Below are 72089 nucleotides of genomic sequence, written 5' to 3' on the forward strand. Positions count from 1 at the left end.
CTTCTCCATGTCGGTGTCATCATCGCAGTTCAGCACACGGGGGTTGGTTCTGGTTGTAGCTGGGGCTGAGGGCGGGGGACACCAAAAGGGCCTGCCCCATCACCAGCAGCTCCTGCAAGACACAAGACAAAACTTCTTTGAGGAGGTAACAAGCAAGTTAGACAAAGGAGAACCAGTGGACGTGATTTATTTAGATTCCCAGAAAGCCTTTGACAAGGTGCCGATGATACAAAGATCTGTAGAGGGACAGGTAGTATTGAGGAAGCAAGGGGGCTGCAGAAGGACTTGGACAAGCTAGGAGAGTGGGAAATGAAGTGGCAAATGAAATACAATGTGGAAAAGTGTGAGGTTATGCACTTTGGAAGGAGGAATCTAGGCATAGACTATTTTCTAAATGGGGAAATGCTTCGGAAAGCAAAAGCACAAAGGGACTTGGGAGTCCTTTTTCACGATTCTCTTAAGATTAATGTGCAGGTTCATTCGGCAGTTAAGAAGGCAAATGAAATGTTAGCGTACATATAATTTCATAGAATTTACAGTGCAAATGGAGGCCATTCGGCCCATCGTGTCTGCAACGGCTCTTGGAAAGTACCCTAGCCTACACCTCTACCCTATCCCCATAACCCAGCAACCCCACCCAACACTAAGGACAATTTTGGACACACGTGTCACAGGGAACCGCAACGAAGCGGGGTCACACTTCCACGCCCAAGGCCGATCTCCGCCCGGCGACTTCCCTTTCCTCCGGCCCACAAACCATGCCCAGGGCCCGTTGCTCTGCATGGTGAGGGGCTGCAGATTTGGTGGAACCCCTCCTGGCTTCTCCTGCTTCCGGTGGTAATGGACGGCCTTCTCCTGGACTGGGCAACAGAAAAGGCAGTGTTAGACAGTCCGATGCATACAGCCCAGCGAGTGAATAGCTGGTGGATTCAGTGGCCAGGTCACCCAGTCATTGGCGACCGGTATGGGTACTGGCATGTGGTGCAGGGTGGGGGTTCTACCGCCCTCCTTGTGGGGAGGGGGGTAGGGTTACAGGACTGTGGAACAGGGGTTGGTGCCAGGGGTACAGTGCTGCCTACTCACCCTGGCCGCCCTGAGGAGGTTGTGCAGTTTTTGCGACACTGCAGGCCGATCCGGGTGGTGTTGCTGGTGGCGTTCACTGCCTCTGCCACCTATGCCCAAGCACTGCGAATGGTGGAGGCTGGCAACTTCCTTCCTGGGCCAGGGTACAGGGTGGCCCGCCTCTCCTCCATGGCATCCAGGAGGATCTTAAGCTCGGTGTCAGTGAATCGTGAGGCCGCCGTCTTGATGCCACCTTGTTGGCTGGGGTCGTGTATGTGAGGAGTGAAGTGTGTTTTTGCGGCTGCAGCTTGTCAGTCTCCTGAGTGTCAATCGCAAACCTGGCGAATCCGGTACTGTTTCTCATTGTAATCGATTGTGTTCCGGTGCTAGCCCCTTAACTGTCACTGAATTGTCCAGGTGCGCCGTCAGTTTTGCTGTTGTGGAAGTCCGCGAATCCTGCCCCGGCGTCAACACTTGGTCTCGGAAATGGAGAATCCCCCCATACGTCTTTGACAATCTGCTGAAGGAGCCCTACATTGAATCCTTACACTGCAGAAGGAAGGCATTAGGCCCATTGAGTCTGCACCGACCTCTGAAACAGCACCATGATCTAGGCCCACTCTATCTCCATAAGCCCGGAACCCAACCTAACATTTGGACACTAAGGGATAATTTAGCATGACCAATCCATCTAACCTGAACATCTTTGGACTGTGGGAGGAAACCGGAGCACTCGGAGGAAACCCACGCAGACACGGGGAGAATACGCAAACTCCACACAGTCAGCCACCCAAGGTCGGAATTGAACCGGGGTCCCTGACACTGTGAGGCAGCGGTGTTAACGACTGTGCAACCGTGCCACCCATCCACCAGACTCCACCATTTCCATTTCCTACGGGGCTCTGAGGACATGTCATATGCCAACAATTCCTGATGGCCTTGTGGTCTAAGGCACTTTACTGCACCAGCCTTTCCATGTGGGACTGATGGTATGGCACATTTCCACCAAATGGAACATTCAGAGGCAACGTGGCCAATCCTATCCTTGGCAACATCAAGGACAGATAGAACTTCAAGCATGTAGTGACACTTGCGGCACGGTAGCACAGTGGTTACCACTGTTGCTTCACAGCTCCAGGGTCCCAGGTTCAATTCCCGGCTTGGGTCACTGTCTGCAGAGTCTGCACGTCCTCCCCGTGTCTGCGTGGGTTTCCTCCGGGTGCTCCGGTTTCCTCCCACAGTCCAAAGTTGTGCATATTAGGTGGATTGGCCATGATAAATTGCCCTTAATGTCCAAAAAGTTTAGGTGGGGTAACTGGGTTATGGTAATGGGGTGGAGGTCTGGACTTAAGTAGGGTGCTCTTTCCAAGGGCTGGTGCAGACTCGATGAGCCAAATGGCCTCCTTCTGCAATGTAAATTCTATGATTTATGAAAATGATTCTATGTTTACATACCATGGATACAGATGGCCAACATAATTAGAACTACACTGAGTATACTTTTTCCCTTTTTATCTTTGTACATCATATTCCAATGGACGTGGTCCATTTTCGATCTCTACATAAAGTGGAAAATGTCTCGATGACCACTATGGTCATCCGAGTGGTCGACTATAGGCTAGCCTTGCACCATGGTTAGCTATGTTCTTACCCTGCACCCTATAGCTCTGACGAAGAATCATCCAGATTCGAAACGTTAGCTCTGTTCTCGCTCCACAGGTGCTGTCAGGCCTGCTGAGATTTTCCAGCAGTTTTTGTTTTTGAGATCCCAGCATCCACAGTCATTTGCTTTTATCTTACCCAGCATCTCCAGATTCTGTTTCACCTTAACTTTATTCTCCTTCCAGTTTTTGGTGCCTGCCCCAGCCTCTCCATATCATATCCCAGCACCTTCAGGTAGTGTGATCTGACAGTGAAGAGGCAAAGGATCAGTTCCTGAAGAACATGGCCTTGCCTTTCCTGCAATTAACTTTGACCCATAAGGCTGGTCACTGATGCTCATTTGAGCGGAAGACTGTGACATTGTACATGGAGGTTTTGACCTGAATGCCTCAATTGTCTTTGATTGTAAGCCCTCTTATACTCGCATCCTTCCTAATGGACTCAGCAAAATGTTCAATTCAGTCCATGAACAAGGGAAAGAGGTTAGTCTTTCCGATTCCAGATTTGATTGGAAAATTTCTGATTCCCAACACTTGGCTGAAACAGTTCTTCTAATGTTTGCATGGAACAGTTGGATCCAATTGTGGATTACGTCCCCAAACTATATTTTGGAGAGCATATGCATTGTGTTGGTCTGTGATATTCTGTCAAAGGTCTTTTCCTGTCCCTAGTTGATGAGGCAGGCACCAGCCCACTATCCTGAACTCACGCACTCATATCCCTGAGTAATATGACCCTGTGAGCAATCTTCCTCATGGGTACAGCGCAGGTCTGATCAAGGTAGATCACCAACTCCAGAGCAGACTTGACCTGAATCGTGATGAACTTGGACAGAATTTTGAGGCCCACATTGAGTAATGAAATGTGTTGCCAATTTCAAATGTCCTCTGTCTCACTGTTCTGCTTGTAGATGAGGGTGATGATGCCTTTCCTCACAGATCCTGGCATGCTGCCAGCATTGTCTCATACACTTCCAGCAGTTCTATGCCTCCAGCCCCACAGAGTCAAATTCAAATCAGCCAGCAAGCCATTGCCTCTGGGATTATACTTGTCTCAAAGGACCTGATAGCTTTTGTCAGCTTTCCCGGCATATACTCCTGCATAGTATCATCTAAGACCTGCGTGATAAAGTGCAGGAGGGACTTGGAGGCCATATTGTCTGTGTGTTTTATGTCCTGCATCCTGGTATAAAAGCATTTGCTGATCCTTAGTATGTCAATCTATGATGACATTACCGAACCACCATCTTCCTTTAGGCTGTTGTTATGGGCCAGGGTTTAGAAAACTCCAAAGTATATCATGGAGTTCACCTGACCTACAACTGTTTATTGATTTTGGTTATGATGAGCAGAAGGACTTGCCTTTCAGGTGTTACTCAACAGAGGCCTTAAGCACTTTAAATCAAAAACAAACTTTATTGTATGAATTTAGTTAATATTTTTATAAACACACAGAGTAAGCGTTTTATCAACTACCAACATAAATATCCCACAACTACCAACATAAATATCCTTAATAAATTCCCCCTTTAGCTGTTTCAATTTAATAACAAAATCCCATAAACCAGAAAACCCTTTCAAAGGAGTGGCCCAGCACACAGCACTCAAGACCTGATTTGGATGTTCTTGTGTCCTTTCCAAAACTGCAGGTTTGAATTTCTTCCCGAAAACAGTTATTTCTTTTCAAGTTATCACAGTCGGGAAACAGTTTTTTAAATGCAGATGGAGAAAAAAACGTTCTTTCAATCTGTGCAGAACAAAATCAATTCAAACTGAAAGCGAAAGTGAAACCAACTCCCAGAGCCACAGCCCAGCTCCACCCACACAATGACATCACTGAAGCCATGTGATAAGACAACAACCTTTCTTAAAGGGACACTCCCATGACACTGTTGACTGGAGAATTCTCTCTATTAACTTTAGTTATCAAGGAAATGTTTTACTGGGATTATCTAATTTAAAGGGTAAGAAAACACACAGCCGGAACATCCAGTGGTGGCCATAAGCTGAGTGGTCGCATGAAAGGTGGCTCCCACCTGGGAATGTCTTCTTGGACCTTCTTGACCCGACAAATGGACACCAAAACTGTAAACAAACCAAACCAATCAAACACCCAATCACCAACCCACCGGCATTGCAATGCCAGCAGACTAACAGGTTACAAGGGGAGCAAAAACAAAGAGAGAAAAACGTCAACATCGGAGCCAGGGGACCCGCGTGGCAATGCAAATCTGAACCTGGTCAATGGTATCCAGTCATCAAAGAAGAGGCTGATGACGTTCACCTTGGCAAAACCCCAAAATCCTAGGGAGGCGGTAAAGATCTAATTTCGGCGATGAAGGTGGCAATCGCGACCGTGCTGGCCTCCATACGGGAAACGATGGACAAGGTTGAGTGGCAACTGGAGACCCAAGAAGCGACTAGTCGGGAAGTGGAGAAAGGGGTCACCAAGCAAGACGAATGGATTGCCTCACTCGGGGCTGAGACAATAAGGTTGGTGGCAACCCAAAAGACACTAAAGGCCAAGATAGACGTCCAAGAGAAGAGGTCCTGCCGCCAAAATCTCCGGATCATCATGGTACCAGAGGAGACAGAAGGTAGGAGCCCAACTGAGTTCGTATCAAAGATGCTTGGGAAACTGATCAGGGAGGAGGGCTTCACCAAACCCCCACAGGAAGGCTGGGCCCCCAGGTCGCTCCGCTGAAAGCTGAGACTGGAGGTACCACCGTGGGCAATAATCGTACAACTCCACAAATACCAAGATAGGGAAAAACTCCTGAGCTGGGCGAGGAATAAGCAGTGGTGCAAATGGGAAGGACACACCATCCTTGTCTACCAAGATATTGGGGCTGAACTGGCCAAGCGGAGTTCAATGGGGCCAAAGCGGCACTCTTTAAAAACAAGGTGCAATTTGGCATGGTATACTCGGTGAGACTTTACGTACATAGAATAGAACATACAGTGCAGAAGGAGGCCATTTGGCCCATCGAGTCCGCACCAACCCACTTAAGCCCTCCCTTCCACCCTATCCCCTTAACCGAATAACCCACCCAAAGCTTTTTTTTTTGGACACTAAGGGCAATTTAGCATGACCAATCCATCTAACCTGCACGTCTTTTGGACTGTGGGAGGAAACCGGAGCACCCGGAGGAAACCCACGCAGACACGGGGAGAGCGTGCAGACTCTGCACAAACAGTGACCCAGCAGGGAATCGAACCTGGGACCCTGGCGCTGTGAAGCCACAGTGCTACCTACTTGTGCTACCGTGCTGCCCAGGTCATGTTCCATGACAGGGACCATTTCTTCAACGCATAGAAGAGGCAAATGATCTTGTGCAAAGCAATGGACTGGGCAAAAACTGAACTGGATGGTGTGGTGCTACGGACCTCAATGGACATCAGGCAGCACAGTTGATTCACAGCGCCAGGGTCCCAGGTTCGATTACCGACTGGGGAGATCAGAAGTGGCGGTGTTATTGGGCTCCTTTTCCGCTGGGGGCCAGCACATTAGCGAACATGCTGGTGAATGGGAGTTAAGCGAAGGGGGTGGGTGGGGGCAACAGGTCTCTGAAAGGGAGAGAGCATCTGGCAGGGGTGGGGGGTAAGGCCCCAGGCTGGGGAAGGTGGCAGGGCTCAAGGGGTGAGGGGGTGGTTGGAAAGGTGGGGGAGGGGGTCGGGAAGCGGGGGGAAGAGGAGATGGTAGATCGCATGATCGAAGGGGTCCAGGGGAGGACTGGGTAGGTTAAATGGGGGGGAAGGTAGAATGCTGGTCACACAGGTCACACATGGAGATGGGCAGAAAGAGGAAGGTGGCAGTGGTCATCTTAGATGGCCCAAGAACAAAGGTGAACCCAGGCATGCAGGGGCATGTCCACGAAACAAATAAGGCTGACCACATAGGGATTGGGGAGAGAAACAGAACCCCGCTGTCAGGATAATCACCTGGAATGTGAGGGGGCTTAATGGCCCAGTCATAAGATCCTGCGTCTTCGCCCATCTAAAAACCGTGAGGGTCAATGTAATCTTGCTCCAGGAGACGCACGTAAGAGCTAAAGACCAGGGGCGGGATTCTCCGACTCCCCCCCCGCTGGGTCGGAGAATCGCCAGGGGGTGGAGTGAATCCCGCCCTGCCGCCCTGAACGGCGACTGCCGAATTCTCCGGTGCCGGGGTTTTGCCGGGGGCAGGAATCGCACCGTGCCGGTCGGCGGCCGCTGGCAGCAGACCCGCGATGGGCCGAGCGGCCGCCTGTTTTCTGCCTGTCGCGCCGGAGTAAATCAAACCAGGTCCGTACCGGCAGGACCTGGCTCCACGGGCAACCTGGTGGGGCACAGGTGGATCTGGCCCCAGGGGCTGCCCCCACGGTGGCCTGTGCTGTGGGGGCACTCTTTCCCTCCTTGCCGGCTGCTGTCAACCTTCGCCATGGCCAGTGCGGAGAAGAACCCCCCTGCGCATGCGCTGGGATGACTGGCGCTCCTGCGCATGCGCAAACTCATGCTGACCGGCAGAGGCCCTTTGGCGCCGGTTGGCGTGGCGCCAAGCCCTACCGCACCGACTGGCGCGGCGCCAATCCCACCCGCTCCTGCCTCGCCCCTGAAGGTGCAGAGAATTCCGCACCTTCCGGGTGGCCCGACGCCGGAGTGGTTCACGCCACTCCTCGGCGCCGGAACGGCCCGCCCCACCGGGCAGGGGAGAATCCCGCCCTAGATGAGGATAAGTAAAAATTGGATGGGACAGGTGTATCAGGCAAGCTCTGACACAACAGCAAGGGGGGCGAGGGGGAGCGTGGTGGCAATACTATTCAGCAAGAGGGTAGCTTCACGCTGTCCAACGTGGTGACGGACCCAGGTTCATAATGGTAAGTGAAGTTCAGGAAGGGGGCCCTGGTGTACTGATGAATACATTTGCCCCAAACCTTGATGATGTCGAGTTCCTCAAAAAGGCAATGGCAGAGATCCCCGACATCAATTCCCACCAACTGATCATGGAGGGAGACTTTAATTGTGTCCTGGACCCGACGGCAAATAGGTGTAACCCCAAGTCAAGAGCCAAAACAGGAATGGCTAAGGAACTGACCATCTTTATTTTTTAATTTTTCCAATTAACGGGATATTTCACAGTAACTTCATTGAAGCCTACTTGTGACAATAAGCGATTATTATTATTATTATTTAGCGTGGCTAATCCACCTACCCTGTACATCTTTGGGTTGTGGGGGTGAGACCCACGCAGACACAAGGAGAATGTACAAACTCCATATGGACAGTGACCCAGGTCCGGGATCGAACCTGTTCGCCTTCATGGAGCAAAAGGCTGGCGGGGGTGGTGCTGTTGATCGACCCCATACTGGAAGTAGATCAGCAGTACAATCGTGTGGCTAATAGCAGAGAGGAAATAATTTCAAATGGAATTGGACCTGCTCTCCATTGGGAAAGCAGTGAACCAACTCCAGCGGACATGGGGGAATTTTTATGAACATGGGGACAAGGCCAGCCGCCTACTGCCACACCGGCTGAGGAAACAGGCGGACGCAAGAGAGGGACGAAAAGGGATGTGTTTCTTGCCAGAAGTGATCGCAGAAGATCAGACGGGATTGTCAAGCGCAGAAAGCTGGTGGCAAACATCAGACACCTGCTGAACGTGGTCATGTCCCCACCCGGGGGGAAGAGACCAGAGGTAATCATCTCCCTGGATGCAGAGATGATCTTCAACTGGATGGAGTGCAAGTACCTTGTTGAGGTACTGGAATGGTTTGGATTTGGGCCAGTGTTCACCTTGTGGGTGAAACTGCCGAACAGCGATCCCATGGCAAGTATATGGACGATTGTCACCAGCTCAAATTACCTCCAGCTGCACAGAGGCATGAGGCAAGGATGCCTGTTGTCCCCGTTACTGTTTACTCTGGATAACACACTCAGGTCAGCAGAGGGGTGTAGAGGCTTTCATAGAGGAGCCGGGCAGCACAGAATCTCTCTCTGGGCCGATCACCTGCTACTTTACGAATCGAACCCCCTGACCAGCATGGGTAAGATAATGAAACTCCTGAGGGAGTTTGGCGCCTTCTCGGGATACAAACTAGACCTGAGCAAGAGCAAAATCTTCACAGTGAACCCCCAGGGAAAAGAAGCAGAGCTGGGAATGCTGCCGATCAAACTGGCACAAATGAAGTTCAGATACCTGGGGATCCAGATAGCCCACAACTGAACCTATCTCCATAAGTGGAACCTATCAAGCCTGTGGAGAAGGTAAAAGAGGATCTGGGGAGGTGGGACTAACTTCCGCTCTCCCTTGCAGGGCGAGTGCAGACAATAAAGATAAATGTCCTGCCAAAGTTCCTCTTCATATTTAGATCACTCCTGATCTTCATCCCCAAATCCTTCTTCACTAAGGTAGACAAACTAATCCCTGCCCCAGGGTAAAACCATCCTGCAGAGAGGGTGGTGCTCAGAGGGCTCAGCACTCACAAACCTCCTACTACTACTACTCAACAGGAGTAGAAAGACTGCGGGGTTGACTGGGGAAACCGGGGAGCATACTAGCTGCGGATGGAAGAGGCATCCTGTATTGGGAGGGGCCTGTGGGTGCTGGTCACTGCCCCACTCCCATTCCCCGCGGCCAAGTACCCAACGAGCCTGGAGGTGGTAGCCACGCAGAGAGCCTGGAAACAGCTTAGGCACCACTTCAGCTCCTGAAAGGGAACGAGCTCCAGTACCTTCATATATGGTATTTCCTCCATCTATAAGGAGGCCCCATCGTTCCCCCAGTTACCCAGACATATCCTGCTAGACAGATTGTTATCACATGACAAATTAGTGGAGGGAATGTGCGTGGACATATACGGATGATTGCAAGCGGAGGTAAGGACCCCACTGGACGAAACAAGAGAGAGGTGGGAGGGAGAACTAGGCATCAAGATAGGGGGAGGACTCTGGAGGGAGATTTTGCACCATGTGAACTCCACTGCCTCATGCGTGAGACTGAGCCTGATGCAGCTGAAGGTGGTGCACAGGCAAGGACACACATTAGCAGGTTCTTCCCGGGACTGAAAAACAGATGTGAGCGATTTCAGGGGTGTCCAGTCAACCACTCCCATATGTTCTGCTCCTACCCAAGACTGATTTGTTTCTGCACCAACTGTTTTGAAGCCATGTCCAAGGTTGTGGGTGTTAAGGTGGCGCCATGCCTATTGATGGTAGTCTTTGGCGTGCCAGAATAACCAGAACTCTTCGAGGGGAGGGGGGGGGGACAATGCTCTGGCGTTTCGCCTCCCTGATAGCCCGGCAACGACTCTTGCTCGGATAGAGATTGGCAGCACTGCCCAAGGCCGACCTGGCCGAATTCCTGAAACTAGAAAAGATCAAACTTGACATCAGGGAGGCAGAAGAAGGGATCCACTCCAGGTGGAAACAGTTCACCGCCATCTTCAAAAACCTATTCGTGACCAGCAGCTAGGGGAGAGGGTGGGGGGAGCTAAGTAAACGAGGAGAGGGGGAAGGGTGAGGAGGAAAAGCCAATGGAGGGGGAGAGATACGAGGGGAGTGAGGTGGGGTAGTATCCACACTACTACAAAAAAAAACTGTTTGCACTACACCCATGGCCCGGGTGCTTACAAACTGTATCACTGTTACATTTTCCTGCAACTTGTTGAATAATGAAAAAAAAGAAAACACGCCATTACATACCAACACATTAATCACATATTAATCAAAGGAACACAAATTCTGTTCGTGGCTCCTAATTCCAATTAAGCAACCCAATAAGTTCAAATGCCACTTATAAATAAAGTTAACAGAACATGGTACTTCCTAATTGTGCAGACCTTTGGAGAGAGACCCTTTCAAGAGCAGATCCAGTACACTTCTGCTCAACCTAACAGCATTTGTCAAAACTGCTGTTCAACTTAAAATCAGGTTAAAGTCTAACAGGTTTGTTTGGAATAACTAGCTTTCAGAGCGCAGCTCCTTCATCAGCTGAGAAAGATGGCGGCCGCGCAGGTGTCCTGCTTCATGTCGCCCACTAAACAGATGACAGCCATTAACAGGAGCCCATCAGAGAGAAAAACCGTTGCGGCCGCCCCATTCAGTGTAAATATCGGACTGTATCAAGACAGACTTCATAACCTGAACAATATTCTGGAATAATGGTGGATTGTACTACCCAGAATGTGCGACGCCTGTGAGTATGCCCGATCTCCATCAGGAGGGCTATTGGGCCTTAACCTGGTTTTGTAAGACTTCTTACTGTGACCACCCCAGTCCAACGCCTGCATCTCCACATCACAACTTAAAATCCTCTAACAGATTGCAAAACTACAGACAGACTTGGCTCCTCCATTAATTACATCATCTGTATCCCACTAAGTTCCATGACCTGCTTAACTAGGACTAAATACAATCTCTTGTAAGTTGTCTACTCTCCAGGGAATCTCCAGCAATCTTAACAATATCCCATTAGCCCTTTAGCTATGGTTGGAATTATTCATTACCTCACCTTTTACGACTCTTTATTACAGCTTTAGTAGACACACTCCCCAAATGTAGGTTAAACCACTGTTTTTAACAAAATGTACGGCAACAGAATATTAAATATAATATATAAAAATTTCTACATTCATCACACATGGGGGATTTGGCAGACAGATTGGAGATGGGCCAAAAGGTGTGAGGGAATTAGATGGGATCAATGATGTATAAGAAAATAAATCAGAAGAGCTTTTACCATATTTTCCAGCAAAGCAAGTTACTTCCAGGGAAATTGCACCATAAATAGGCTGAAAATTCTTCCCATTAACTTTATCCTTAGTCTGTAAATCCAGAGGCTAGTTTAGTGGGTGGAATTTAGCATTAAGGTGAGTTATTTGCTGTGGTTCCTTATCCTTGTGTATATCAGCAAAACATTTGTCCATTGCCCTATTTCATTGGAACATGCAGGTTTTACAACTGTTATCCAGGTGTTTTTCATTGCAAATACAGAATTGTTATGAGCTGAAGCATCGTCAGTTATGAAATATATAAGGGCAGCAGCATGTGGCGCAGTGGTTAGCACTGGGACTGTGGCGCTGACGACCCCCCAGGTTTGAATCTCAGCCCTGGGTCACAGTCCGTGTAGAGTTTACACATTCTCCCCATGTCTGCGTGGGGTTCACCCCCACAACCCAAAGATGTGCAGGCTAGGTGGATTGGCCACAATAAATTGCCCCTTAATTGGAAAAATAAAAAGTATATAATAATTGCGAGTTATGAAATATATTAATTTCATTTTGGTAAGCCTATCATGAGCTGATTATTTAAGAATGATTTTTATTTTAGACAAAAAACCAACATTTAGCAACTAATTAGCTTTATATTTTGATAGGGTAATTTAACGTGGCAGAAGCCTAAATATTGTAGAAACTGAACTGACAACAAAGGAAAAATTCTCATTTGAAGTTTAATTCTATTTTAATCTTTCATTAGATAATTCAACTGCTGTCTTCATTTGTGAGAGATTCTGCCGAGTCTCTGCTGGGGCCAGAGAAACACACCTGCTCCTAAGGAAGATGGATACTGAGCTCTGTCTGCAGGGAACATCAGCTCCCTCTCAGATCAGTCGCACAGGAAGGAGAAAAAAAGCTGTTGTAATCAATTTTATAAACCAGCCTTGGGATCAGTATGGCACTGACCTTCTGCCACAGTACAATCAATGAAAATGAGCAACTTCAGCCAAGATACCACTGCTTGAAGAATTCTCACACATTCATGATTTTAAAACTACTTGAGATGTGCTAATGCTACATTTGTAACTCGCTAATTATAACTTCAGGCTGTTCTCCGTGTGCTCTGGGCTTTGTAAGCATTTTTTCTCTCTCTGCTCATTATGTATTTGATATTTCACCCCAATTTTTCAATGATAAGACAAACAAAAGCTCATCATAGAGTCACAGGACAGTCTGGCCATGCCTAATCCCTTTTAGATTGGAACATAGATTGATTCTCTTTGCAGATCAATTGGCAGAGCAATAAATCATCTTCTTCAACTCTCTTTTCCACTCTTTGTCAGTAAGGCATTCTTTGAATGCAATAGGCATAATATTATTCAATTAATGTGGGCTTGGATCCTCTGCTTCACAATACTGGAAACGCAAATTGCGATCAGGCAGAGAATCATGGGTAATCAAAAATCCAGGTTAGCGCTGATTCTGACACCATGCCCCCACCGGCGGGTCCATGCAAAACCATCATTTGCATGGATTTCAATATTCCAAGCAGCTTGGACACTTCCTGCTCCTCCATTCCGTAATGCTCCACCCCTCTTAGGCGGAGGTTCCAGGCACAAATTAGAAATAGGAGCTGGGCGCCATGACTGTGGAGGGGGAGCAAGAGGCTAAAGAAACACTGGAAACCCGTTGGGCAGGACCCGGGTTCTCCATTGTCCATGCAGAGTTCGCACATTCTCCCCCTTTCTGTGTGGGTCTCGCCCTCACAACCCAAAAAGATGTGCGGAGTAGCTGGATTGGCCATGCTAAATTGCCCCTAAATTGAAAAAAAATATTTTTTTTCTCTAAATATATTTTTTAAATTGGGGGGCTGCTGGGGTGGGGGGAGGGGGGGGCGGTGGCTTCGCAGGCTGTGGGCACGTAGCAGCCAGGTCGGGGATGTCTCTGAGCCGGGGCCATGGTGTGGGGTCTTGTGAGTTTGTGGAGGTGAGACTACGCAGACATGGGTACACGGGGAGAATGCAGAAACTCCACACAGACAATGACCCAGGGCAGGTATCGAACCCGGGACTTCAGCGCAGTGAGGCAGGTGCACTAACCACTACACCACCGTGCCGCCCTGGAGGGAGGCAATCAGAAGAACAGGAGGCCACCCTAATTGCCTTGGCGGGCTTGTAGTTGCTGTAATGATGCTGACATCTCTCCTGAATCTCACAGCTGTGTCATATCATCTGCATCAGCTCTAGGAGAACACTGTCCAGAGCTCAACATCTGTATAGGACCCAGCTGAGTCCTGAGACCAAGCAGACCCCCGACTGCTGTCTCCTTTGGATGTGCTTGCCACCACCTGATGTGCATCAGCAGCTGTGTGGTGCATACCAGATAGTGCCCAGAAGCCTTTCCACTAATGTCGCCCACTGAGCTGCGTGTCTGTGCGCTGGTGGTAGGTGGTGGTGTCAGCAGTGAGGCATTACCAGGGTTCTCCGCGGGGCTCCACTCTGAGATGTTCTCTTCAATGCGGGGCGGGGGGTACTACTCTGTATGGCCCGGTCTGATCAGGTGGAGATCCTGCAAGACAATGGGCATGTGATCAGTGAGAGAGAAGGAAGGGGTGGCACGGTGGCATAGTGGTTAGCTCTGCTGAGAACCTGGGTTCGATCCTGGCCCCGGGTCACTGTCTGTGTGGAGTTTGCACATTCATCCTGTGTCTGCGTGGGTTTCACCCCACAACCCAAAGATGTGTAGGCTAGGTGGCTTGGCAATGCTAAATTGCCCTTAATTCGAAAAAATAACAGGGTACTCAAAATTTATTTAATAAAAGAAAAAGTGAGAGAGAAGGATACCTTTGTGGGACATCAACAACTCACTTGAGGCAGACCATCTGGATGTAGGGATAATGGATCCTCACCTCTCTGGTGCAGGTTGAGCTTGCTGTCAATCACTGTTCTCTCCTCGGGCAACCCCAGAATCTCAAAGGCCCGTTCTTCGTCGGGCATGAGGACGCAGATCTCTGGCATCGCACGCCCTCTTATTATGGACTATCTTCTCCTGCGGGAACAAAAAGAGGGCATTGTGAGCTACATGCTTGATAGGTCAGGGATATCTATGGCAGGTGGCATGTGTGGGCACCGCACCTAGACCTGGGGCACATTTTAACAAAAAATGAAATAGAGTCCGTTCTGGGCGGGAATCGAGGGGCAGAGCACCGGGAATGTATTTTCTCTGTATTTTCTCGGCCCCAAAGAGCAACGCCCCGCCAAGGCACACTTAGCCACATATGCTGCACTGAGAGTTTTGATGAGTTAAGCCATTTCAAAATGGTGCCCCGATCTCTCGACTCCCCGACGCGACCCCCCCCCCCCCCCCCCCCCCCAATGCTCCAAATTACTTGTTGGGGGTCCTCAAGCACCCCTGCGCCCTCCCACATCCGGCAGGGCAATCCAGGCCTGATCTACGGACAGTTTTTAAATTCTTTCACGTGGATGGGCATCTTTGACTAGGCCTGCAGTTATTGCCTATCCCCAATTTCCCTTGAAAAGGTAGTGGTGAACCGCCCTCTTGAAGAGCTGCAATCTAGGTGGTGCAGGTACAATCACAGTGCTGTTGGGGTGATAATTCCAGGATTTTGACACGGTGATAGTGAAGGAACAGCTGCGTAGCTCCAGTTGAGGGTGATGAGTTTCTAGAAATTTGCTGATGATGGTGTTCCCATGCACAGCTGCCCTTGGCCTGAGAGGTTGTAGGGGTTGCACGTTTGGATGGTGCTTGATGGACCATCAATTCACACGAGCCACGTTGTAGAAGAGAAGAGTGGTTTTAATAAGCTAAAATGTATGCCAGCCTGCTGCTGCTCCCGCACTGAGAGCTGGCCACAGGTCTACCAATTATATACCTCCCCCGAGGGGCGGAGCCACAGGTGGAGCCAACAGAAGCATCAACACAACAACAGTAAGTAACAGTGAATAAGAACAACAGTGAACATATATACAGTGGTGGATAACAGTAGGACGAATAACGAATAACGGTAAATATATATATAGTAGCAATACGTGGTTCACCACATTCACCCCCAGTTTTTTAAAAATCCAGTGGGGGTGAAGTGGACTCACAGGTTGAGTCTGACAGGAGCCTTGATATTCCACCGTAATCGCCTCAGCCCAGGCTGCGGCGTGGGCACGGGTGTCGGGACCTTCGACTCCGGGAGCGTGTCGTTTGCAGCTTCATCGCGATGTGTTGATGGAGAGGGAGTCGGTGCAGGGGCGGGGCGGTGGTAACGGCCCCAAGGAGGGCTGCTGGTGCCAAGTCCTGCCACATTCGAGTGATGGTGATAGGCGGTGTAGGGGTGGGCGCGTTGGTGATGGTTGCTGGGGAACCTGCGGGTGCCAAATCCCGGAGGGAGACTGTGTCCTGCCGTCCATCGTGGTGTGCCACGTATGCATACTGAGGGTTTGCATGGAGGAGCTGAACCCTCTCGACCAGGGGGTCAGACTTATGGCTCCTCACATGCTTCCTGAGGAGGACAGGCTCTGGTGTTGTCAGCCAGGACGGAAGCGAGACCCCGGAGATGGACTTCCTGGAGAAGACAAACAATCGTTTGTGAGGGGTCTCATGAGTGGCGGTGCAGAGAAGTGACCGGATGGAGTGGAGTGCATCGGGAAGGACCTCCTGCCAGCGGGAAACTGGGAGACTTCTAGACCGTAGGGCAAGAAGGACGGCCTTCCAGACCATCGCATTCTCCCTCTCCACCTGCCCGTTTCCCCAGTGGTTATAGCTGGTAGTCCTGCTTGAGGCAATGCCCTTACTAAGAAGGAACTGACGCAGCTCATCGCTCATAAAAGAGGAACCCCGATCACTGTGGGTGTAGGTGGGAAACCGAACAAGGTGAAGATGCTGTGTAGAGCCTTGATGACAGTGGCTGAGGTCATGCCGAGGCATGGGATGGCAAAGAGGAAATGGGAGTGCTCGTCAACGATGTTGAGGAAGTACACGTTACGGTCAGTGGAGGGGAGGGGCCCTTTGAAATCAATGCTGAGGCGTTCAAAGGGGCGGGAGGCCTTCACCAGGTGAGCCCTGCCTGGCCGATAGAAGTGCGGCTTGCACTCCGCGCAGACTTGGCAGTCCCTGGTCATGGTCCTTACCTCTTCATTGCGGGCCTTGATGAAGTGGAGAAGCCGGGTGACCCACGGATGACAGAGGTCATTGTGGATGGCCCAAACTCGGTCTACTTGTGCGCTGGTGCATGTACCGCGGGTCAGGGCATCTGGAGGCTCATTGAGCTTCCCAGGACGAGATATCCCAAGATATCGTAGTCATAGGTGGAGAGTTCGATCCTCCACCTCAAGATCTTGTCATTCTTGATCTTGCCCCGCTGAGTGTTATTGAACATGAAGGCAATCAACCGTTGGTCAGTGAGGAGAGTGAATTTCCTGCCGGCAAGGTAATGCCTCCAATGTCGCACAGCTTCCACAATGGCTTGAGCTTCCTTCTCAACAGAGGAGTGTCAAATCTTGGAGGCATGGAGGGTACGGGAAAAGAAAGCCACAGGCCTTCCTGCCTGGTTGAGGGTAGCGGCCAGGGCAAAGTCCGACCTGGAACGGAATGGACTCATCCACAGCATGCATCGTGGCCTTGGCAATGTCTGCCTTGATGCGGTCGAAGGCAAGGCGGGCCTCAGCCATCAGGGGAGAAATGGTGGATTTGATAAGTGGGCGGCCTTGTCCGCATAATTGGGGACCTAGTGGGCATAGTAGGAAAAGAACCCTAGGCATTTCTTCAGGGCCTTGGGGCAGTGGGGGAGGGGAAGTTGCAGGAGGGGTCAGGCCCTAGGACACTGTTTTCCACGACACAGCCAAGCATGGCTAGTCGGGTACTGCGGAAAACGCATTTCTCCTTGTTATATATCAAATTAAGGAGTTGGGCAGTGTGGAGGAATTTCTTAAGGTTAACGTTGTGGTCCTGCTGATCATGGCCGCAGATGGTGACATTATCCAAATACGGATACGTGGCCTGCAGCCCATACTGGTCAACCATTTGGTCCATCGTTTGTTGGAAGACCGAGACCCCAGTGGTGATGCCGAAGCGGACCCTGAGGAAGTGGTAGAGGTGGCCGTCTGCCTCGAAGGCAGTGTAGTGGTTGTCCTCCAGGTGGATACGGAGCTGGTGGTACGTGGACTTCAAGTCTACCGTGGAGAAGACCCGGTAGTGCGCAATCTGGTTGACCATGTCAGATATGGGGGGAAGAGGATACGCATCGAGTTGTGTGTACTGGTTGATTGTCTGACTGTAGTTGATGACCATCCGGTTCTTCTCCCCGGTCCTGACGACCACCACTTGGGCTCTCCAGCAGCTGTTACTAGCCTCAATGATCCCTTCCCGCAAGAGTCGCTGGACCTCCGACCTGATAAAGGCCTTGTCCTGAGCACTGTATCGTCTGCTCCTGATGGCGATGGGCTTACAGTCGGGGGTGAGGTTCGCAAGGGAGCGAGGGAGGGGCAACCTTAAGGGTTGCAAGGCTACATATGGTGAGAGGGGGCAGGGCTCCACTGAACTTCAGGGTCAGGCTTCAGAGGTTACACTGGAAATCCAGTACTAATAAGAGGGAAGCGCAGAGATGGGGGAGGATGTAAAGTTTAAAGTTGGAGTACTCAATGCCCTGTATCACAAGGTTTGCGACACAGTACCCCCGGAGCTGCACGGAATGTGATCCGGAAGCAAGGGAGATTGTTTGGGACACGGGGAAAATCCGGAGGGAGCAGCGCCTTACCGTATCCAGATGGGCGAAGCTACCCATGCTCCCGGAGTCGAAGAGGCAGGACATCTCATGCCCACTGACCCGGATGGCCATCATAGAGTTCTTGAGGTGATGGGGCCGGGACTGGTTGAGTGTTACAGAGCCGAGCTGCGGAGGACAGGTCCAGTTGGCGGTTGTGGGATGGTCCCAAAATGCTGTCCTCCATGAGTCGCACGTGACGGGCGGCATCGAAGGTGGTGGCCAAGATGGCAGCCCCCACGTGTCACACGTGGCGGGCGGTGTCAAAGATGGCGGACAAAATGGCGGCCCCCATGGACTGCACGAGGTGGGTGTTGCGTCAGAAGGGGGCGGTACTGGCAGGCATCATGCCACACTGCGGGATCTGTGAGCTTCAGGTCGGGCCTGGCAGGCTTTTGATTTGGGAACTTTAGGTCGGGCCAGGCAGACTTTGGCAAAATGCCCCTTCTTACTGCAATCATTGCAGGTAGCGTTCCGAGCTGGACAATGCTGCCTGGGATGCTGGCCCTGGCCGCAGAAATAGCAGAACGGCCCCCCAGATTTGGCAGGCAGTCGCGCGGCACAGGCCTGGGACATGCCCATGTCGGGTGATGGCCATGCCTCCAATGTCTATGAGGATGCTGCGCGGTTAAGCGTGAAGGCATCCAAAAACTGGAATGCTACCTCTAACCAGGTAGATAGCTGTACCGTGTCCTTGAGCTCGAGGGAACCCCTTTCGAGCAGTTGTTGCCGGATATAACTGGACCAGACTCCGGCCACATAGGTGTCCCGGATCATGAGTTCTGTGTGTTGCACTGCCGTAACTGCCTGGCAGTTACAATTCTTGGCGAGTACCCTCAGGTCACGCAGGAATTCTGCCAGCGATTCACCAGGGTGCTGACGCCGCGTGGGAAGACAATGTCGAGCGAACACCTCATTCACCGGCCTCATGAACTGTCCTTTCAACAGTGCAACTGCCTCTTCAAACAAGGCCGCGTCTCTGATTAATAGGAACATGTTGTGACTCACCCGAACGTTGAGGAGACGCAGCTTGTGCCACCCCGGAGACGTCGTTGGTCGAGGAGTCGAGGTATGCCTCAAAACAACTTAGCCAATGCTCAAAGATTGCATGGCTTCAGTGGCCTGCGGGTCGAGTTCAAGTCGATCAGGCTTAAGAGCGGCATCCATTGCGATATCTTAGCTTATTAAATTGATGGACCATCAATTCACACGAGTCGAGTTGTACAAGAGAACATGGTTTTAATAAGCTAAGAAGCATGCCAGCCTGCTGCTGCTCCTGCACTGAGAGCTGGCCACAAGTCCGCCAATTATATACCTCCCCCGAGGGGCGGAGCCACAGGCAGAACCAACAGAAGCATCAACACAACAACAGTAAGTAACAGTGAATAAGAACAACAGTGAACATATATACAGTGGTGGATAACAGTAGGACGAATAACAAATAACGGTAAATATATATAGTAGCAATACGTGGTTCACCACAGTGCTGTTGAAGGAGATTTGGTGAGTTGCTGAAGTGCATTTTGTCGGTGATACACACAGCTGTTAGACTGCATTGGTGGTGGAGGGAGTAAATATTAAATTGGGTTTTCTGTGCTGTACTACCTTCTAAATGTCTACATATAATTGTTTCATCTAACTTATTTGACCCTCTTTATCTTACACTAATGACCTTGTACTGCTAGCAACTGCTTAATAAGCTCTGCATTTAGGTTTGTGTCAGACTCCTCCACAGGCCTGCCATTGCCAGTGGTTGCAAATGTTACTGCTGTATTACATTTAACATTTATGGCTCATGTTCGTTCTCAGGTGACTAAGTGGTACATCATAAACATCCATCAAGCTGCAACCCATAGATGTATTATGGAGGTAGCTGATGTTTTCTTTACTGGACTGAACAATCATATTACTTTCCTAAAAAGATAATAAGCAATGCGAGAATGGCATGAAAGTGTCCTACGCTTCTTATAATCACAGAATTCTCCAATGTACAAAGCATCATTGATGGCACTTAAATCACCATACAGGCACTTGAACATAACATTGAAGTCTTCATGAAGTTATCACTTAACCATTGTTCATGTCATTCCTGCCCATCATTATGCGATCATAGGGCTCAACAATCTTACCAGACAGTAGCCACGGACTTACTTTTTCAGTTACTACATTGTCTAAAGCTGGATGATACAGTTATAGAGGATAAGGGAAAATAGGATACAGGCCTAGCACTGTCTCTCTATTTCCAAAAATACCACTGAACATTCCTGTCCACTTTTGCCCCCATTTGGATTCAGGGGTAGGGAAATCCTCCTCTCAGTGGTTAGGAGGTGTCAGGCTTTCTTTCTTTCTGTCTTTTTTTAAATAATAATCTTTATTGTCACAAGTAGGCTTACTTTAACACTGCAATGAAGTTACTGTGAAAATTCCCCAGTCACCACATTCCGATGCCTGTTCGGGTACACTGAGGGAGAATTCAGAATGTCCAATTCATCTCACAAGCATGTCTTTCAGGGCTTGTGGGAGGAACATGGAGCGCCCGGAAGAAACCCATGCGGACATGGGGAGAACGTGCATACGCACAGACAGTGACCCAAGCGGGGAATCGAATCTGGGCCCCTGATGCTGTGAATCAACAGTGCTAACCACTGTGCTACCTAGGAAATGCCTCCATGCTGGTTTATACACATGTCTCTGTCCAGGCCCAGGCTGCCCTCTAGAGTCAGATTAGGTGTCCATTCACTTTATACTGTGAATGGTACTGTACTCAGTCCCACGTTAACACTTTCCATGCCAGACTCTTATCTACACTTCACTCCCTATGTGGAGGCCTCAACCCTATTTTGAGGTTTTCCTCATATCAGTTAATTTTTTGTCTGCAGACACATATCTAACTGGATCAGGAACCCATAATACCTATTTCAATATTCTTCCTTTGTAACTTGGTCTTTGGGTTAAAAGGATATTATCCTGATATCTTACTGTTACGTTCTTCATTTCTACTTTGAGTCATCTGGCAATTGCAGTCAATGGACTTAAACCTGAAATCTAAACTAAAAACAGAAAATTCTGGAATTACTGAGCACGTCCAGCAGCATGAAGGGGAGAGACAAATGGAGCCTAAACTTTCAGATCAAGCGACTTTCCATCAGAACAGTTTCTCTCTCCATAGATGCTGCCAGGCCTGCTGAGTATTTCCAGCACTTTCCCATTTTGGCTGACTTTTCTACATTACTGATGTTGCTTAATTCAAACAATTGGATGATTTATCTCCCCAAAAAAATCATTACCGTGAGTAGACTGTCCTGTAAACAATGCCACATTCTCAGGGTCAATTTGGCTTCTTTTCAGCTACACATATCCAAAGGATATTCTGCTCTTTTATCTTTTTTTAAAGATCTTTTTATTGGCATTTCTCATATTTATAAACAGTGTATATATACATCACATTTTTCTTGTCCGCGCTGATTTACTTTATTGTACAGAGAGGTTTATTTTGGGTGTCAGACTTTCTGATTGCATGCAGCAGGTGGGGAATGGAGATCTGCCTGTGGTAACACTTGTGACCATAGAATGGGGGTCGTTTCAACTTCAGCGTTCTGAATGGAAAACTAACATTAGAGGATTAGCTGTCTTTTATACGTTAAGTTCAATTCTCCTTTCTATTGATTTTATTGAAAAATAAAATTGGGATTGTTGTATAATGGCCAAGTAATTTTCGACACCTGTTTTGAACATGACTCCCAGATGCCCTTCTGTTGACTCAGCAAACTCCACTGCATTAGACCTGGAAGCACCAGTGATCATGATCTTAATCATGATGTGGAGCTGCCGGCATTGGACTGGGGTGGGCACAGTAAGAAGCCTTACAACACCAGTGTAAAATCCAACAGGTTTGTTTGGAGTCACTAGCTTTCGGAGCGCAGCTCCTTCATCACTCACCTGATAAAGGAGCTGCGCTCCTAAAGCTAGTGACTCGAGACAAACCTGTTAGATTTTAACCTGGTGTCTTAAGACCTCTTACCATGATCTTAATGTAATTGCCAGGATGTGTCTTATGGATCTTTGCATCCATTGGCTGAATCACAAAGTAATAAAAAATATTGTGCACTATTTTTCCTTATTTATACAAATTAAATCCCATAAATACTAACACCATGCTCCCTCTTGGTGGCCATGTAGAATGGACATATCCAGGGCAGCATGGTGGCGCAGTGGGTTAGCCCTGCTGCCTCACGGTGCCGAGGTCCCAGGTTCGATCCCGGCTCTGGGTCACTGTCCGTGTGGAGTTTGCACATTCTCCCCGTGTCTGCGTGGGTTTCGCCCCCACAAGCCAAAAATGTAGGTGGATTGGCCATGCTAAATTGCCCCTTAATTGGAAAAAATGAATTGGGTACTCTAAATAAAAATAAAAAAAGAATGGACATATCCTAATACATAACATAAAGCTGTATCTTACTGAGCTGAGTGGCCGTGATGGCAGACTGCTGCTTGGTTTGGCGATGCTGGTGCTGCCATTGATAAGATGATCCTCCAGCAGCTGGAGCAGTTGGAGGTACCCAATTAATTTTTTCCAATTAAGGGGCAATTTAGCATGGCCAATCCAGCTAGCCTGCACACCTTTGGGTTGTGGGGGCGAAACCCACGCAAACACGGGGAGAATGTGCAAACTCCACACGGACAGTGACCCAGAGCCGGGATCGAACCTGGGACCTCAGTGCCATGAGGCAGCAGTGCTAACCACTGCATCACCGTGCTGCCCACTTCCCAACTTCTATACTCAATGCCCTGACTGATGAAGGCCAGCATGCCAAAAGCCTTCTTCACTGCCCTATTTATCTGTGACTCCACCTTTAGCGAACCGTGCACCTGACCTCCAAGATCCCTCTATTCCACGATACTCCCTCAGGTCCTATCATTAACCGTGAAAGTCCTACCTTGACTTGACATTCCAAAATGCAATGCCTCACACTTTCCTGTACTGAACTCCATTTGCCATTTCTCGGGCCACTTCCCCAGCTGATCAAGATCCTGCTGCAATTTTTGATAACCTTCCTCACTGTCTAAAATACCACCTATTTTAGTGTCTTCTGTAAACTTACTGATTATGCCTTGAACATTCTCATCCAAATCGTTAATATAGATAACAAACAGCAATTGGCACAGCACTCAGGCACACCATTAGTCACAGACGTCCAGTCCGACAAGCATCCTTCCACCATTACTCTTTGCTTCCTACCATCAAGCCAATTTTATATCCAATTATCAGCTCTCCCTGGATTCCATGTGACCTAGCCTTCCAGAGCAGCCAACCATGTGGAACATTATCAAATGCCTTACTGAAGTCCATATAAACTACATCTACCACACTGTCCTCACCAACTTTCCTGGTCACTTCATCAAAGAACTCTAACAAATTTGAACACTGAATATACTGTCGCCAAATTTGCAGATAACACTAAAATAGGTGGGAAAACAAGTTGCAAGAGGGATACAAACAGTTTGCAAAGAGATATTGGGGCAGCATGGCAGCACAGTGGTTAGCATTGTTGCTTCACGTGGCACAGTGGGTTAGCCCTGCAGCCTCACGGCGCCGAGGTCCCAGGTTCGATCCCGGCTCTGGGTCACTGTCCGTGTGGAGTTTGCACATTCTCCTCGTGTTTGCGTGGGTTTCGCCCCCACAACCCAAAGGTGTGCAGGCTAGATGGATTGGCCACACTAAATTGCCCCTTAATTGGAAAAAATTAATTGGGTACTCTAAATGTATTTTTTAAAAAGCATTGTTGCTTCACAGCGCCAGGGATCAGAGCTCGATTCCCAGCTTGGGTCACTGTCCGTGTGGAGTCTGCATGTTCTCCCCGTGTCTGCGTGGGTTTCCTCCAGGTGCTCCAGTTTCCTCCCACAAATCCCGAAAGACGTGTTTGTTCGGTGAATTGGACATTCTGAATTCTCCCTCGGTGTACCCGAACAGGTGCCATAGTGTGGCGACTAAGGGATTTCCACAGTAACTTTGTTGCAGTGTTAATGTAAGCCTACTTGTGACATTAATAAAGAATACTATTATAGGTTAAGCAAATGTTGTCAAATGGAGGAGTATAATGTGGCAAAATGTGAAGTTGTTCATTTTGGTAGGGAGAACAAAAGAATAGAGTATTATTTAAATGGAGAAAAACTGCAGAAAACTGCAACACAAAGGGATTTGGGGGTACTTGTGTGTGAAACACAGAAAGTGAGTACATGGGTGCAGCATGTAAATCAGGAAGGCGAATGGGATGTTGGCCCTTATTTCAAGGCGGTTGAAGTATAAGAGTAGGAAAGTCATGCTGAAACTGTACAAGGTACTGGTGAGGTGACAGCTGGAGTACGGTGAGTAGTTTTGCTCCCCTTATTTAATAAAAGATATTTTGGAAACAGTTCAGTGAAGGTTCACCAGGATGATCCCCGGTATGGAGGGATTGTCTAATGAGCAACGGTCAAACAAGTTGGGACGTAACTCATTGGAATTTAGAAGAACGACAAATGATCTCATTGAAACATATCAGGTTCTAAAGGGGCTTGACAGGGTAAATGCTGAGATGATGTTTCCCCTCATGGGAGAGTCTAAGACCAGAGGGCATAGTTTCATAACTTTAAGACTGAGTTGAGGAGGAATCTCTTCTCTCAGAGGGTTGTGAGTCTTTGGAACTCTTTACCACAGAGAGCTGAGAGAGATAGATTTTTCATTAGTAAGGGGACCACGGATTACAGGGAAAGTGCAGGAAAGTGGACTTGAGGACTATCGGAACAGCCATGATCCTATTGAAATGCGGAACAGGCTTGAGGTGCGGAACGGCTGACCCCTGTTCCTATTTCTTATGGTCTTATAATATCAGTGATGGCATTCATGAGAAAATGTTGGTCTGCACTTGTTTAATCTGTTTCAAAGTTTTCTTCCAGGTAGCCAAGAAGATCCAACTTATTTCATGGCGTTCTGCATTTGACTAAATTCCGCAGGCATGAATGGAGTGATAGCCATCAATTACCAATGATTGCTCATAGCTGGCTAAAAGGATATCCAGGAGAAGTTTTGCCCCTGTATCAACTTCCATGGGAAGGCAGACCTCATCAGATACCAATTCCTTATTCATACAGAAGTGAAAAACACGTTGGGCTGACTGTTTTGCTTTCTTCACTCCTCCCACCTTCACTTGCTCCTCGTCACTTCAGAGTGAGGAATTGCAAAATGCTCCTTCTTCATACTCACCAGCTACATTGTTTCGGGTGCTAGGATGTGGTCTTGGAATTGTGGTGTTCGTATTTATGCTGTCATTAGGATAGGTGGAATGTTATAATGCCTTCAAAGGCATACTTGGTGCTCATGCACCTGCTGAGCTCTTAGCCCCTGGCACAATAATTTAGAAAATGGGTCAAGGGCCTGGCCTCCGACCTGAAAGCAGCCAGCTAACATACCTGTCTTCTTGGTCAGGTGCCCAAGGTGAAGCTCTCGTGGTCGCTGGCACCCGGCAGCAGTATTTTACAAAGGCATTCAATCCCAACCAAAGTGCTTTAGTGTGGTCAGTGACAGAGAGCAGTTCTAGCCTGTACAAATCCTCAGCCTCATAGATGTGCAGCCCTCTTGCCTTCATCTAAAAAAAACTAATTGCCTGAGAGGAATGTGTCTGACATGCCATGAACGAAGCTGCTTTTCGATGTATTTGGATTTCAGGCCTGTACCTTTGCTTGTTTCTAATCTAATTATTCTATTTGTTGCTGAAAATATAACCTACAGCTACAGTCTTTTATTGCACCACAGAACTAAAATAATACATCTTTGTAATCCTGTCATCATTAAATATTTTATAAATATGGCTGCAGGTCTAGATCCAAGGTCCCGGGAAACCAGAGGTCATTGTTCAGATAATCTGAGACAGAAGATTATGTCAGTGGTATCATCACATACTGAATTAATCTTTTGAGACTGCTGTGTATCGTTGGTGAAGGAAAACTGCAAGTGTGATTGATAACTGCAAAGGAAGTCAGAGAAAAGCTGTAAGGTAGCATAAAAAACTGGGATTTAAACTTCAGCAGGCCGTAGTGTTACAACCCTGTGCAAGGTCCCCTAATTTGTTAACTTCCTAAACAGGACCCCAATTTAGTAATGCCCCCAGGGGAGGAGGAATTAACTGACACCCCTTCTTTACTCAACCGCATTCCTCACCTTCGCCCCCACTTTGGTTGGTCGCAACAAGGTTAATTTAAAAGGAATGCCTTCCCCCATGGATACCTTTCCCCAGTCCAAATGTATTTAGTTTTTAGAAGGAGTCAATTAATCAGGCTTTCTAAGTCAAAGCAAGAGAAAATTAATTGGCTATTAGAAAAACGAAATCGAGAAAAATAAGAAAGAATGCAACTCGCATGGTCGCAGTCTGATCAGATGAGAAGTTAAAAATCCAGATAAAAGTTTTAAAATATATACATATCTGTATTTGGCTTTCACGTGACTGGTGGCATGTTGCAGCCATTAAGTTGGGTGATTCCAGTAGAGCAGACTCTGGCAAGCTTGCAGTTAATTTGCAGACACTGTACTCTGCAGAGCGGCTGAAAAGCGATCCGATTTTTTGAGTTTACGGCTTTCTAAAAATAAATTTAGCGTACCCAATTAGTTTTTTTCCAATTAAGGGGTAATTTAGCGTGGTCAATCCACCTAACCTGCACATCTTTTTGGGTTGTGGGGATTATTATTACAGTCACAAGTAGGCTTAAATTAACACTGCAAGGAAGCCACTGTGAAAATCCCTGAGTCGCCACACTACAGCACTGTTCTGTTACACTGAGGGAGAATTCAGAACGTCCAATTCACCTAACAAGCACGTCTTTCGGGACTTGTGTGACGAAACCGGAGCATCCGGAGGAAAGCCGCACAGACACAGGGAGAACGTGCAGACTCCACACAGACAGTGACCGAAACTGAGAATCGACCCTGGGGCCAGGTGCTGTGAAGCAACACTGCTAACCACTGTGCTACCGTGCCACCCAAACACGCCATCCACTAACTTATACTCCATTGTAATATCTTACCTAGCTACCATTATTCACATGCACACCTGATTATAGTGATTCCACTAGAACCCCATGCAAGTCGAAACAAATTGGACAAAGATGTTTAAAAAAGTGAAATAAAAATTCAGGAATCAATGCGTGCTTGAATAAGATCAGCATATAATGCTGAGTCGATGTATTGAACTGAGGCTACCAGCAAATGGCATTAAAGTTTAATGCACATTGCAAAAAGCATAGATGTGAATGCAAATGTTTGGATGTTAGCTGTTCAGTCTTCAGATCAATCAGTTGTCCTGGTCTTGTTATCTCAGCTTCAGCCAATTACCACATTTATGTGTGCAAGCATTCACTAAAAGATATTTTATTTTTAAAAATAATGTTGATTTGTTAAAAATAGCTGACACATATCTATTGACTAGGATGTCAGAAGCTTTCTGCAATGACTACTCAAGGCACTGGCTATTATGAAAATGTATACCAGTTTATGAAGAAAATGTTTTTATCTTGTAAAGTATACCAAAAAGGAGGTATTATTCTAAACATGTTTACGATGTTGCTGCATGTAGAAACGTTGGAACTCTTACCATAAAAAAAGTGGATTTGACATACTTGGAATTTAGCTGCATTATCAACCATCACAAAGTTGTTCCAACATCTGGAGCTTCTAATGACCAGATCCTGAATTTTTAGGATGGAGGGGGCTTAGCCCCCGAAATTCGAAGAGTGGACAGGGAACACATTTTTGCTAACTCTAGCAGTGCCAATGCCATATTATGCTCTAATGAATGTTGATTGGCATAAGACAGGACTTATGTCCTCACTCGGGACGATGTCCCACCTTGGAGAACTGCCAGCCAATGTCCTCAGGCCTCCCTCCACCTCAATCTGGTTGTGATTTTATACTGGGGCAGGCAGGCACTCGAATGGGAAGCCTGCCCTTGCTCCCATTAAATCCCTTAAATGGCCACTTAAAGGGCCTTTTCTCACCCATCCTCAATTTTTAGGCTGGCAAACGGACAACAGTTTGAGGAGGATGGCTGGGGAAAAATAAAGTTGAATCTCAGATGGGAAGGGGAGGTGGATGTCGCCTCCATCAGCAGCCTCCTTCTGACAGATGGCACCCTCCCCTTAAGGCCCGGTGACCTCTAGACATCCAAACCCCCTCTGCTTAGACCCAGCTGCCAACACGCTGGTGACCCCCTCCCCCCTGCCACAATGTTTCCTACCCTCCTAGCCCTGGTATCCCTGTTACTTGCCTATCCTCCGCATCATGGGACTTAGTTCCAGGTAGCTCACTGAAGTGCCTCTTCCAGCTAATACAGCGCTGTGTCCGGAGGGATGGGAGAACTGCTGACCAAAATGATTGGCAGCTCTCCATTGGGTGGGACTTCCTCCTGAATGATTGTGGAAGTCCCGCATTGTGCTAATCAACGCTCATTAGAGTGTAATACGACATGGGGGCTGCTAGAGTCCTCTCTTTGGGGCAACAAAGTATTTTAATCAAGGATAAGAAATTTTAAACTGAGACATTGCTTAACTGTGAGCCAGCTAAAACATGAATATGTGGCAGCTTTACGTTCTGAAAACATTTCCTGATAGCTGACATTCAGTTCAAAGAGGTATCTTCTGCATCTTCTAATCTTTGAAGCTTGTGGTCTTTTTAAGTGCTCAGCTTGCTGTTGAATAGTGTGTAGAATGGCAAAGGCCAGTCAGGGCAGGTATCACTCTACAGAAGGCCAGGAGAAATGGCAGTGCTCCACAAAGCACAAAAAATGCAGCAGCAATATGACTTACCTTTGACCACATTCATTCACATGACCTACAAATAAAGAATAAAGTACACCAAAGGTGAGAGTGCACTGTAAGAAATTATTTCTGATACAATAGCTCTATACCATTACTATCCAAAGATAAAAGAAATGTGAAGAAATACAGGCACCCAAAAAATATTTGTTGTGTTTATATGGTGGATTTCTTAAGGCTTTCCATATATATTGGGGGCGACTCAGCGGCCTCATCACACCTGACTTGGTGTCAGTACAAGGCCGTTAAATCTCACGAGGGGCCTGCATTGAGATTCAAAATGCTTGAAGCGTTTTGCGAGATTCAACGGAATCACATGGCACTGCGCGAACTGGATCTTGCTCTCGCTGGGTGAGAGCCAGGCACGCATGTGTGATGAGCCAGGCGCGCGTGTTTAGGCTCATTTAAATATGCGCTCGCCCAATGCATCCAGAATGCACTGTCTTTGCCAGCGAGGCCTCAACCGGGCGGTGTTTGGTATTTGTTTACAAAGTCGTGATGGCACCTTGGGGGGGAGGTCTCACTGAGGAGTTGAGGCACTCGGGTGGGTGGGAGCAGGGCAGGGTGGTACCCTGACACTGCTGGACTGGCCCCTTGGAACTGCCACCTGGGCACCTGGCAGTGGCACTGTCCAGGTGCCAGGCTGGCAGTGCCAAAGTGACTTGGTGCCAGGTTGCCTGTGCCAGGAATCGGGCCTGAGGGGGCCTTGTCCATAAGAGATAGGGTATGGGGGGAGGGGGGGCTCGAGGACCCCGGGAGAAGTACGTTGGGTGAAGTGGAGCATTCCTGAGACCCCAATTGGGGCGTTGAATGGGCTTTAAAGATTGGGGCTGCCTTTAAAAATGGCACCTCAATCCGCAAGTAGTCTTCCTGCACAGCTCACCAGTGCAGGAAATGACTTAAAGAGTGGCCTCGATGATGAGTTCTTCACCAAAGCCAAAATAAATGGCAAAGTGCTGTTGAATAGCAGCGCCGGGAAGCACCACGCTAGATCCACCATTCAGCAGACTTTGACTTGAATCCTCTGAATCGCATCCACTGTCCTTGTTCTTTTTAAGCCTTTCAAAAATGTATGTTTTATTGCATATTAATGCCATTAACAGCTATGGCTTTCTATCTAAGTTGCTAATGAATACTGCAAATAATTAAGGCTCCAATACAGATCACTGTGAGACACCACAAGTAACAGCTGCCAATTAGAGTACCAGCCTGTCATCCCGACTCTCTGTCTCCTGCTACTCAACCGACCAGGTCAATAATTTTTTCTCAGTCCCAGGAGCTTTAACTTTAGCTAACAACCCCTTATGAGAGAGTTTATTGAATGTCTTCTCCAAGCCCAAAGCAATCACATCCATAGACATTCCAGTCCACTACATTACTGCTTCAGAAAATTTGGTGAGCTTCATTGGGCATGACCTGTCTTTTACAATCTCTCCGATCAGAGCAAAAAGTTCATGTATTCAGTCAGTCACTCCGTGCTTAATTATCGGTTCTCATAATTTCCTGACAACAGATGTTAGACAAACTGGTTTATAATTCCCTGGTTTCCTGCTCGCCTCTTTCTCAAATAGCACAGTGATATGGGCAATTTTCCAATCCAAAGGAGTGGTTCCTGAATTGAGAGAATTTAGAAAGTTAATGTTCGGGCATCTGTAATGTTCTTGCCTGTTTGCTTTGAAACTAGAAATCTGGGAATTTGTAACTCTTTAGTTATTTTCTTCATTATTGTTAGTTTTCTTACATTAATTACGCTGAATCCCCAACATTGATTCAACATTACTTTACGGGGTGTCCAACATACTATTCTCTTCCACGACTGATGCAGAGTAATGAGTTTATGCTTTATTTTCACTTACATTAATTTTTAAGTGACCAAGTTGCTTTTAATAATCTCCTTTTCCGAATAAAACTGCAAAATAAAATGAGGTTTAGATATCCCTTGCAAGTGTCTTTTTATAAGACTATAAGACATAGAAGCAGAATTAGGCCACTCGGCCCATCGAGTCTGCTCCGCCATTCAATCATGGCTGATATTTTTCTCATCCTCATTCTCCTGTCTTCTCCCCATAACCCCTGATCCCCTTATTGATCAAAACCCTACCTCTGTCTTAAAGACATTCAGTGATTTGGCCTCCACAGCCTTCTGCGGCAAAGCGTTCCACAGATTCACTACCCTCTGGCTGAAGAAATTCCTTCTCATCTCTGTTCTAAAGGATCGTCCCTTTAGTCTGAGATTGTGTCTTCTGCTTCTAGTTTTTCCTACAAGTGGAAACATCCTCTCCACGTCCACTCTATCCAGGCCTCGCAGTATCATCTAAGTTTCAATACGATTCCCCCCTAATCCTTCTAAACTCCAACGAGTACAGACCCAGAGTCCTCAGCCCTTCCTCACACGACAAGCTCTTCATTCCAGGGAACATCCTTGTGAAGCTCCTCTGGACCTTTCCAAGGCCAGCATATCCTTCCTTAGATACGGGGCCCAAAACTGCTCACAATACTCCAAATGGAGTCTGACTAGAGGCTTATATAGCCGCAGTAGTACATCTCTGGTCTTGTATTCTAGCCCTCTCGACATGAATGCTAACATTGCATTTGCCTTCCTAACTGCCGACTGAACCTGCACATTAACCTTAAGAGAATCGTGAACAAGGACTCCCAAGTCCCTTTGTGCTTCTGATTTCCCAAACATCTCCCCATTTAGAAAATAGTCTATGCCGCCATTTCTCCTTCAAAAGTGCATAATCTCACACTTTCCCACATTGTATTCCATCTGCCACTTCTTTACCCACTCTCCTAACCTGTCAAAGTCCTTCTCCAGCCTGCCTCAATACTACCTGCCCCTCTACAGATCTTTGTGTCATCTACAAACTTAGCAACAGTGCCTTCAGGTACTTCTTCCAAATCATTAATGTATATTGTGAAAAGTTGTGGTCCCAGCACCGACACCTGAGGCACACCACTAGTCACCAACTGCATTCCTGAAAAAGACTCTTTTATCCTCACTCTCTGCCTTCTGCCAATCAGCCAATCCTCTATCCTTGCCAAGATCTTACCCTTAACACCATGGGCTCTTAACTTATTTAACAGTCTTCTATGCGGTATCTTGTCAAAGACATTCTGGAAAACTAAATAAATCACGTCCACTGGTTCTCCTTTGTCTAAGTTCCTTGTTACTTCCTCAAAGAACTCTTTGAAGAACTGTGAAGACTGATGCAAAGTAACTATTCAGTTCATCTGCCATTTCTTTGTTTCCTATTATTTTATCTCCAGCCACATTTTCCAATGGTCCAATGTTTATTTTTGCCTCTCTCTTACCTTTTATATATTGAAAAAAACTCTTGCTATCTTCCTTTATATTACCAGCTAGTTTACACTCATACTTCATCTTCTCCCCTCTTATTGCTTTACTAGTCGTCCTCTGCTCACTTTTAAAAGCTTCCCAATCCTCTGGCTTCCCACTAATTCTCACCACTTTGTATGTTTTTTCTTTTGCTTTTATGCTGTCCTTAACTTCCCTCGTCAGCAATGGATGTCTTGTCCTCACTTTAGCATGTTTCCTCCTCCTTGGGATAATTTCTGTTGTGCCTCCCGAATAACCCCAAAAACGCCTGCCATTGCTGTTCCACTGTCTTCCCTGCTGGGCTCCTTTTCCAATCAACTCTGGCCAGCTCCTCCCTCATGTCTTTGTAGTTAAGCTTATTTAAATGTAATACCGTTACATCGGATTCCAGCTTCTCACTCTCCAACTGCAGGGTAAAATCTAACTTATTGTGGTCACTGCTTTCTTAGGGTTCCTTCACCTTAAGTTCCCTAATCAAGTCTTCCTCATTACACATCACCAAATCCAGAATTGCCTGTTCCCTCGTAGGCTCTGTCACAAACAGCTCCAAAAAAAAACATCTCTTCGACATTCCACAAATTGCTTTTCTTGGGATCCACTACTAACTTAATATTCCCAGCACATCTGTGTATTGATTATTGTAATATTGCCTTTCTTACATGCCTTTTCTATATCTTGATTTATTTTCTGCCCCACATCCTGACTACTGTTAGGGGGCCTGTACATAACTCCATCAGGATCTTTTTACCTTTGTGATTCCTCAACTCTACCCACAGAGATTCTATGCCTTCTGATCCTATATCACTCCTTGCTACTGATTTAACTTCATTCCTTACTAACAATGCAACCCCGCTCCCTTTGCCCATCTGCCTGTCCTTTCGATAGGACACATATCCTTGCATATTTAGATCCCAGCCCTGATCCCCTTGCAGCCACGTCTCTGTGATGCCCACAACATCGTACCGACCAATTTCAATGTGCGCAACAAGGTCATTTACCTTGTTCCGTATACTGTGCGCATTTAGGTACAACACCCTCAATCCTGCATTGACCACCTTTTCACACTTGTCACCTTTTTTGCTCTGCCTGATTGTGATGTTGTTCTTTTATTTTGGTTCTCTATTTACCCTTCAGTTATTACATATTGTAAGCTCATATTCTTGTTCTCACCCGCCTGCCATACTAGATCCTCCCGAGTGAATCTAGCAAACCTCCCAGCCAGGATATTGGTGCCCTTCCAGATTAGATGCAACCTGTCCTTCTTGCACAGGTCCCACCTCCCCGGGAGAGATCCCAATGGTCCAAAATTCTGAAACCCTCCATCCTACACAATCGGCTTTGCAACGTGTTTAGCTGCACTATCCTCCTATTTCTAGCCTCACTGGCATGTGGCACAGGAAGTAATCCAGAGATTACAACCCGATTGTCCTGCTTCTTAGCTTACTGCCTAACTCCCTGAACTCCTTCTGCAGGACCTCATCACTCTTCCTGCCTATGTCATTAGTACGTATGTCTACGACATCTGGCTGTTCTCCCTCCCCCTTCAGGATGCGCTGTCTTCATTCAGAGACATCCTTGACCCTGGCACCAGGAAGGCAACATACCATCCTGGAGTCTCTTTCACATCCACAGAAGCGCCTATCTGTGCCCTTTACTATAGAGTCCCCTATCGCTCTCCTGCACTTTGCCCTCCCCTGCTGAGCAACAGAGCCAGTTGTGGTGCCACTGTTCTGGATGCTGTTGTTTTCCCCTGATAGGCTATCCCCCTCAACAGTATCCAAAACGGTATACCGGTTAGAGAGGGGGACAGCCATAGGGGACTCCAGCGCTGACTGACTGCCCTTTCTCGCGGTCATCCATCTGTCTGCCTGCACCTTGGGTGTGACTATATCTCTATAACTCCTATCTATGATGCTTTCTGCCACCTGCATGCTTCAACTGGACCACGCGGTCTGTGAGGAGCTGCCATTGGTTACACTTGCTCCAGACAGGCACGTTCAGTGAGTTGGTCACACCGCAGATTAGGAGTGGTGAGGGAGACAGGTAATGGGTGACCAAAAGGCAGAGAAAGAGTCGGAAGGCAGTGCAGGTGTCCCCTGCAGTCATTTCCCTCCAAAACAGGTAAACCGTTTTCAATACTGTTGGGGGAGATGACTCACCAGAGGAAGGCAGTAGTAGCCAGGCTCATGGCACAGTGGCTGGCTCTGCTGCACAGAAGGGCAGGAAAAAGACTGGCATTTCTGTGGTCAAAAACGAGACTCCCGAATGGTATGTTACCTCCCGGGTGCACGGATCAGGGATGTCTCAGATCAGCTGCAGGACATACTGAAGGGGGAGGGTGAACAGCCAGTTGCCGTGGTGCATATAGGCACCAATGATATAGATTTAAAAAAGGATGAGGTCCTACAATCAGAATTTAGGGAGTTAGGAGATAAGTTAAAAAGTAGGATCTCAAAGGTAGTAATCTCAGGATTGCTACCAGTGCCAGGAGACAGTCAGAGTAGAAATTCAAGAATAGTCAGAATGAATACGTGGCTTGAGAGACGGTGCAGGAGAGAGGGGTTCATTTTTTTGGGACATTGGATCCGGTTCTGGGGGTGGTGGGACTATTACAAATAGGATGGTCTCACCTGGGCAGGACTGGAATCAATGTCCTAGGGGGTGCTTTTGCTAACACTGTTGGGGAGTTTTTAAACTAATGTGGCAGGGGTGTGTGAACCAGATTAGGAAGTTAGAGGTCAGTAAAGAGGCAGCAACTAAAGCCAGTAAGGTACTAGATAATAAACCCATTGTGACTAAGGGGAAGAGTAGACAGGAAAGAGATGATGAACGCAAAGGGACAGGTGGTCTGAGGTGCATTTGTTTTAATGCGAGAAGTGTAGCAGGGAAGGCAGATGAATTTAGGGCTTGGATTAGTACCTGGGAATATGATGTTATTGGTATTACTGAGACTTGGTTGAGGGAAGGGCAAGATTGGCAACTAAATATCCCAGGGTGTAGATGCTTCAGGAGGGATAGAGAGGGAGGTAAAAGGGGTGGAGGAGTTGCATTACTGGTCAGAGATGATATCACAGCTGTGATTAAGGAGGGCACTATGGAGGATTCGAGCACTGTGGCAATATGGGTAGAGCTAAGAAATAGGAAGGGTGCAGTAACATTGTTGGGACTTTATTACAGGCCTCCCAAAAGCGAGCGTGAAGTAGAGGTACAAATATGTAGACAGATCATCGAAAAATGTAGGAGCAATAGGGTGGTCGTGATGGGAGATTTTAACTTCCCCAACATTGAATGGGACTCATGTAGTGTTGGAGGCGTAGATGGAGCAGAATTTGTAAAGAGCATCCAGGAGAGTTTTTTTAGAGCAGTATGTAATAGTCCAACTCAGGAAGGGGCCATACTGGACCTGGTACTGGGGAATGATCCGGCCATGTGGTTGAAGTTTCAGTCGGTGATTACTTTGGGAATAGCGATCACAATTCCGTAAATTTTAGAATACTCATGGACAAAGACGAGAGTGGTCCTAAAGGAAGAGTGCTAAATTGGGGAAAGACCAAGCATAACAAGATTCGGCAGGAGCTAGGGAATGTGGATTGGGAGCAGCTGTTTAAGGGTAAATCCACATTTGAAATGTGGGAGTCTTTTAAGGAAAGGTTGATTAGAGTGCAGGACAGACATGTCCCTGTGAAAATGAGGGATAGAAATGGCAAGATTAGGGAACCATGGATGACGGGTGGAATTGTGAGACTATCTAAGGTGAAAAAGGAAACATACATAAGATCTAGGCGACTTAAAACTGATGAAGCTTTGGAGGAATATCGGGAAAGTAGGACAAATCTCAAAGCGCAATAAAGAGGGCTAAAAGGGGTCATGAAATATCTTTGGCTAACAAGGTTAAGGAAAATCGCAATGCCTTTTAGTCGTATATAAGGAGCAAGAGGGTAACTAGAGAAAGGATTGGCCCACTCAAAGACAAAAGAGGGAATTTATGCGTGGAGTCAGAGGAAAGTGGAGTCAGTGGAGTACTTTGCATCGGCATTCACCAAGGAGAGGGACATGACGGATGTTGAGGTTAGGGATGGATGTTTAAATACTCAAGGTCAAGTTGGCATAAGGAAGGGGGAAGTTTTGGGTATTCTAAAAGGCATTGAGGTGGACAAGTCCCCAGGTCCGGATGAGATCTATCCCAGGTTACTGAGGGAAGCGAGGGACGAAATAGCTGGGGCCTTAACAGTTAGCTTTGCAGCATCCTTGAACACGGGTGAGGTCCCAGAGGACTGGAGAATTACTAATGTTGTCCCTTTGTTTAAGAAGGGTAGCAGGGATAATCCAGGGAATTATAGATCAGTGAGCTTGACGTCAGTGGTAGGCAAACTATTGGAGAAGATACTGAGGGATAGGATCTATTCACATTTGAAAGGAAATAGACTTATCAGTGATAGGCAGCATGGTTTTGTGCAGGGAAGATCATGTCTTACAAACCTAATACCTGTAGAATTATTTGAGGAAGTGACAAAGTTAATTGATGAGGGAAGGGCTGTAGATGTCATATACATGGACTTCAGTAAAGCATTTGATAAAGTTTCCCATGGCAGGTTGATGGAAAAAGTGATATCGCATGGGGTTCAGGGTGTACTAGCTAGATGGATAAAGAACTGGCTGGGCAACAGGAGACAGAGAGTAGTGGTGGAAGGGAGTGTCTCAAAATGGAGAAGGGTGACTAGTGGTGTTCCACAGGGATCCGTGCTCGGACCACTGTTATTTGTGATCTACATAAATGTCCTGGAGGAAGGTATAGGTGGTCTGATTAGCAAGTTTGCAGATGATACTAAGATTGGTGGAGTTGCAGATAGCTAGGGAGACTGTCAGAGAATACAGCAAGATATAGATAGATTGGAGAGTTGAGCAGAGAAATGGCAGATGGAGTTCAATCCAGGTAAATGCAAGGTGATGCATTTTGGAAGGTCCAATTCAAGAACGGACTATACGGTCAATGGAAGAGTCCTGGGGAAAATTGATGTACCGAGAGATCTGGGAGTGCAGGTCCATTGTACCCTGAAGGTAGCAATGCAGGTCGATAGAGTGGTCAAGAAGGCATACAGGGGCAGCACGGTGGCGCAGTGGGTTAGCCCTGTTGCCTCAATACGCCGAGGTCCCAGGTTCGATCCTGGCTCTGGGTCATTGTCCGTGCGGAGTTTGCACATTCTCCCCGTGTTTGCGTCGGTTTCGCCCCCATAACCCAAAGATGTGCCATCTAGGTGGATTGGCCATGCTAAATTGCCCCTTAATTGGAAAAAATGAATTGGGTACACTAAATTTATTTTAAAAAAGAAGGCATACAGCATGTTTGCTGTACAAGAGTCGGCAGGTCATGTTACAGTTGTATAGGACTTTGGTTAGGCCACATTTGGAATACTGCGTGCATTCCCGTACCAGCCTCCCCGGACAGGTGCCGGAATGTGGCGACTAGGGGCTTTTCACAGTAACTTCATTGAAGCCTACTCGTGACAATAAGCGATTTTCATTTCATTTCATTTCATTTCTGGTCGCCACATTACCAGAAGGATGTGGATGCTTTAGAGAGGGTGCAGAGGAGGTTCACCAGGATGTTGCCTGGTATGGAGGGTGCTAGCTATGAAGAAAGGTTGAGTAGATTAGGATTGTTTTCGTTGGAAAGACGGAGGTTGAGGTGAAATCTGATTTACAAAATTATGAGAGGTATGGACTGGGTGGATAGCAACATGCTTTTTCCAAGAGTGGGGGTGTCAATTACAAGGGGTCACGATTTCAAGGTGAGAAGGGGAAGGTTTAAGGGAGATGTGCGTGGAAAGTTTTTTACGCAGAGGGTGGTGGGTTCCTGGCACGCTTTGCCAGCGGAGGTGGTTGAGGCAGGCACAATACCATCATCTAAGATGCATCTAGACAGATATATGTACAGGCGGGGAACAGAGGGAAGTAGATCCTTGGAAAATAGGCGACAGGTTTAGACAAAGGATCTGGATCGGCGCAGGCTGGGAGGGCCGAAGGGCCTATTCTTGTACTGTAATTTTCTTTGCTCTTTGTGCTTTTTGTTCAGACATAGTCGACCGGAATGTTGGAAGCATCACAGATCTGCCACATCTCACAGTTCGAGCACTGCACCCCACTGAGTGACATTTAAGCACCAGTTAATTAATTTAAAATAAATACTTGAATTATTGTTAGATTGAATTACAATTAACGATATGCCCCCGACGCTGATTTTTACTGTGAAATTAAATGCTAAATACTAATCTCTCAGGTTTAGTTCCTCCTCTACTTAGTTAATTAATAAGTTTTAATTATTTTTTTTTCCAATGTTATTTTTTTCAAATTTAACAGATTTCCTACCAGCCAATCAGTTCACAGCTTTACGGTGATGTCACTTCAGTTTTCCCCCCACAATTTGAAAAGATCTTCATTTCACTTACCTTCCCAGGATGCTCTCTGGATTTCTCCTAACAGTTACAAAGCCAGAAGAAGAAAAAGTACCTCCTCCCACTCTGCATCAAATTATCACACTGCTCCAAATTACCAAATTCCAATTCCCACCCTAGCTGTCTCACTCACTCAAGCTGTGTCGAACTTCACCTGTGCAAAGCTTCCCAGCTGCCTCACTACAGGGTGGAGGGCCCTGGGTTGGCAGTAACAGGGAGTCTGGTACAGGGGATGGAGTATGATGATAACCCGCTTTGGGTTGAGCTCTGGTGCTCCACACCATCTGACAACGTCTGACCCCCTGCCCATGATAGCACTTTCGAGCGTCCACCTCGGTGATCCCTACATGCGAGCTGACCATACCATCACGCGGTCACACCAAACCCTTGGGGTGGCGGAAGTGGGGCGGGGCGGGAGGGAGGAGGAGGCTGGGGTTATGGTGTGGAGAGGTGGAGTGGTAAACGCTGGTTGAACTGAGGGCTAGCCCAAGCCCACCCCCACCGTCAGCCCATCTCCCCCCCCCCCCCCCCCCACCTCTCCCCCGAACGCCCTCTATGCAACCTGCTCAGTCCATCCCTTTCTCCGGTCTGACAGAACACAGAGGCTGGTCAAAATGTTGTGAACTGGTATTTATTGTGTAACGGTAAACATATATATACAGGCTGGGCCCAGCCCCTAACGCCATACTGTGTTCTGTACCCGTGCCAACATAACTGGTGTCTATCTTTCTGTCCTTACGGGTCCTAACGCCAAGGTGAATCCCCAGGTGATACATCAGGACTGGAAGAAGTCTGCTGCGATTTCCGTCGTGTGATTTGGGTCCCCTTTGGCAGCCGTCTTCTGGCCAACAAGGCCTGGATGGCATGTTGCTCCGGTCTCCAAGTTGGCGTGTAACCACCCTACTCTGCCACTGCCCATTGGATGCACCAGGGACAGGAGGGGGAGGGGGTCCGAGGCTCTATGGTGTTCCATCACCTCACTTGTGGGTGTCATCAGCTCCTCCTCTATCAGGGCACCCTGTGGGAAACTCCATGGGATGGGGGTATGAGTGGAGCTAACCCGTGAGGCTGCCCCACCACCTGGCGCTACGAGTCCTGGAGGCCCACTCCTGTCTCGACCAGCGTCTCCATGCTTACGGGCATGGAGCACAGGGAGTAGGCCACCTTCCTCTGGGACTGTGCCATATCAACCTGTGATTGCGCCACCTCCCCCAGGGTCTGTGCCACATCAGCCAGTGCCAATACCACGGATGGCCTTAGCCATGACCGGCTATGAGTGAGCGACACTCAGGAGTGCCGCTGCAATGTCCTATTGACCCTGGTACAAGGCTGCCTGTGACAGGGCACCCTGTTGTGGCCCCAGTCCTCTGACATCTTGACCCATGGCCGGTATCTTCGCTCCCAAGACCTCCACAGGAGACGCCACCCATGCGGTGTTGGCCTGGGATGGCACGAACAATCAGCACCACCTCCTGCTCCAGCAAGTGGTTGGACTCCTCCATTTGCACCTGCAGGCGCTGGATGGCTGCTGACAACCCGTCATGCAGTCCCTGGCTCTGCGACTGCATCAAGTCGCGGAAAACGGGCTGTTAGCTGAATTTAACATTCTGAATTCTCCCTCTGTGTACCCGAACTGGCACCATAGTTTCGAGACAAAGGGGATTTTCACAGTAACTTCATTACAGTGTTAATGTTAGCCTACTTGTGACAATAATAAAGATTATTATTGTGGTGATATAACCACTGTAGTTATGTGTACTTGCAGTAGTGGGATGTATGCCTGTACCTGTAATACAGGTTCCTCCGGTAAGCCCCTGCCGGCTAGCTCCGCCCACAGGGAGCTTGTGTATAAATATGCATGTGAGTCACTCAGACCTTAGTCTACAGTTGCAGATGGAGGAATAGCATTGCACAGCAATAAAGCCTCTATTGTACTAGTCACTCGTCTTTGAGTATAATTGTTAGCGCTACAATTTATTGCTGTGCAATTTTCCGTTCACCATGGACATCAGAATCAAGCCTGACTGTCTGCAGCTGGATCCGCAGTCGCCTCACGCCAGAAAAGACTTTGTTCACTGGCTGGCAGTCTTTGAGGCCTACATCTCTTCAGCGGACCCTCCCCCGACAGAAGCTCAGAAAAAGCAACTCCTGTACTCCAGACTTAGCTCCAGTGTCTTTCCGCTAATTCAAGATGCGACTGACTACACCAGAGCTATGGAACTGCTCAAGGAGAACTATGCACAGTCGACGAACACCCTGTTTGCGAGGCATCAACTCTCTACTCGCGTCCAGCAGCCGGGTGAGTCGATTGAGGACTTCTGGAGGGTCCTTATACCTCTGGTACGAAACTGCGACTGCCGGGCCCTCACAGCCAAGGAACACTCTGATTTACTCATGCGCGATGCCTTTGTTACAGGCATTGCATCGGACCCCATCCGGCAACGACTGCTGGAAGGGGCCGCCCCCGACCTCGCGGCCGCAAAGGCTCTGGCGCTTTCCATGACGGCCGCCTCCCATAGTGCGCGATCTTACTCCGCTAGCCGCTCGGCCCACCCGTCCTACCTCTTGTGGACCCCGCAAACGGCCCCCCCCAGCAGCTGCCCCCGCGCACTACGCCTGCGCTGCCCGCCGCACCGCACTCCCTGGGGGTCCCCACTGTTACTTCTGCGGTCAGCAGAAGCACCCCGCCAGCGCTGCCCGGCCCGCACCGTGACCTGCAAAGCTTGTGGCAAGAAAGGCCACTTTGCAGCGATGTGTCAGTCCCGGACGGTTGCCGCTATCGCGCTCCCGGTCCCCTCGCCTCAGCCGCTCGCTCAATGGGCCCCACCGTCAGCTTCCCCCGACCCCACGTGCTATCAGTGGGCGCCGCCATCTTTCGCCGCCCCCTCCACGTGCGCTCCATGGGCACCGCCATCTTCATCCACCACCGCCATGTGCGTTCCATGGGCGCCGCCATTTTGTCCCGACCCCACAACGTGCGCTCCATGGGCGCCGCCATTTTACCCACAGGTACTCCAGATGCCGCCATGTTGTCCTCCCCCTGGGACTGGGCCACGGGACATGGGTTTCTACCGCTCCTCGTCGGACTCATCTGACTCGACCGCCGATCGCCCGCTACTCGCCTCCGTTACGCTCGACCAGTCCCGTCCTCGCAACCTGGCACCCTCTTCCACATCGGTGCTGGTCAACGGCCACATGACCTCCTGCCTCATCAACTCCGGGAGCACCGAGAGCTTCGTCCACCCGGACACGGTAAGGCGCTCCCTTGCGGTCCATCCCGCCAACCGGTAGATCTCTCTCGCCTCCGGGTCCCACTCTGTCCTTCCGGGGTTTCTGCCTGGTTAAACCTACTGTACAGGGCGTGGAATTCGACCATTTCCGTCTGAACATTCTCCCCAAACTCTGCGCGTCACTCTTACTAGGCCTGGATTTCCACTGCAATCTCCAGAGCCTCACCCTCAAATTCGGCGGACCCCTACATCCCCTCACCGTTTGCGGCCTCGTGACTCTCAAGGTCGAGCCTCCCTCACTCTTTGCCAATCTGACCGCAGATTGCAAGCCTGTCGCCACCAGGAGCAGACGGTACAGCACCCAGGACAAGGCCTTCATCAGGTCCGAAGTCCAGCGGCTGCTTCGGGAGGGTATCATCGAGGCCAGCAACAGCCCTTGGAGAGCCCAGGTGGTAGTGGTTAAGACCGGGGAGAAGCACAGGATGGTCGTGGACTACAGCCAGACCATCAACCGGTACACGCAGCTCGACGCGTACCCCCTCCCCCGCATTTCTGATATGGTCAATCAGATTGCACAGTACCGCTTCTTCTCTACTATTGACCTGAAATCCACCTACCACCAGCTCCCCATCTGTAAATCGGACCGCCCCTACAATGCCTTCGAGGCAGACGGTCGTCTGTACCAATTTCTTAGGGTTCCCTTCGGCGTCACGAATGGAGTCTCGGTATTTCAACGAGAAATGGACCGAATGGTTGACCGGTACGGACTGCAGGCCACCTTCCCGTACCTCGACAATGTCACCAATTGCGGTCATGACCAGCAGGACCATGATGCCAACCTTTCTAAATTCCTCCACACCGCATCTCTCCTTAATCTCACCTACAACAAGGATAAGTGCGTGTTCCGCACAGACCGCTTAGCCATCCTCAGCTACGTAGTCCAAAACGGACTACTGTGGCCCGACTCCGACCGCATGCGCCCCCTCATGGAGCTCCCCCTCCCCCACTGCCCCAAAGCCCTCAAATGCTGCCTTGGGTTCTTTTCTTATTACGCCCAGTGGGTCCCACAATACGCGGACAAGGCCAGCCCACTTATCCAGTCCACATATTTTCCTCTCTCGGTCGAGGCACAACAGGCCTTCGCCCGCATTCGATCTGACATAGCCAGGGCGGGGATGCACGCAGTAGACGAGACACTGCCTTTCCAAGTAGAAAGCGCCGCCACGCTGAATCAGGCAAGCAGACCCGTGGCATTCTTTTCACGCACCCTCCACGCCTCCGGAATTCGGCATTCCTCTGTTGAAAAGGAGGCCCAGGCAATCGTTGAAGTGGTGCGGCACTGGAGGCATTACCTGGCCGGCAGGAGATTCACTCTCCTCATTGACCAAAGGTCGGTAGCCTTCATGTTCAACAACACGCAGCGGGGCAAGATCAAGAATGACAAAATCTTGCGGTGGAGAATCGAGCTCTCCACCTTTAACTACGAGATCTTGTATCGCCCCGGCAAGCTCAACGAGCCCCCAGACGCCTTCTCCCGAGGTACAAGTGCCAGCGCACAAGTGAACCAGCTCCGTGCCTTGCACGAGAGCCTTTGCCATCTGGGGATCACTCGCTTGTACCATCTAATCAAAGCCCGCAATCTGCCCTACTCCGTTGAGGAAGTACGGACAGTCTCCAGAGACTGCCAGATCTGTGCCTAGTGCAAGCCACACTTCTACCGGCCAGATCGCGCGCGCCTGGTGAAAGCATCCCGCCCCTTTGAACGCCTCAGTGTGGACTTCAAAGGGCCCCTTCCCTCCACCGACTGCAACACCTACATCCTTAGTGTGGTCGATGAATTTTCTAGATTCCCCTTCGCCATCCCATGCCCGAATATGACGTCTGCCACCGTCATCAAGGCCCTGGATTCCATTTTCGCCCTGTTCGGTTTCCCCGAATACATCCACAGTGACAGGGGATCCTCGTTCATGAGCGATGAGCTGCGTCATTTCCTGCTCAGCAGAGGTATCGCCTCCAGCAGGACGACCAGCTACAGCCCCTGGGGAAATGGGCAGGTAGAGAGGGAGAACGGGACGGTATGGAGGGCCGTCCAGCTGGCCCTACTGTCTAGGAACCTCCCAGCCGCTCACTGGCAGCAGGTCCTCCCTGACGCGCTCCATTCCATTCGGTCGCTACTGTGCACCGCAACTAACAGTGCACCCCATGAACGTGTTTTTGCCTTCCCTAGGAAGTCTACATCCAGGGTGTCGACGTGGCTCACGACTCTGGGCCCAGTCCTTCTCCGTAGGCATGTCCGGCACCACAAGGCGGAACCCCTGGTGGACAAAGTACGCCTTCTCCACGCCAACCCTCAGTATGCCTACGTGGAGTTCCCCGACGGCCGCCAGGACATAGTCTCGCTCCAGGACATGGCTCCCTCAGGTGCCGATCCCATGCCCACACCCCTTTTTCCTCCCGCGCCAAACTCCTTTTCCCCGGCGCCCCCCTATTCGTCCCCACCAGGTCCATCCCTTGTCCCCCTGCCCACACTGGAGGACACGGAAGATTTTGGCTCGCTCTCGGAGTCATCCCGCCAGCAGCCAGCACCAATACCGCCAACACTTGCACCATCGTTGCCATCACCGCCTGTGCCGACGTTGCCACCACAGCTACGCCGATCACAGCGGAACATTCGCCCGCCGATTCGGCTCAACCTGTAACCTGCTAACCAGATGGACTCTTGGTTTTCTTTGTTTGGACCCTCTTGTAAATAGCTCATCCTTTGTATTATAGTTACACGTCACCCCCGCCGGACTCATTTTTTACTGGGGGTGAATGTGGTGATATAACCACTGTAGTTATGTGTACTTGCAATAGGGGGATGTATGCCTGTACCTGTAATACAGGTTCCTCCGGTAAGCCCCTGCCAGCTAGCTCCGCCCACAGGGAGCTTGTGTATAAATATGCATGAGAGTCACTCAGACCTTAGTCTACAGTTGCAGATGGAGGAATAGCATTGCACAGCAATAAAGCCTCTATTGTACTAGTCTCTCGTCTTTGAGTATAATTGTTAGTGCTACAATTATTATCTCCATTATCGATGGGACCACCCTTACTAGAAGTACGGCAGCTCATTCCTGGGGTCAGACCACCCGTCCATCGCCTCTGGTGTTCCTACCTCCACCTGCTGTACCAAGAGTATCAATATGTGGTGAACACCAGATAGTGCCCCAGGAGTTTCTTCATTAAAGTGCCCAACCGAGGTGACTGTCTCTGGGATGGTGGAGCATGTTGGAGACAGCTGTGATGGAAAGTTGGTGTGATCCCTGAAAAGAGTGTGTGAGATGGGGGTTGGTGCTGGTGGCAAGGTGCTGGCTTCTCAACTTGGCCCCTGAGGGGGTTGTACGGCTTTTCCCGACACTGCTGGCAGGTCGTGGCGGTGGGTCTTACTGCACTCTGCCACCTGCACACAGGCTCGGTGTATGGCAGTGGGTAGCAGCCTCGTACCCACCCCTGGGTACAGGGTGTCTGACCTCTTCTCCACGGCGTCCAGCAGGGTCTCGAGTTCCATATCTGTGAACCGAGGTTCCAATCTTTGGGTTGCCATCTTGTTGGCTGGAATGAATGTGTGTGATGAGTGGAGTGCTTATATGCAGCTGGAGCCTGTCAGCCTCTCGAGGGCCAATCCCGACCACGGTGAATCGGGTACCATTTTGCATTGGAATTGCTCTAATCCCACGTGGCCCTAATGCTAGCCCATCAACGGATCCCGAATTGGTCCGGGACCATCGCCGCTTCCGTGGTCGCATAACACCACCATTCAGTCACGACGTCAGCACTTAGGGCGGGACACTTATTTCCTCAGACTAATGGTGGAATTCCCCGTTTCTGAGACTAAGGGTGGGATTCTTCGCTTGCCGACGCCGAAATCACAAAACGCGATTGGTCGCAGAATAGCCTCCGACGCCAAAATCGGATAGGCGTCGGTTTGACGCCAAATCGGGATGTTCCAGCACCCCGTAAATGGCGTAAATGTGTTGCTTGCCACGTGGGGTTAAAGTACAGTAGGCCCCTGTAGGGGCTACTGTAGGCTTAGCCCTTGGGCAGGCTGCGTGATGCCACGCCGGAGGGTGGCAGCCGTTTGAGGGGGGTATAGTGTAGGTAGGGTGCGGGGGTGATGGGGTGGACCATGGGGCTGGGCTGCAGGGGTGGTTGGGTGGAGGATGGGGGCTGGGGTGGAGCTTTGGGCTGGGGTACTGGGCTGGTGGGGTGGAGTGTGGGGGTTGGGGTGTTGGATGGTGGGGTGGAGCATAGGGCTGGGGTGCAGGGGTAGTGGGGTGGGGGCACCCATACAGCTGGTGTCACTCTGCAGAACCAGGGACCAAGGTCGGTGGTCAGTGAGGTGCTCATCAAGATGGCTGCCTTGCAGACTGCGACAATGGCGGTCTGTGCCTTGACACCATCCCAGTCCCGTGGTCGATCACCCCGGTCCAATGCTAGTTTACCCCATCACCCCCCAAAGCCCCCCCCCCCCGCAGCCTGACCAGCCAGTGTGAGGGCCAGCAACCCACGGTCGCACCTGTCCGTGTCCTACCTTCTCTCTCTCCCTAATCAGCCATGGCGCCTGGTTGCTGATGTTAAAAAGCACAAGTGAACCTCGCTGTAGGGAATTCTCCGGAGTGGAGGCTCCTGGGGCACTGTCAATTTGCGAAGACAATGCTCGTACAGGGACATGCGCCCCGGCAATCACCCCCTGGACCTGGGGCATCCCTGCAATGGCCGTGAACACTGCTGCCCAATCATCCTGCTGTGCTTGGTCCACATTGAACATGATATATTGCATTGCGCATCATACAGGGCCTCCGTGATGGCATGTTGCACCTATGCACCGAGGCCTGTGAAATCCACCGAGGTCTTTGAAATCCCAAACAGGTCCCCACTCGGTATCTGAAAGGACCCAATGACAAAAAGGCTCAGGGCGACCATCACCTTCACGGCCATCAGTAATGGGTGTCCTCCACCATACCCCACGGTTCCAAGTGCTCCACTATCCAGCAGATATGCTGTACGGTCCCCGTGCTCAGCAAGATACTTGGACAACATGCCTGATCCGGCAGGTCATCGAGTGAAAGGCGTTGCCAGTCACACAAGGTCCAATGTGGCACCTCTTTCCCACCTCCTCCTCCTTCAATTTTTCAATTCAATTTTCAACCTGTTGGCCGGCATCCTCACCGGATGCCTCCTGTTCCTCTGGGGCAGGCTCCGCTGCTGCAACGTCCTCCCCGAACAGCTCCTGCTCTTACAGTTTCAGTGCATCTCCCAGGGCTGCAGCGGCTAGGATGGTGGCAACCATTCCTGGTTGGATTCCAAAGTCCATTGTCTGCAGGAGGTGAAAGTCAAACATGTTAGCATGGTGCGTATCCCCATGCTCAAGCTGGTCCAGCGAGCTACACTGTGGACCCAGCTTGCACTGCAGCCCCTACCCTGCAGGTTGGTGGGGTGGAGGTGGGGTGGAGGGGGTGGTTGGGTGGGGAGTGGGTTGGATGCTCACATGCAGCCAGTATCACTCTATGCATCCACGGGCTACAATGGGCGCTCAGTGAGGTGCACAGCAAATGGCTACTTTGCTGGCTGCAGCAATGGCAGTCCGTGCCTTGTCCCAGCGGTCACTGTGAAGCCATAACCCATCCCCTGGTCACCCCCCACTACTCCCCCCCTGCCCTGACAGACACCCCCTCCCACCCCCCATCCCCCCCCCCCCCCCCCCCCATCCCCCCCAGCCAGCCAGACCAGCAGCATGACTGGTAGCCCATGGTCACGCCTCCGGGTATATGACCTACCTCAACTCTCTCCCTCAGCAGCCACTGTGCCTGTTACCCGATTTTTAAAGCCACACGTGAACCTCACCATCGGTAATTCCTCCTGGTGGAGGCAGACAATACCGGGACAGACACGTTAATGATATGCCAACGGCGCTCACAGTATGTGCAGCATCGAATGCATTCATGACGTTGTCGAGGCACTGGAGCATGGCATTCCATCGGGTGCCCGGCGCAGACCTCAATTTTCGGCAGACAAGCGATACTCCGCCCGATTGAGTTGCCCGATTCTGGCTTCGGCCGACGGAGAATCCCTCCTTATGTTCTCCCACCAGAGGTAAATTGGAACTGATTTGCACTTCCAGCCATTGTCCATTTGTAGTTTATCCTCTCTGCCAGGAGCTCTACGGTTGAGCCTCGGAGATTCGCTGGTCCACCTCCAGTATGGAGTCAACCAGTTGTTGCCGAGCCGCTCTCTCCTGCCTGTCTCTACATGATTTATAGGCAACAATTTCACCCTAAGTCACTGCCTTCAGCTCTTCTCAGAAAGTACAGGGTGAGACCTCCCCATTCACTTATTGGTAATACACCCGTCTATGGCCTCTGATGTTTTTCCTCAAAATGCCTTATCAGACAAACCTTTCTGTGTGGTACAGTGAATAAACACGGCCAGCAATGTACATAATTGTTTATAATTTTTGAAATTGCTAATAAAAAGATTTTTTTTTAAATGCCTTATCGGCAAGGAGGGTTATATCCAACCTCCATGGGGGGTGTTGAGCACGACCCATCACCAAAGCTCACATCCATGTAGTGTGGAGTGTGTTGGAGATCACGATCGCGGATTATTCCGCTCTTACTATCTCTTTCCCCACTGCAAAGAAGTTAATGCGTGAGTGTTCCTGATGTACCTGGGAGAAGAAGAAGTCCTTCTCCCTGGGTGTGTGCACCTCCATGGGTCCATGTCCCCATCTGCTCAATAAATGCGTTCAGTTCTTTGAGGTCAGCCCCGATTTTGGGTTTGATCTGTCCATCCGTGGGTCCTGTGTGCAGAGTCGTCCCAGTTGGGGACCAGTGGTGACCCTTCCAGAACACCGTTAATCATGACGTACCATCCCCCTGGGTCTTATCCCCTGGCACTAGCTTTCCTGCTAGTGTGGTGGCCATCCTCCTCGGATCAGTTCGGAGCCTACCCTTCACCCACTACATATTTTCCCCCCCTCCTCGTCTTTTAAAAAAAATAAATTTAGAGTATCCAATTGATTTTTTCCAATTAAGGGTCAATTTAGCAAGGCCAATCCACCTACCCTGCACATCTTTTGGGTTGTGGGGGCGAAACCGACACAAACACGGGGAGAATGTGCAAACTCCACATGGACAGTGACCCAGAGCCGGGATCGAACCTGGGACGTCAGCGCCGTGAGGCAGCCGTGCTAACCACTAGGCCACCGTGCTGCCCCCTCATCTTTTTCACCCTCTCCTGCGCTCTGCTGTCCTCACCCTTTCTTTCCTCCATTTTGTCTCCCAGATTCGGAGCGCAATGGTACAGACCCATGCAAAGTGTCTTTCGGATCATTTTAGTCCCTTCAGGTGATCTTTTCACCATTGCCTTCATTGCTGTCTTCCAAGCACGTTCCCCTGGACAAATTTGTCGACTTCTGCAGGGGCCGTGAAATAATTCTCCCTGCCCTGGAATGTGACGCATAGTTTGGCCGTTTACAGCATCCCAAACTTCACTTTGCTTCTGTACAGAGCTGCCGTAGCTTTGTTGAACTCAGCTTGACGCTTGGCTTGGTGTGCCCCAATGTCCTGGTAAAATCCTGATATGGTGCCCTTCTCAGTTGTAGGCTTTGTTTGCCTGGCCCAGACCAGGATTCTTTCCCAGTCCTGGTACTGGTGCATTTTTGCAATTAGCGCCCACGGTTGCTCCCGAGCCTTGGATTTTGGCCATAGTGACCTGTGAGCTCTGTGGATCTCTGGCGGGTTGGGGAAACTGTCTCTTCCCACCAGGTTTCCAGGCATCGGAGCCACATAGCCCGTGGGGTCCCTGCCTTCAGTTCCCTCTGGCAGGCCCACTATTCTTAAATTTTGGCGCCGTGACCTATTCTCTTCGTCTTCTATTTTCCCATTTAGGCTTCCCTGTGTGCCACCAAACTCGCTATCTCCATCTCTAGGGTGATGATCTGGTCACTCTGAGCTATTGAGGCTCTTTCCAATTCCTTGATGGTGTTCCCCTTTAGGTCCGGGGCCTTTAGTTGTTTCACTGCCTTGTCCAAGGCCACCTGCATGATGACCAGGGCCTCCGTGACCACCGCCTTGACTACCACTTTAATATTAGTCTTTATCTCTTCCCTGATCTCCCATAACTTACTTGTGAGGAACTTCCTCCATCCAGCGTCCAGTGAGGGGGAGTCCTGTTGTTCTTCCCTCCTGCCCTGGAGTGGCCAGCGTTTCTTCGCCTCATGCGTCCACCGTCTAGATCACTCATTTCTATAGCGATGTTGGAAATTTTCCGTACCCCCTCTCTCTCTCTCTGTCAGCTGTCACGGCACCTGATTTCAAATTTTTAAAAGCACAAGTGAATCTCGCCGCTGGGAATTCGCCCCAGTGCAGGCGGAGTATCATGGAGGCTCCGGAGAGTACCTGGTCAGGCCCGCTAATGATATGCCAATGCAGTTTACGTTACGTGCAGAGGGGCAGCACGGTGGCACAGTGGGTTAGCACTGCTGCCTCACGGCGCCGAGGTCCCAGGTTTGATCCTGGCTCTGGGCCACTGTCCGTGTGGAGTTTGCACATTCTCCCCCTGTTTGTGTGGGTTTCACTCCCACAACCCAAAGATGTGCAGGCTAGGTGGAGTGGCCACACTAAATTGCCCCTTAATTGGAATAAATAAATTGAGTACTCTAAATTTATAAAACAAAAATACATTACGTGCGGAGTGGAATGCATTGACGCCTCTGTCGAGGCACCGGAGAATTGCGATTTGGCGTGAAACCAGCGGCCGCCATGATTTTGACGTCGAAACTATTTTTCTTCCCAATAGCGTTTCCTGATTCCGGAGTTTGCCAACAGAGAATCCTGCCCCAATCTTTCCGCAATTAGTTAATTGCCCCACAGTTACCACATCATGATTCTCTTCCTGCTCCTCCACCCTTTGGGCAGCGTCCGACTGCAAAATGTTATGGTTTTCTGGCTGTTCTGCCGACTGTCTTAATCCTTATTGTCATAGGCAACAACAGACCATGCCTGTAGAATAGGATCTGTTTCAGGGCAGCACGGTGGCACAGTGGTTAGCATTGTTGCCTGCGGCGCTGAGGACCCGGGTTCGAATCCCGGCCCTGGGTCACTGTCCGTGTGGAGTTTGCACATTCTCCCCCACAACGTTTCGCCCCCACAACCCAAAACGATGTGCAGGAAATTTAGGGTGGATTGACGCCCCTTAATTGGAAAAAATAATTGGGTACTCTAAAAAATGTTTTTAAAATACATTTAAAAAAAAGAATAGGACCTGTTTCTGCAGATCCCCATTCTCCATCCCACCTGGATTTCCCTTACTTTCAGTCACGTCAGTCCTGTTCTGATCCTCCACCGCTCTACAGGATGAGTGAGGTCTGGGACAAACTGTCCAAATACTCCACCCCTCCCTTACAAATCAGCGTGTCTCCAACTTGCAATCCAGCTCAACAGTTCTGAGCCAGAGAGATTCAAGGTGGAGGCATTTAATGTGGATATGTGTTCACTCAGGAAAGTCTCACTCTCCACAACTTTCCATATATTGCAGTTCAGACACACAACCTGCTCTGCTGTATCTTATAGATGTGGTTCAGTTTTAGATTCCTTTTAGTTTTAAGGTTATTAAGCTAACAACAAAACACAAACTCTAACCACCAAACACTAACCAGCGTTTCTTCACCTCATGCGTCCACCGTCTCAATCACTCATTTCTATCGCGATGTTGGAAATTTTCCGTACTCCCCCTCTCTCTCTCTCTCTGTCAGCTGTCACGGCACCTGATTTCAAATTTTTAAAAGCACAAGTGAATCTCGCCGCTGGGAATTCGCCCCAGTGCAGGCAGAGCATCGTGGAGACTCCGGAGAATACCTGGTCAGGCCCGCTAATGATATGCCAATGCAGTTTACGTTACGTGCAGAGCGGCAGCACGGTGGCACAATGGGTTAGCCCTGTTGCCTCACGGCGCCGAGGTCCCAGGTTCAATCCTGGCTCTGGGTCACTGTCTGTGTGGAGTTTGCACATTCTCCCCATGTTTGCGTGGGTTTCGCCCCCACAACCCAAAGATGTGCAAGCTAGGTGGATTGGCCATGCTAAATTGCCCCTTAATTGGAAAAATGAATTGGGTAATCTAAATTTATTTTTAAAAACTATAAATATTTTTCTGTAAATTACCCACACCAATCTGCACTCTGTGTTGATTATTAGGACACTTTTAAAAAACATTTTCCTCTATTAAAATCTATCACCTTGCTTTTCCCTTGATGTGACACTTCCACTGTTTAAATGTGCCATCCTGGCCTCTTCTGCTTCTGACTCTAAAAGTGCGGTTTAATTCTGCCATTCTGCTCCCAAGAGTCTCTCTTTCAGATGATTTGTTCAAATGTGGTGTCCTCTGTGATGTGTTGGGTACTCTGGATCTGTGGAGACTGCGTTTACCTTAGCAGTAACATAGACAGGCTACCAACACTTGTAATAGTACAACTCTATTTTATTTAACTAAGAGCTGTTGAACGTACTTGCATTGTGGGTGGACACTATGTTAGATTGACTGAAGACCTATGTCTAACCTGGCCAGCCTATACTGCTGGCACATGGTGGATGTATGTGCTACTGACTGCGGGCTCTGTCTGTCTCAGAGGCTGCATCCCGAATGAGCGGGAAAACTAGTGCCCTCTGGCTTTATAGTGACCGTGCCCTAACTGGTGATTGGCTGCTGTGTTGTGTGTGTTGATTGGTCTTGCAGTGTGTCAGTCAGTGTGTGTCCCTGCACCATTATATACTGATGTGTAAATTATGACAGCCTCCCTTTTTAAAACAAATGTGTGTTTGTGGCAATAAATAATGTAGTATGTGAATGTAGTCCAAAGATGTGCGGGTTAGGTGGATTGGCCAGGCTAAATTGCCCATAGTGTCCGAAAAAAAATAAGGTTAATGGGGGTTGTTGGGTTACTGGGATAGGTATACGTGGGCTTGAATAGGGTGATCATTGCTCGGCACAACATCGAGGGCCGAAGGGCCTGTTCTGTGCTGTACTGTTCTAATATACGTGCATATGTGAGCATATTTACAGGACTATGTACAGAAACTCTAATTTACATTGGAAGGTGTCTAGTGCAGATGGACAGTATGTAACACAGAATATAACTAGAACAACAGTATGTACAAACCAGTGAGTTAATCAAACAGTGTAACGAAACAATCAGTTCATGAGTTCAAAGAGTCCATGAATTTAGGCAGTTCATAAATTCAGTCTCTGAGGTGGGCGACAAATTCTGGTTGACCGTGAGGGTGGCACATCACTCGTCATCCGGATCAATGCTGAATACTGGGAGAGACTTGGCTTTTGTCTTCTGGAGCACCTTGTGTTTGGTGATGATGCCCACCCGAAATGATGCTTTGGGGTCCTCGGTGTCAAGGTCCGGAATCAAGGCAGAGTCGGAATCGGTGACCAGTGGCTGGATGGTTTGGATATCCCCGCGTGGCTGGTTGGAGCGATGAGAGGTAGTTGGTTGAGCAGCCCTGCATAAGGCTGCATAGTGGCCAAGCTTGCCACATTGGAGACAGCGTCTGGATTTTGCAGGACATAGAAAATAGAACATAGAACATTACAGCGCAGTACAGGCCCTTCGGCCCTCGATGTTGCGTCGACCTGTGAAACCCCTCTAAAGCCCATCGACACTATTCCCTTATCGTCCATATGTCTATCCAATGACCATTTGAATGCCCTTAGTGTTGGTGAGTCCACTACTGTTGTAGGCAGGGCATTCCACGCCATTACTACTCTCTGAGTAAAGAACCTACTTCTGACATCTGTCCTATATCTATCTCCCCTCAATTTAAAGCTATGCCCCCTCGTGCTGGACATCACCATCCGAGGAAAAAGGCTCTCACTGTCCACCCTATCTAACCCTCTGATCATCTTGTATGCCTCAATTAAGTCACCTCTTAACCTTCTTCTCTCTAACGAAAACAGCCTTAGGTCCCTCAGCCTTTCCTCATAAGATCCTCCCTCCATACCAGGCAACATCCTGGTAAATCTCCTCTGCACCCTTTCCAATGCTTCCACATCCTTCCTATAATGCGGCGACCAGAACTGCACGCAATACTCCAAATGCGGCTGCACCAGAGTTTTGTACAACTGCAACATGACCTAATGGCTCCGAAACGCAATTCCTCTACCAATAAAAGCTAACACACCGTACGCCTTCTTAACAACACTATCAACGTGGGTGGCAACTTTCAGGGATCTATGTACATGGACACCGAGATCTTTCTGCTCATCCACACTACCAAGAATCTTACCATTAGCCCAGTACTCTGTCTTTCTGTTATTCCTTCGAAAATGAATCACCTCACACTTTTATGCATTAAACTCCATTTGCCACCTGTCAGCCCAGCTCTGCAGCTTATATATGTCCCTCTGTAACTTGTAACATCCTTCCGCACTGTCCACAACTCCACCGACTTTAGTGTCATCTGCAAATTTACTCACCCATCCTTCTACGCCCTCCTCCAGGTCATTTATAAAAATGACAAACAGCAGTGACCCCAAAACAGATCCTTGTGGTACACCACTAGTAACTGGACTCCAGTCTGAACATTTCCCATCAACCACAACCCTTTGTCTTCTTCCAGCTAGCCAATTTCTGATCCAAACTGCTAAATCACCCTGAATCCCATGCCTCTGTATTTTCTGCAATAGCCTACCGTGGGGAACCTTATCAAACGCTTTACTGAAATCCATATACACCACATCAACTGCTTTACCCTCATCCACCTGTTTGGTCACCTTCTCAAAGAACTCAATAAGGTTTGTGAGGCACGACCTACCCTTCACAAAACTATGTTGACTATCTCTAATCAAATTATTCCTTTCCAGATGATTATACAGCCTATCTCTTATAAATCTTTCCAAGACATTGCCGCTTTAAGTGGGCGGAGCCACAGTTGCCGCATGCCGTGATGTCAGAACGTTCCGTGTGCCACCGCGCATGCTTGGTGCGGTCGTACATGGTGTGCGGCTGCGCAGTGCGGTCTTCGGCCTCGCCGTCCCCTCGGTCAGTGCGCACATGCATGGGAGCCCGCGAAAAGCACGCGAAACAGCTGCCCTCATCCAGGCTTAGGCCCTGGAGTTGTTTAATGGCTTGCACCCGCTCTGCCTCGTGGGGACCTTGCCGTGCCATTTCAGCCACTTGAATGTGCGAGTATCGGTTAGTGGCGTGTTCATGCAGAACGCAGGTCTCGCTGGCTATCGCAAGGGTGAGCTGTTTAACTTTGAGGAGCTGCTGGCATAGGGTGTCCGATTGTGCGCCGAAAAACGATCTGGTCACGGATCATCGAGTCGGAGGTGGAGCCATAATTGCAGGACTGCGCGATGATGCGAAGGTGGGTGAGGAAAGATTGAAAAGGTTCATCACTACCCTGCAGACGCTGTTGAATGACATAGCGCTCAAAACTTTCATTTCCCTCGATGTCACAGTGACTATCAAATTTGAGCAGTACTGTCTTGAACTTGGACTTGTCTTCACCTTCAGCGAAAGTGAGAGAGTTGAAGATATGGATGGCATGGTCCCCGGCCGTAGAAAGGAAGAGAGCAATCTTCCTGGCGTCTGAAGCAGCTTCCAGGTCTGTAGCTTCGAGGTAAAGCTGGAATCGTTGTTTAAAGATTTTCCAGTTCGCATCGAGGTTGCCGGTGATGCGGGGCGGCGGTGGAGGGCGGACGCTGTCCATACTACCGGATGGCTGATTGCTGGTCAAAGGCAGATCACTTGAAGGTAGGACTATTAAACTCTAACATCACGTACTGGTACCATGATGTGTTGGGTACTCTGGATCTGTGGAGACTGCGTTTTGGGAGAATTCCCAAACTGACACTGCAAAGAAGGAAAGTCAGAGGGGGCTTGGCCTTACCAAACCTACAATACTACCATTGGGCAGCAACGGCAGAAAGAGTGAGGGGATGGGTACAAGAATCCAACACAGATTGGGTACAAATGGAAGAGGCATTCTGTAAAGGAACGACCCTCCGGGCCCTGGCTACAGCAGCACTCCCGTCTTCCTCAACAAGATACACAATTATATACGTTCAATTCACAGTGAGGCAGAGAGAGCGAGTGAACAGTAGGCTTCATTAGTCATGAACTTGCCTAGCCAGAGTCAGTAGTACAGATGAATACCGCCCACAAGAGACTCCGTTCATGACATGAAGGGGACTCTGAGGAAGTGGAAGAGCTGGCCGGCTGCCTCGTAAGCAGTGTACTGGCGCTCTTCCGGGCGGATTGGGAGCTGGTGGTAGGCCGACTTCAGATTGACCGTGGAGAACACACGGTACTGCGCGATCTGGTTGACCATCTCCGCTATGCGGGGGAGGGGGTACGCTTTGAGTTGCATGAATCGGTTAATTGTCTGGCTGTAGTCCACAACCATCGGATTCTTTTCCCCAGTCCGGACGACCACCACTGTGAATCTCACTCCTAATTGTAAGCCCATCGCCACCAGGAGCAGACGGAACAGTTCGCTGGACATGACGTTTATCAAGTCGGACTGTTGAGTGAAGGGATCATTGAGGCCACCAACTACTAGAGGACCTGATAGGCACAAGCAGTGAGAAGGGGGGGCTATGTGGGAAAATATACGGACAGCTACTAGACAAAGCTCGAACATCACTGGACGAGACCAGACAAAAATGGGAGGACGAACTGGGGACAGAGGTAGGTTGGGGACTCTGGAGCGAAGCGCTGAGCTAGGGTAACTCCACCTCCTCCTGCGCAAGGCTCAGCCTAATGCAGCTCAAGGTGGTGCACAGAGCACACCTGACCAGAACCCGAATGAGCAGGTTCTTCCCGGAGGTGGAGGACAAATGTGAACGGTGGCAGAGGGGCCCGGCCAACCACACCCACATGTTTTGGGCTTGTCCCAAGCTTCCTGGGTTCTGGACAGCCTTCTCTGAGGCAATGTCCAAAGTTGTGGATGTCGTGTTACTCACCCTGGACTGCAATGGAGGCAGTTGTACTTGAAAGTAGACTCCAAACTGTGAGTTGAACTTGTTAAGCAGTGCACACAATTCCCTGTGGGTTTGACACTCTCTAAGCATGCTTACTAGATCAGACTAACTCTGAGCCACGTGTAGAAGGTGCTGACTGATATATACACCCTGACTGTCACTACAGTTGTCACCAGTGGAAAGAGGCAGAGTGCTGATGCCTTGTGTGTTTTATAGTGGGAGACCACCCTCTAGTGTTCTGCCTGGTGATTGGTTTTGTTCTGTCCTGTGTGTTGATTGGCTGTACTGGGTGTTGGTCACTGCCTGTCTGTATCTCATTATGTGCATGAGTGCACATCATGACAGTGCAGTGAGGGTAAAGCCATGCCCAATAGCAGCAATCATCGGGGTATCGGAGCAGCCAGAGTTACACATGGGGAAGGGTTTTCGCTTCCCTAATCGTACGCCGGAGAATCCTGCTCGGCTGGCGATCGGCAGCACCACCCAAAGCTGCAGACTGGCTCACTGACCTCTCGGAATTTCTCCACCTGAAGAAGATTAAGTACGCCATCCGAGGGTCAGAGGAAGGCTTCCTGGATACTTGGGGGCAGTTTGTCGACCTGTTCCAAAACCTGTTCGAGGCCAGCAGCGAGGATTAAGCTAAGGGGGGGGGAAAAGATAGATGGGGAACCAAAGGACTGCGCAACCCGAGGGGGGGGGGGGGCGGAAGGAAGGTGGGGAAACCACAAGAGAAGAGGAAGGGTGCTGAAGCCAATGGGGGGGGGGGGGGGGGAAGGGGGGGGATCATAGACCAGTCCAGAGGGCAACACAATGTACATAGAGTTAGTTAAATGAAGGACAAAACAAACCTCCGTAAATAAAATAAATTAGCGCAGGCAAGTAAAATGTAATGTATGTACACAGTAACTTTTTATAAATGTAAGAAAAGCCAATAATGAAATGAAAAAATGAAAATGAAAATCGCTTATTGTCACGAGTAGACTTCAATGAAGTTACTGTGAAAAGCCCCTAGTCACCACATTCCGACGCCTGTCCGGGGAGGCTGGTATGGGAATCGAACCGTGCTGCTGGCCTGCTTGGTCTGCTTTAAAAGCCAGCGATTTAGCCCAGTGAGCTAAACCAGCTTTTAAACTAGTTTTTTAAAAATAAATAAATAAATGTATCTAAAATAAAGAAAAATAGGTCCCATGATGTCCCAAAACCTTTTCTAACCATTTATGTACTTTAAGTATAATCATTGTTGTACTGCAGGAAAGTGATTGGAATGAATGAATGAATGAATGAATGGGTATTTACTGTAGTAAGGTTATGTCCAACTATTTACTCTTGTTAGAGAGGCTCACACGCTGACAGCGTGCATTGTATTTTGGCAGGCTCAACACATCATTTTTCAACTCCATTGGCAAGTCTTTCTGCTAACAGTGCAAAGTCAGATAATTACTTTTTGCATAACTGTCTTTATGGCCTAGCTTGCACAATAAAGCAACTTGAATGTTTGTACAGTAAGAAAATGAATAGCTGGCCTTGTCTGAGATGCTCTATTTTCTAAGAGCAAATAACAAAAAACAGGGGGATAAGTATCCCTAAGCATCCGGGTCACTGTTGTGTGGAGTTTGCACATTCTCCCCGTGTCAACACGGGTCCCACCCCACAACCCAAAGATGTGCAGGGTAGGTGGATTGGCCACATTAAATTGCCCTTTAATTGAAAAAAAAGAATTGGGTACTCTAAATTTATTTTTTTGAAAGCAAAAAAAATATATCCCTGAGCATTCCAGAAACACAGGGTGCAATTCTCCCATTTGCGGACTAACTGCTCCCACCAGTGGAGAATCAGGATTGATTCCTGTTGGCTCTAGGAGTGCATTTGACGTTCCAATCAATGGCACACAGTAAATTTTTAAATGAAAATTAGGGTTTGTGCCGGACCTGAGAGGCAGGGCCTAATCTCTCGTTGAAGCCCTGCTGCTAGGGCGTCCCAATCTCAGAATATTGTCGCAGCCTCCTACAATTGGTGGCAAGGCCCCTCCAAATTTCTGGCAAGGCACCCCTTCTGAATTGCTGACAGGGCCCCCTCCTGCAATCGCTGACAAGACCCCCACCTCACAATCACACAATCGCTGACAAGGCCCCCCCCCTCAATTGCTGGAAACACCCCAGCCTACAATCACTGACAAGACCTCCCGCTACAATAGCTGGCAAGGCACTCCCCCAAAAATCACTGGCAAGGCCTTCCCCTACTGATCGCTGGCAAGGCCTCCACCGCCAATCACTAGCAATGCCACCCCCCCCCCCCCCCCCCCAATCACTGACAAGGCCCTTCCCACGAATCATTGACAAGCTGTTCTCCCCCCCCCCCCCCCAGCCCCGCTACAATCACTGGCAAGGCCTTCCCCCACAATGACTGGCAATGCCTCCTTAATTTCTGGTAAGGTACCCCCAATTGCTGACAAGGCCCCCACCCATTGTGAGCAAGCCTCATCCAATCACTGGCAAGGACTCTTCCCCTTTCCCCCAGTTGCTGGCAAAGCTTCACTCCCCAATTGCTGCCAAAGCCTCCCCCTACAATCGCTGGAAAGGGCCCATCTTTAGCCACCCCTTTAGCTCCCCCTTCAGATCCCACCACTTGACAATGCCAACCTGGTACCTCGCATTCCAAGGGGGGGATTAAGGGGCTGAGTACCCCCCTAAACTTGCCTCCATGGTGTCCAGGAAGGTGGGGGGGGTGCTAGGGGGGAGCTTGGGCTGGGCTGGAGGGGCTCAGGTGGGGGTCATTCTTGGGATGGGGTCGCTGGGCTGGTCTTCCCTTCTGCAGCCTTCAGACTGTCTCCCAGCATGTCAAAATTAAATATATGTGAGATTAAGATAAATGTCTGCCCTTTCAAGTATTTTTGCACAATCAATTTCATTGTTCTTTAACTTTTTCCAACCTCTGGGCATGCTCAGAACACTAAAAGCTTTGAACTGCAATGTTTCCATTCAATTTCACGGTCCAGTGCTTTTTAAAACTCTCTTCATTGATAGGTTCAGGCAGTTTCAAAGGAAGGATTAGCATTGTTTATTTGTATAGCTCAGGAGTTTATTCACTCTAAAGCAGGGCAGCACAGTGGCACAGTGGTTAGTACTGCTGCCTCATGGGGTTCGATACCGGCCCCCGGTCACTGTTCATTAAGAGTTTGCACATTCTCCATGTCTGTGTGGGTCTCACCCCCACAACCAAAAAAGATGTGCAGGGTGGGTGAATTGGCCACGCTAATTTGCCCCTCAATTGGAAAACAAAGAATTGGATATTCTAGATTAATTTTTTTTAAACTCTGTGTACTTCCTCTTTTGAGCAGTTGTTCCTCCAGCCACCATTTGTTTAAATAGGCTCTCTTTTTGTTCCAAAGAGCTTCCTAGAAAGAGCAAGCACAAGGGCAGCACTGAGACAGAGCACCTCGTCTTTCCAGGAAGCTCTACAGAACAAAGGGACAACTACAACCCACGGGAATCAGGCCATGAGGTGGGGTTGGGACTTAAGGATTGCGGGGTTGGGTCGGGTTGCAAGACGGGAGAGTGGTGTATGGTGGTGGCTGGGTCATGTCATGGAAGCTTGCGCCTCGGGAGTGGAGGGGTCAGGCACACTGGCACAGTGGTTAGCACTGCTACCTCCCAGCGTCAGGGACCAGGGTTTGATTCCAACCTTGGGTGACTGTATGGATATTGCACTCTTTCCCGTGCCCGCGTGGGTTTCCTCCAGGTGCTCCGGTTTCTTCCGACAGTCTAAAGATGTGCAGGTTACGTGGATTGGCCATGATAAATTGCCTGTTAGTCTACAAAGGTTAGATTGGGTTACAGGGTTATGGGGATAAAATGGGAAAGTGGGCCTGGACAGCATGCTCTTTCGGTGGGTCATTGCAACCTCAATGGGCTGAATAGCCTCCTTGTGCACAAAAGAGATTTTATGATTCTATGGGGGTGAATGTCGGGAATTGGGCCTTGGAGGGGAATCCCAATGATGGGGTAAAGACAGCCAAAGGGAAATGGAACCCATGGGGTGCATGAGTTCCATTTTTTAAATTGATTCATGAGATGTGGGCATCTGGCTAGGCCAGAATTTATTGTTCATTCCTAATTCCTAATTGCACTTGAGAAGGAGGAATCCTGTGGGGATATTTCTTCGTGGGAGAATCCCATGTGGAGTGGGGTATCCCATCCCATCAAGAGGGATTCCATGGTCAGAGGTGGAATCCTGTGGTGGGGGGGGGGGGGGGGGGTGAGGGTGGTGGTGTGGGTGCCAGGGGCCAAGGGAGGGGAGAGACCCTTGGGAACCCCTTAATAGGGAGACCACCTGGGACCCCTTTAATAGGAAGACCCTGGGCCCTCTAACTCTTGATTAATCAGGGGATCAGGGGATCCCCCACAGGGACCCTTTGACTGAAGGGACCCCCCATACAGACCCCCTAACTGAAGGGACCCCCACAGGGACCCCCTAACTGATGGGATGCCCCACAGAGACCCTCTGACTAATGGGACTTACCACAGGGATCCGCTGACTAAATGGACACCCCACAGGAATCCCCTGACTAAAGGGAGCCTCTACAAAGACCCCCTGACTAGGAGGACGTGATCAATTTATTCCAATCCAAGTCCATTCCAATCACTCAAGCATGTAACTGGAATGCACTGATTGCTCTTTGATGTGGTTGATGTTTGGAAACAATGGGGTTTCAGCACTTAGCGTGACTCATCCATAAAGGGAAATGAATGAATCATGGTTTGTCGAAGCCCACTACAAGAAAGGTAATGTTACAGTCATTTTTTTTGTTTTAAATAAATTTAGAGTACCCAATTATTTTTTCCAATTGAGGGGCAATTTAGCATGGCCAATCCACCTATCCTGCACATCTTTGGGTTGTGGGGGTGAAACCCATGCAGACACGGGGAGAACGTGCAAACTCCACACGGACAGTGACCCAGGGCTGGGATTTGAACCCGGGTCCTCAGCGCCATAGGCAGCAATGCTAACCACTGTGCCACCGTGCTGCCCCGTAATGTTACAGTCATAGCTAGGGTGTAGAGAAAAGATCAACTTAATACGAGGTTGATCCATTCAAAAGTTTGATGGCAGCAGGGAAGAAGCTGTTCTTGAGTCAGTTGGTACGTGACCTCAAACTATTGTATCTTTTTCCTGATGGAAGAAGGTGGAAGAGAATATATCCGGGGTGCGTGGGGTCCTGAATTATGCTGGCTGCCTTTCTGAGGCAGCGGGAATTGTAGACAGAGGCACGATGGCGGCACAGTGGTGCAGTGGTTAGTGCCAGTTTGGGGGGGGGGGTGGGAGAATCGTGTGTGGGTGCCAGGGGGGGCGTGGCGGGGGTTGCTCGGCGCCCCGACGATTCACCCACCCGGCGTGGCGGTTGGGAGAATTCCGCCCATAGTCTCCCAAATGGGAGAAACCAGCCTTATCGTCTCCCATTGGAGGAGAATTGCTACCATTTACATTGCCCCTGTGTAATGCTCGAGTGATTGGAATGCACTTACCTCTTTGATGTGGTTGATGTTTGTAAATTTTGGAGTTTCAGCATTAAGAGCCTCTCACCCATGAAGGAAGACAAATGACTCAAGGTTGCAACTGGCTTGCGGAAGCTGTCAATCACAGCCCACTACTAGGAATGAATGAATGTCTGGCTGCAAAGGATCTGAGGGATTTAAACACAGGTCACAACTGTTCTCTTTCCAGGAATGGACAAATGGTTCCGTCAGGTAAGATTTTTTGTTTTTAGAAATTTAGAATACCCAATTATTTATTTATTTATTTCCAATTAAGGGGCAATTTAGCGTGGCCAGTCCACCTAACCTGCACATCTTTAGATTGTCACCCCCACAGACATGGAGAGAATATCCAAACTCCACACAGACAGTGACCCAGGGCCAGGATTTGAACATGGGTCCTCAGCACCGCAGACCCAGTGCTATCCACTGCGCCACGTGCCGCCCTCCTTTCAGGTAAGATTTACTGCAATTTCTGTCATTGTTCCTGTCTGGACTGCTCTCTAGCTTCGAGACAGGGGTCTTTTTTCTGGGGGTCTGTGGGGGGGGGTCTCTCTTGTTCGGGGTCCCTCTAGTTAGTCAGTCTCTGTGGGAGGTTCCTCCAGTTAGGGGTTTTCTGTGAGGTGTCCCTCTAGTCAGCGGGTCTCTGTGGAGGGTTCCTCTACTTAAGGGGGCCCTGGGGGGTTGTCCCTATAAAGGGAGTCCCTGAGGGGTCTCCCTATTAAGGTGGCACCTGGCGGTCTCCCTATTAATAGTCTCTGGGGGGGGGTCTCCTATTCAGGGGTCCCTGAATAATATCTCCCTATTAATGAGATCTCTGGGGAGGAGGGGGGCTGGGGTGCGTTGATGGTAGAGGTGAGGTGGGCAGGTCATGCATTTGGGGGTGGGGTGGGGGCAGGAGTGTGGCCTCAGATGGGACTTTGGGGGAAATTTGTTTAAGGGGTTAGCCCCTTGGCCCACCAGAAGTCCACCATGTCAGGCTCACGTATTGTGAAACCTGTTGTGATTTCCGCCTATGTGATTCTGGGCCCAGGGGACGGTGAATCACAGAGTGCCAGAGAGTAGGGTGCCTGAACACCGATCCTGCCACCAGCAGGGATGCAAGGAGGGCGCCGGAGCATCACAATCAGATCGACGCCTGCCGACGCCCGGCTCCAACCCCGATTTTTTGAGTCTCGAATCTCTGCCGTATTGGGGACCCCACTCCCGGCGGCGGAGAATCCAGGCCAGTGGAGGGAAATTATCCCAAGGAAAAGTATCACTTCCCAGGCAATTGTCATGCAAACCTCACCTGGGAACCACTTCGAGGGAGGGATGGGGGAGTTCCCCAGTGGGTCTTTGGGGTACCAATCCACAGCCCCCCCCCCCCCCCCCCACACCCCGGGTTACACTGCCCTGTAGCTCGGACATTCTGGCCCCATCTATTTCACCCTTTCTAACACCACCCTTGCTACAGATTCTCTGCTGCTGAAACTCTCATCCATAGGCCTTTGTTAACTCCAGACCTGAATATTCCCACCCACCTCTGGCTGGCTTCTTTCACTTTATCCTTTGCAAACCTGAGGCAATTCAAACTCTGCTGCCCTTGCCCTCATTTGCACCAAGTCTTGGTCACTCACCTGCTTACTGACTTACATTAACTCAAAGAACAATACAGCACAGAAACAGGCTCTTCGGCCCTCCAAGCCTGTACCGTTCAGACTCCTTGTCAAGTAATGTCTCAATTTTGAAATTCACATCCTTATTTCCAAATTCCTCCATTGCCTCCACCCTCGCTATCTCTAATCTTCACCAGTCTCACAGCACACTCGAGATAGCTGTGCTCATCTAATACCAGCTTCTTGAGCATCCCTGATTTTAATTGTTCATCCCTTGGTGCCTATGCCTTCAGCTGTCCAGTCGTTAAGCCCTTTCTACCTATCTTTCTTCTTATAAGATGCTCCTTAAAATCTCCCTCTTTGATTAAGCCTTTGGCCATCTTCCTTAATCTCATTTTACATGGTTCTGTGTCAGAAAGATGTGATGGCAGTGGGAGTATTTACAAAGATAATATCAGACCTGCAAAATTATACCTGTCATGAAAGGGTAAACAAGCTGGATTCTTTCTCTTGAAAAGATAAGACTCAGGGGTGATCTAATACAAGTCTTTAAAATTCTGAAAGGTTTTGATAAACAACAGAGAGAATGTTGCCAGTTGTGAGTAAGAGGAAAACTGGAAGCCATCAATATAATATAGCCACCAATACATCAAATAAGGAATTTGAAAGAAACATCTCAAACAAGTTAGAGGTGAAAATGTGTAACATTGAACCACAGGGAGTAATTAAGGTGAATGGTATGGATGCACTTAAGGGTAAGCAAGTTAAATGTATAAGGAGTCGGGCAGGATGGTGGCCTAGTGGTTGGCGCGGTTGGCTCGCGGCGCTGAGGTCCCGGGTTCGGCCCCTGCTCTGGGTCACTGTCCGTGTGGAGTTTGCGTATTCTCCCCGTGTCTGCGTGGGTTTCGCCCCCGCAACCCGGGGATGTGCGGAGTAGGTGGATTGCCCCTTAATTGGAAAAAATAATTGGATAATCTAAATTTTAAAAAAATGTATGAGGTGTAAGAGTCCTTCCTGATGATTTCCTTAGCCTTATTTATTTTTTGACGCTATTATTTTGATCCATGGATGCTTAATGAACATGTATCTTTAAGTCAAGCAGCAGAGCGAATGAGGAATTCAAATAGGTGCAACACAGTATATGGTGCCAGTGTTCAAGCAACAGAAATCAGACTCTGTCGCACCCGAGAGATGGGGTGGCACTCTGTTCGATTGGTTGGCTGGTGGCCAATGAGTTGGATAAAAGATTGTATTCTGCCCGGTAACTGATGGTGATTGGAACTTGCCTGAGTGGGATGATTTCCAGAGGCTCAAGGTAAAGAGAGCTGGTCCTGATTGCTTAAGGAAAAAGGAGCTGAGTGCCTGCTCTCTCCTCTTCACTCTCCAGGAATGCTGTGAGGTGCTGCATTTCTAAACCTACAGAAAACTTGAATAAATTAATGAATCTACAGTGAACACCTCGAACTGAAAGCTTAAATGTAAGGAAGGTGTGCTAAAGGACAATCATCTGAAACAAATACTTTTATACCTTTCATTATTCTTTTTATACCCCTCTGTGCGTGCGTGTATAGATAGAGGGAGAGGGTGGGGCAAGTTAAAGGGGGATTAGGAATTAGGTAACAGTTGTATTTGGTGCATATTTCATTATCGTTATTGTTGTAAATAAAAAGTAATTGTGTTTACATTTACAAACCTGGTTGCTGTAATTATTGGGCAGCCAAAGGCCTAAGACTTTGGGTATTTTTCTAAGAATTATTGGTTAATTCAATTGTGTTGTGACTCGAGGTCAAGGCGGGCTGGAATTGACCATGCACTAGCCCAGGTGTTGTAACAGAGGGAGAAAGAAAGAGAGAGTTATTCAGATAGTTAAATGGAGGGAGACTCAAATTCAGCATAACCCAAAGGTGGATTGTTTGGGTTGAATGCCTGTATATTCTATATGTTATAATATCAGTGTTATCGTGGCCACAAAGGACATGGGAATCATGAATAGATCTCGCCGTGGGCTTCCTGGAATATGAACTTCCCTATTGAGCGGACGGGAACTCGCCAAATGGGAATCAAACAGCGCAAGATTAAAACCTGCTGCACATCATTTGACACCGTCGGACTCCTGCCCATGGTAGCACTCTCCACCGTCCATCTGGGTGATCCCTGCATGGCAATTCCATCACACAGTTCCACTGAACCCTTGGGGTGGCGAAGGTGGGGGACAAGGTGCGGGATGGGGGTACTGGGGCGATGTGCGGTGTCCAACCATGGGGTACCAGCCCATGCCCACCTCCAACAACCACCCACCTCTCTTCCTCCCCCACCCCACCCCCAGTGCCCCCCCCTGCAGCCAGCCAAGTTCACCCATCCCTCGCACCCTCCTGAAAGAGCACCGAGGTAGGATGGAACTATTATGCACAGGTGTTTATTTTGAACATAACAGGTGAATATCTCTATAATGGTTTGAGCCCTAGATCCTACTGCTATCCTGTGTGCTGCACCTGTGCCAACTTAATTGGTGTCTACATTTTTGGCCTTACGGGCCCTAAGGGTACATCTTGGTGGATCTCCAGGAAGTGCATTAGGGATGGAGGCGGCCTTCTGCAATTCCCGTCCTAAGACCTGGGTCCCTTTGGAGGCCGTCCTCTTGAGCGGCCAGACCTGGACAGGCCCGGCAGATGCTCAGGTGTACCAGGTGGCGTAGTGCCACCCTGTTCTACCCGCTGCCCATTGAATGTACCAGGAACAGGGGCGGCGGGGGTGGGGAGTCCGAGGCGCTGTGGTGTTCAAGCCCCTCCACTTCGGGACTCATCAGCATCTTCCTCATCCCCTGCTCTGCTCTGGTTGCACTCCGGTCCCACAAAGAACCCTGGCAACCCAAGGGAGAAGTCCTGGGGCTCCCGCACCATCGGGCGTTGCCAGTCCTGGAGGCCCGCTCTCATCTCAACCATGGAACACAGTGGCTGTTCCACCTATCTCTGGGACTGTGCCACATCACTCAGTGATTGTGCCACCTCACTCTGGGACTGGGTCAGGTCAGCCAGTTCCCAGGAAATGCCATCGATGCCCAAGCTCTGGAGCGCTGTTGCAATGTCCAAGTGGCCCTGGTACATAGCTGCCTGAGACAATAGACCTGTGCCTCGTCCACCACTTGCATAGATTGTCCCTGGCCCATGGCCGACACCTTCGCCCCCAAGGCCTCCACCACAGATGCCACTCATGCAGTGTGTTGACCTGGGTGGCATACATGGTTGGCACTGCCTCCTGCCCTTGCAAGCGGCTGGACTCCTCCAACTGCACCTGAAGGCGCTGGATGGTTGCTGACAACCCTTCATGTAGTCCCTGGCTTTGTGTTTGCATCTCCATTATCGATGGGACCGTTCTTTCCAGAAGCCCGAAACCCGTCAGGACGCAGCCAGTCTCTGGGGTCGAGCCGCCCCCTGACCACCCGTCCCCTCAGTTGTTCCTACCTCCACCTGCTAGACCGCTACACATGTGTGTTGCTCACCAGATGGGCCCCCAGGAGCCTCTTCACTAAAGTGTCCAACTGAAGTGAGAGTCTCTGAGCTGGTGGAAGGTGTTGGAGACAGCTATGACAGGCAGCTGGCGTCGCCCCAGAAAGGTATTCCAGGGTGTCTCAGACTGGTGTTCGCTCTCCGTTACCGCCCCATCGCTGGAATCTGCTTGGGGTTGAGATCGGTGGCAGTGGACACCAGAAGGGCTTGCCTCATCGTCAGGTGATCCTGCAAGACATGACACATAATAGGATAATGGGTGGGGGTGGTGGATGGTGTGGGGGAGTTCAGGTGGTGTGGCGGAGTTTGAGTGGTGAGGGGGTAGTGAGAGGAAGGGGCGTGCCACACGTGCCATAAGGACAGCATAACTCAGTGGGGGCTCATTTGGTTGCCCGATGCTGACCTCCACCTCCCCAACTGCCCACTCTCCAGGACATCAACCAGGTCCAGTGCCCACTGCTCCACGATGGTGATGGGCAGCAGGTCCAGTGGACCCCCTCAAGTCTTTACGTGCTCCCTGACGTTAGGTGCTGCCTTCTCCTGGGGGAGGGAGGGAGACAGTGTTAGGCAGTCAGATGAATGTAGCACAGAAGGTGGATAGCTGGTGGTCTTTGCAGCAGGGCACCCGGTCATGGCAGACGGTATGGGGGCCAGCATTTGGTGCAGAGTGGGGTGTGCGCACACCACGGTAGGTGGGGTTCAGTCACCTTCCTGGTTGAGGGGGGGGGGTGGTTTACTGATGTGTCGGGAGGGAGTTGCTACCAAGGATACAATGTTGCCTACTCACTCTGCCACCGTGCCTTCTTACGTTATGCAACTTCTTCTGGCACTACTGTCCGGTTCTGGTGGTCGGGCCAATGGGGCTAATGGCCTCTGCCGCCTGCACCCAGACCCGGTGAACTATGGCGGGTGGCAGCCTCCTTACCATCCCGGGTGGCTCGTCTCTCCTCCAGAGCGTTCAGCAGGGTCTTGAGCTCTGCGTTTGCGAACCCGCGTGCCGCTCTTCGTGCTGCCATCTTGTTGGCTGGGATGCGTGTATGTGGGGCATGGAGTGCTGACATGCGGCTGTAGCTTGACAGCCTCTCGAGTGACAATTCTGATCCAAGTGAATCGGACACCATTTTCCATTGGATTCACTTGAGTTCCACGTGGCGCCAGACTATTAACAGACCATGAATTGTTCCGGGACCACCGCCAATTTAGTTGTCATAGAGGTCCACCAATTCAGCCTCAGAGTCAACATTCTGAAACGGAGAATCTTGCCCTGGATGACCCATCCAGAGGTAAACCATGACCTTAGTCTTGGGTTTGGGAGTGTGGAAGGAACAGCACCAATTGCTGAACATGGCCTTTTTCTTTTTTTATATATAAATTTAGTGTACCCAATTATTTATTTTCCAATTAAGGGGCAATTTAGTGTAGCCAATCCACCTAACCTGCACATGGGTTGTAGGGGCGAACCCCAAGCAAACATGGGGAGAATGTGCAAACTCCACACAGAGCCAGGATTGAACCTGGGACCTCAGCGCCGTGGGGCTGCAGGGCTCACCCACTGCGCCATCGTGCTGCCCGACCTTTTTCAAACTCACTATCTCAGTAAAGACTGGAGTCACAGAATAGAATAACTACAGTGCAGAAGGAGGCCATTCGGCACATTGAGTCTGCACCGACCCTCTGACCAGGGGGGCACGGTAGCACAGTGGTTAGCACAGTTGCTTCACAGCTCCCGGGTCCCAAGTTTGATTCCCGGCTTGGGTCATTGCCTGTGCGGAGTTTGCACTTTTCCCCCGCGTCTGCATGGGTTTCCTCCGGGTGCTCCGGTTTTCTCCCACAGACCAAAGATGTGCAGTTTACTGATAAAATGTGCGCACAGGTGTCATCTGCATGCTGAAGCTCAATGACTGAGATGTGGATTGGCCATACTAATTGCCCTTAGTGTCCAAAAAAGGTTGGGAGGGGTTACTGGGTTACGGGGATAGGGTGGCGATTTGGACTTAGTTGGGGTGCTCTTTCCAAGGGCTGGTGCAGACTCGATGGGCCGAATGGCCTCCTTCTGCACTATATAGTCCCCATGCCCCACCCTGCCCGTAACCCAATAACCCCACCTAACCTTTTGGACACTAGTACAATTTAGCATAGCCAAACCACCTAAACTGCATATCCCTGCCCACTAAGTGACAATTTAGAACGGCTTATCCACCTAACCTGCACATTTTTGGACTGTGGGAAGAAGCCGAAGCACCCAGAGGAAACTCACGCAAACACGGGGAGAACATACAAACCCCATACAGACAAAGAATTGTGTGTCATTGCATCAACTAATTTCCTTTTTCCTCATTGCCACACTGCACCTCACCTTCAGCAATTTACCCACAGGCATAGAGGTAATCTACATAAATTACAGGATACTGTTCAACCTATGCTGCTTCAATCCAAAACAAATTCATTCTCATCTCAGTCATCGATGGGTGGCACAGTGACTCAGTGGTTCGCACTGCTGCCTCACCGCAGCAAGGACCAGGGTTCGATTCCGGCCCCTGGTCACTGTCCATGTCGTGTTTGCATATTCTCTCCATGTCTATGTGGGTCTCACCCCCACAACCCAAAATGATATGCAGGGTAGATAGATTGATCACAGTAAATTGCCCCTAATTTGGGAAAAACGAATTGGGTACTTTAAATTTATATTAAAAAGGGGCAGCATGGTAGCACGGTGGCACAGTGGTTAGCATTGCTGCCTCACAGCGCCGAGGTCCCAGGTTCGATCACAGCTCTGGGTCCCTGCCCGTGTGGAGTTTTCACATTCTCCCCGTGTCTGCGTCGGTTTCGCTCCCACAACCAAAGAAGTGCAGGATAGGTGGATTGGCCCCACTAAATTGCCTCTTAATTGGAAAAAATGAATTGGGTACTCCAAAAAAAAATTTTTTAAATTATGTTAAAAACCCATCTCAGTCATTGAGCTTCAGCATGCAGATGGCACCTGTGCGCACATTTTATCGGTAAACTGAGCTTTAGGTCATAGTTGACTCCTCCAGTACATATGAGAAAATGGGTCTTTCACTGAACAACTGGAAAACAAAGGTCCTCTTGCAACCAGTTTCCACAGCAAAGTAACTCCTCCCATCCATTAAGATCAATGGCGAGATCCTGGAAAGAATGGATAATTTTCTGTGTCTTGGGAGCCCGAATAGAATCCTGCCCATGCAATTTCACACTGCCCCCATCCTCTGCCTCAGAAACTGCAGGGCAGAGACAATTCTGACCCACATCTTGACATATATAATCCACCACATTAAATTTAAACTCTACAGTCCTATAAAACTGATACTAATTAATATTATAATGCTAAGCCAGAAATACTAGATTCGGCATTTCACACTTTCACTGCATTGCTTTGAGACCTTGAGAATTCTGGACAGTGGGTTACAAAGCAAACATTACATTGAGAAATTCCAATGACATAATCTGCAATTTCATAATGGTGGTGCAAATTGTGACATAATGCTGGCCCTTGCACAATATTGTATTCTTTTCAAACGGTGTCATACATAGAAATTCAACATCTTCCACATAACATCATAACAAACAGTTACTTAGGCATATTCAACATTTCTGAAAACAGCTATTTTATCCATATAAACTATCACTTCACATTAGTGAACATTTTCTTTTGCTAACCCTTTTCATCAGTTCTAGCCTAAGGCCATAGTTTTAATTTGATAAGTAGAATACATATCATATTCTCTGCACATCTCCCCCAAGGGGAGTTAAGACTTTAAATTGCAATGAGCACCACTAGCAAACGATCAAATATTGAATTAATGCACCTCTTGGTCAAATTGCACTATTTACTCATAGTAGTTACATTATTTCTGAATCTGGTTTTGAGCACTGATGATTGCCTCTTTCATCCTTTCAGAATCTTATCGCTTCTCCATCTCACAGAATTGCCCAGTACATTTACCAATCACAAACAAAACCCTTATTAGCTGGTTAACTGACTGCCATTTGGGTGGAATTAATCATTCTATCAGTTTGAGGTTCCAAATATTTGAATTTATGAGAAAGAAAATCACGCCACATAAAATTCTCGATTACACCGTTTAGCGCAAACAGTGTCAAAATTCTTTGAAATAGTGATCAGTTGAGAATGCAAAACTGTCAGGGAGGATAGGTTCAGTGGGGCTACACATATTCTGCATAGTAATTTAAGAGTCAGGGTTTGTTGCAGCGGATATTGACAGAACACAGCAGAGAATGGATCAGTACTTCCACATCCACAAAGAAGCAGCAGGCAGGGGGGGGATGGGTGATAGACCGAGCACTTCCTTTCTCGCCTTTCTCAACACCACCAAGATCAGAATTAACACAGCGT

This window comes from Scyliorhinus canicula, chromosome 8 (assembly GCF_902713615.1).
Source record: "Scyliorhinus canicula chromosome 8, sScyCan1.1, whole genome shotgun sequence".
Classification (NCBI taxonomy): domain Eukaryota; kingdom Metazoa; phylum Chordata; class Chondrichthyes; order Carcharhiniformes; family Scyliorhinidae; genus Scyliorhinus; species Scyliorhinus canicula.